General features: G+C 38.5%; 1 protein-coding gene across 3 annotated transcripts; it reads left to right on the forward strand.

Moving 5' to 3' along the window:
* Nucleotides 1–22,801: 22,801 nt before the first annotated feature.
* Nucleotides 22,802–35,229, forward strand: LOC110688153 (YTH domain-containing family protein 2-like). 3 transcript variants are annotated; one of them, XM_021864860.1, is made up of 10 exons: nt 22,802–22,959; nt 23,654–23,701; nt 24,439–24,491; nt 25,623–25,767; nt 27,489–27,541; nt 27,689–28,081; nt 28,442–28,933; nt 30,288–30,500; nt 30,973–31,146; nt 34,932–35,229. In XM_021864860.1, the coding sequence occupies exons 2-10, from the start codon at nt 23,674–23,676 to the stop codon at nt 35,052–35,054; spliced, it is 1,674 nt and encodes a 557-aa protein (XP_021720552.1). In that variant the 5' UTR covers nt 22,802–22,959; nt 23,654–23,673; the 3' UTR covers nt 35,055–35,229. The 3 variants fall into 3 exon arrangements, with proteins under 3 accessions (XP_021720552.1, XP_021720560.1, XP_021720568.1); XM_021864868.1 differs by having other exon boundaries at nt 34,935–35,229; XM_021864876.1 differs by having other exon boundaries at nt 25,623–25,689.
* Nucleotides 35,230–72,089: the final 36,860 nt, after the last annotated feature.

Below are 72,089 nucleotides of genomic sequence, written 5' to 3' on the forward strand. Positions count from 1 at the left end.
CGCCTAGCACACACATGGTGCGCCTAGGCTTGCGATGAACTAGCCTAGCCTAGCACTCACAAGGCTAGGCCAATGTGATGCTACGGCTATGCTTGTACTTGTTGCTTGTGATTTTGCGACGCTCGGTTTCGACGCCCTAGGCTCGATATCCGACGTCTGTGTTCGTAAAACTCCGACGACTCATTGAATCCTTCGGATTAATTCTTCGTCTCGGATCGGTTGTTCGATTGGGTTCGACCCGAAGGGTTCAGTTAAGATTAAGCTGTAATATTAATTATACCTTAATATTACTGATCGGAAGCGGCCTCCACCTAGGCATTCTGATCACTTGACCTTACTGAAGAATTAACTCTGTAATAATTCTGAACCCTCTATCAGAATAATACACTTGTTGGAAGGACACCATTCCTTTCAATATGAGAATGAATGTAAATGTTGCCAAATGATGAGCTTTTATACCTTAGCTTTAATGAGTAATATGGGCCTATGGGAGTCAAGTGGGCTTGCCACTTGGACTAGACCATGGACTGACTTAACATTTTGGATCGGAGAGTTGAACCTTGCCGTTGGGCTTTATTTATTTTCATTTATGGACTGGGCCCAAATAATAAGTTATTTGACCCCAAACAGTTATTATATCAAGTTATTATAAAAACTAGACATTGACTAATTATATCAAGTTATTCAAGTTATTATATCATATTCATCTCTTTTGTAGTATATACTCAAGTAATAAAAGGTATTATCAATTTAAATCTTTATAAGAGTCGTAATTACATATGACTTACACATATGGAGCTGATTTTGGAGTGATCAATTCGCAATTTTACCTTCTGCACTAGTAAAGGTACGTCCAATACTATTACGGATTCAACAACCTATTAGTAATGCCAAATAATTATTTTCTATAATTTGTATTAGATTTGAGTTTGATAAAAGGTAAAACATTATTACTTTATTTTATTGATTTATCATGTGAATTCCTTTTAAACAAAGCATTAATTAGTTTATTGTTTATTTGATCTGACAAATGTTTGGTCTTGAATTATGCTTTGTCACTTGGCTTTAGTGAGTATTGTTTTGGGGTTTTCTGTATCTCTTGGGAGAAATACGTCACTAAGTCCGAATTCCGGGCGCCTGTACCTGCAAAACAACGGAGACTCCGGTTGAATGGAGTTTCGCCTCCGACAATCAAGTTTGAACGTGTACGGAGAATGTAAAAAAGTGCGAAAAGTAAAGTGGGATCTTCTCGGATTCCGAGATCAGGTGTTTTTCTCTGTTTTTGAAAGAATTAAGTGTTTTCAATAATTCAATTAATGTGTTCCCAAGGTGGGGTAAATCTCCCTATTTATAGGGTCATTGGGATTCGTGCCCTCGTACTAGGTTACGAAAACCTGGGACTAATGGGCTGCGCCGTTTTCTGGTAGTTTAGGGAATTGGGCCCTGAAAGCCGTCTTTTTCCCTTGCTGATTTGGAGTGCCACGTGTCAACTAATGAGTGGCCTTTATTGGACCTGTCCTGGGGTGACACGTGTCCCATTATGATTGGGCCACGTGACATGGGTATTTTTACCCAAATCATTTGCCCCTCACAAGGGTGACGTGGCGTGCCACGTGGCGCCTGTGATACATGCCACTCTAGACTGGTAGACGGTTTTTTTTACTGTTCACCTTCTGGGGAAAATTTCGGGGAAGCCCCTATTTTTTACCCGTCTATATATAGTGTTTTCATCCCTCATTTTCACACATTCACGAAAATTTTCAGACAGAAAATCCTTGTCTTTGAGAGAATTTGCTTATCGCCATTTGTGTTCGATCCGTTTGCATTACATTACAAACGTCACAAGAGAGAGACTCTGATAACCGTTTGTGTTTTCCTTCACAAAATTTTCGTCTGCTTTTTCCGTTTGGCACAGCCGGTCACCGCTTGAAACTTCTTTGTTCCCGCAATCAACAAGGTAACCGTCTCTCCTTTTCCCAGCTTTTTCAAGCTTTTTACCGTTTGTATATATTGCATTGAATAATGGATTCACCCACAGAGGGTGTCGTCTATGGGTGTTTAGACAACCCTTACTCTTCCCGAATCCGACCGTCTTTATGCATGTGCAGGACAATATGGCTCGGACGATGCGGACGGCACTTGACCCAAATTATAGATTAGACGGCTCAACTGAGGCTCCAGCTGGTAGAGAATATGATTATCCTCCAGGTGTACCTAGCACTCCGAGTGACGGCATCTTGGAAGATTCTGATCAAGGAGACAACGATGAGGTCGTCCAACGATCTGACTTAGAGGCGTCGAGCTCACTGTAGGCGGATGCCGACAGTGAGGAGGGTGAGGCGTCACAATGGTCGTCTATGAACAACCCAACGGAGGCGCATATGTCTGCCAGGGACAGAATCACCCTGGAAGAAAGCTTTCCCGCCTTTGTAGATAAATGCCCAATGGGGGATAGGTGGGAAATAATGTGCTGCCTGCAGAGGCGACAGTCATTTGGGAGGACGACATTGAACATGCCGAAAATTATTTCAGCTATTATGAGGCGGCATTCAAAGCCGACCTCTTCTTCCCTCTACATGACGCAATCAAAGCCATCTTCAGGGGCTTTGAGATTGGCGTATGGAAACTCACACCCAATTCCTGGGTGAACATCCTTTTCTATATCGCCGCCTGCAAAATGTAGAACTTAACGCCTAGTTGGGAGGCGTTTGCACACATGCACTACTTAAGCCGTGCCCCAGGCGGCTGAAGGGCTTGGTATACTTTGACAACGCATCCGGAGTATATGATGACACTGGATAAACCGTTTAAGTGGAGCAACTAGAAGAGCAAGTTATACTTGGTTTTCACCCCATCCAAACGTCAAAACCATCTCTTATGCCGGTATAATAAGAAGTCGGCTCTCTTGGGTAAGAAGTGTGCCCTTCCTCATATGCCTGAGGAGGCTTGGTCACAGATAATAGAGCCGGGATTTTTCAAGACAACCAACATGCCTCTGGAAGAAGGCACTGAAATAATTGTACCCAAGAATTGGGTACCCCATCCGGATTAGCTCAAGGATGAGGCTTTCCTCTCTGCTTGTGGTCTTAGTACCATGTTTGAGAGACGTACGTTGACCATCTAACCGGCACTTTGATGCCGTCTCTAGGGTTTTGTGATTTGTTTTGTATTTAACCAACCGGTTCCCTTTTGCAAAAAAAGCTCTAACAATGGTGGACTCTGCAAGGACGCCTGCTTGGTCAACAACTCAGATCCGGATGGATCAGCTTAAGAAGAAAAGGGCCCAGCTGGCGGCCAAGAATGATAGGGTAAGCTTCGGTTGTGTCTTTTAACTTGTGTAAACTTTTATTGTCATCAGACGGCTTTTAACCAGTTGTAACCCCTGTGTTCCACTTTTAGAGTGGAAGGAAAAACATTCCACGATATATATCCAAGATGCTCAAACGGAAGGCTGACGAACCTGCCAAGACTCCTTCCAAAGTCTCAGAAAATCCAGCCTACCCAAACGGCATCTTCTTTACCGCGTGGGCAAGACCGACCAACTTCAGGCGGCAAAAACCTGAAGGATCTTAGCTTGGACGCCAACTTGGTCGGCAAAGAGTCGGGCGTTCCTAAGACGTCGAAGAGTGGTGTGCTACTCGATGTTGCATCCGATTCTGCAGCGGCTGGGGATGACGAGACCCCTCAGCCAAAACCTCAAGGTATCATTAACCGCCTTGAACTCCCATGGCCGCTTGAGCATATGCAAGTCAAATCTCAGGTTACCCACTTGGTGGATTCATCTAGCAGCCGGCACAATATAGGTGCCGCTTATGTAGCTATCCCACCACATCCTTATATTGGTGCAAATGCCTCTCCAAGCTGGCCAGACCTCCAACGGTACTCTAGGTAGATGCTGAGGTGCCTCACCCGGTTAGAGAAGAACTTGATTCCTAGGGTGCATCAGGTCAACATGGACCGCATCTCTGCCTTACTAGATGAAGTAACTTGGCTTTTTTCAAATGGTTTTTTTTTTTTGTCAGCTAAATTATCTTTTCGCCGGCTGGGTTTTGCAAGCAATGCTGAGGGTGGACGGGCTCAAAGCCCCGTTTAAAAGGAAGCAGGAGGAGGTAAGAGACGCCAATAAACGGGCAGATGATGCACTTAACTCTGCTTAATACCGAACTACACTTCATGATATTAGGATTAAAGCCAAAGAGATGAAACAGGAGGAGCTGGTTTAGGAGCTCACGGCTGCTCTGAAGGCGGCCAACAATAGGGTGTCTGACCTTGAGCTTGAGCTTAAAAATGCCCAGTTAGATCTCAAAGCACTGAAGGGGGCCGACAAAGAAAATACCGAGCTTCGGGCAAACATCGTCCGGCTCAAGGATGAGATGGTCCAGATGTAGAATGATCATAAGGCTGAGCTGGGGGCTGAGTAAGAGCGGCTGGTGGATGAAAATGAACGAGATACCGAGGCACGCATGAAAATAGCGTGGAATCTCATCCACCCGAACTATGACTGGGAGTTCTTCAACCTGAGGTACCAGTACACCACTGAGGTGAATGATGCCCAGTCCCTCAGTCTGAAGGCGCCGGCTCCGTTCAATGAATGGGCCAACTCGAGCCGTTTGATGAGGAGCGGGAGGATGAGGAGCTCAATGAGAAGGAGGAAGAGCAAGTGCCGGTTGACATTGACCAAGTTCAACCGAGGCAACCTGAAGGCGACCTCCCCTCCGGCCAGGACTAGTCAGTGCCTCCATCTTAGCAAAAGCAAAATTAAGCTTCTCCTTTCGGCTATGAACCGTCTATGTTCCTAGCCTACGAGCCGAGTATCTGTGTATTTCCAACAATCTTTCTTTAAATTTTCCGGATATGGATCCGGTGTGACATTTTTTCTCCCGGTCTTTTTATGCCGGGAGCTTTTATTGAAATAGCCGAATGAGTCGGTTTTGACCAATTCTTTGCAAATTTGTTTTTTTTTTTTCTGCTATATGTATATGCTTGTTACTTTGGCCAACATGTTAATTGCACACGGCACTTAACGAACCAGCTGCCTTTTGCCCCTAGACAACTGTGTGGTTGGTTTCAATGTAGATTGATTACCCCTAACCAAGTACGCAGTCGTTCATCATACGGGCAGATTAAAATTGGACACCCAGATGTTTCTCTTTTGCCTTCTTGGTCTGTTATCAAAAAATAAACTCAAGCGTCCTTTTTCCCATTGAGAGGACTTTTGAATTACGCAATTAGTACAGGATTTTAAGCTAAGTTGGAATGACGGCCGATTACCGGCTGGCGTCAATGAGACATGCGGTTTTGTTTATACCGTTTAGGTTTCATTTTAGATTATTCGGGTTAAACGGCTGTGAATTAGCCCTGATTGGGTTAATCAGTCTTCACCGCCAGTATTTGAGTTTATAAGAGCATTGTACCACCCAGATGGGAGATGCTCTTTGCGACAAATTCACCCAGATGGGCGTCGCCGGATGTCTTGCTCTTGTTGGAGCAGACGGTTAAATATTTAATAGTAGACGGCCATTGGCCATATCAGGTTGTTTTAAACGAGCAATGTTTAGTTGCTAAGTTTTGGACTTAGCTTATATTTTCAAATTTTTAGCCGTCTGTATTGCCTATGTGCAATAGTAGACGTTTAACGGTGTACATACTGAAATAAGATTGTATTCAACCAAGATAGTAGCCGGTTACCGCTTATTATAGAACAGGCAGTAATCTCTAGCTATATAGATCTCATTAGATAGTTCAATTCAAACGGCTGCAAGCTTATCTTAATCCAGACAGTCTAGATTTAACCGTCTGCACATTGTACAGGCGGTGTTCCCATTGAGAGACATATCTAATAAAGCATAAATAATCAAAATTAAAAACAAAAGGCAATTTTTTATTGATAAGCTTTTCGTTTACAAAATTTTATAAAGTCTCAGAAGTAGTACTTTTTAAAGTTATCTACATTGCAAGTTCTGGCTAGCTGCCTACCGTCAGGAGTTTCCAAGCGAAAGGTGCCGCCTCTCACTTCTTCATAGATCCGGTAGGGGCCTTCCCAATTAGGAGTCAACTTTCCTTGCTCATTGGCCCTACCGGTTGCCTCCATTTTCCGTAACACAAAGTCCCCTACTTTCAAGGGCCGCTTGTGTACTCTTTTGTTGTAAGCTCTCGTCATTCTTAGACGGTAAATCTCATGACGCAAGGCGGCATTGCCCCTACGCTCCGGGAGTGAGTCCAATGCTAGTCGCATGGCCTCCTAGTTAGCCTCTTTGTCATACAGCATGACTCGAAGAGTTGGCTCATAGAGTTTAATGGGCAGGACGGCTTTTACGCTGTATGCTGTGAGAAATGGGGTTTTGCTGGTTGCCCTTTTTGTTGCTGTTCTGATGGCCCATAGGACATGAGTTAGCTCTTCTGCCCATAGACCACCAGCCCTTTCAATTTTCTTTTTAATGCCGTCTGAGATTAGCTTGTTGAAGGCTTCAACCTGGTCGTTTGCTTGGGGACGGCCGACTAATGTAAAACAGTGAGAGATCCCTTAGTCTCCTAACCAATTTTTGAGGGTAAGCATCTCAAACTGAGGGCCATTGTCAAAGACCATAGACATAGGTACCCAAAACCGAGTGATGATATTCTTCCAGATGAAGGAAATGACAACTTTTGTCTTGATGCCTTTGACCGCCTCCGCTTCTACCCACTTGGTGAAGTAGTCAACCGCGACTAGAATATAACGTCGTCCGCCTGGTGCAGGCGTATATGAACCCAGAATGTCCATGCCCCATTTGGCGAATGGTACTGGGCTATGGATGGCCGTCAGATCAGTGACCAGACGGTGTATGAGTCTGCCAAATCTTTGACACTTGTCACACTTCTTTATTATTTCCATGGCGTCTGCCTCAAGAGTGGGCCAAAAGTAGCCTTGTGGTCTTGCCCTACAGCCTATGTGAGAGGCGCAGTAGCCCGAATGCAATTCCTCCAAAATTTCTTGCCCCTTTTCAGGGGTGATGCAATTTAAAAGAGGTTGTAGAAAATCCTTCTTGAAAAGCTCTCCATTATGAATCTCAAAATTGGCCGCACGTTTTTTTTTTCATTACAGCCATTTCTGGATATGTATCCGGCAAAGTGTTGTCTAATAGATAGGCCCGGATGCCATCCATCCAAGTTGAACTCCGATTTAGTATTCCAATGGGATCTTCTTCAATACTTCGCTTTTCCATTACTTCCCAAAAGACCGACCGAGGTGTATCACAGGAGGTGGATGATGCCAGCTTAGAAAGAGCATCCGCTTGATTGTTCTATGACCTAGGCACCTAACTTAGATTAAATTCATCAAGTGTACCAGCTTCAGTTTTAACTGCCTGTAATTATTTGATCATAGCCGGATAGGTGGCCTCATAGTCACCATGGTATTGGTTAACGATCAGTTGTGAATCAGAGCAGGCGTCAACATTTCTTACCTTTGCCGCATTGCACATGCGGATGCCGGCTAGTAGGGCTTCATATTCCACCTCATTATTTGAGGCCTGAAACTTAAACTATAGTGCATATTCGTACTTGTCCCCTACAGGAGACTGACATATAATTCCTGCACCACAGCCATTCATAGTAGAGCTCCCGTCTACATACACTTTCCAAACTTGATCAAGATTCTCCAGCTCAGCCAGCCTTCTCATTTCGACAATGAAGTCGGCAAATGCCTGACTGACAAGGGTTAAATCGGTCGCTACAATCTAAATCTCAATTAAACAATACTTATACGAACACCCTATAACCAAGTACAATGGAAAATAAAGGTTTGGTCCACGAGGAACGAGAGTAATTGCAAATTAATCTTAAACCTAAGCTAGTTCAAAAACAATGGAAAATGGTGTTCTAAAATACTACTAATAAGATGGAATAAATCAATAAACTAAGACACTAGGGAGAACGGGAATTCACCAAACCATCGGTAACTACGCAACAAGGAATCATAGAGACAAACGGGATATGCAAAGACTATATGTCTGATCAATATCGTGCGATAGGAAGACAACGGGCAATACCAAGCTTGGATTTCTCATGCACTTAACATTACTCGATACATAATCAAACCACATTCAATAATGAAATACTCAATTCACAATCTCTTGTTCAAACCGAGAATAACATGCAATCAAATTCAAGATTCTAGGTTAGCTACTCCTATTATAGTGAATTAACATGCAATCCCATATAATCAATTTAATCACAATCCGTTTATCAAAATCAAACCCTAATTACGTAGATTACCTAGGCCGGGTTTCATCCCAAAACCCTAGCTAGGAAACTACTCACACATATTCATAATCACAGCAATAATAGATTCCATAAACATCATAGATCTAAACATAAATTCTGATTAAGGAATAATAAAGCAAGATTAATAAACAAGAATGAATAATACCAATTGTATTGATGCGAATCAATGGAAAAGTTCAGAACTTTGATATCCGTCGTCAATGAATAATACAAAGAATCTTCACAAATCTTGCTTCAAATCAATCCAAGAAACTAAAATCGCTAGAATAATCTTTAATAAGACTAATGAATCTCTAATACCAAGAACGTTCTCCAATAACTCTCTACAAAGGGCTCCCAAAAACTATCTCTAAAACTGTCCAAAAACGCCCCTTAAAGTCGGGCCTTATATACGTCTTCTAATTCGGAGAAGTCAAGCGCGCAGTCGACCCTGGATCAGCACGGTCGTGCTATATTTGGCACGGCCGTGCTAGCTTGTCAGTAGCTAAACCGGATTTCTTCTTCAATTTGGCACGGTCGTGCAGCTGCCTGGCACTGCCGTGCTAAAGATGACACGGTCGTGCTGAATATGCTCTAACACGGGGCTCATACTGAAACTGGCACGGGCACGGGCAACATCTGGCACGGCCGTGCTAATGGCCTGCACGGCCGTGCTGGTGCGTGGATACTGACACGGCCGTGCTAATGGCTTGCACGGCCGTGCTGCCTTGCTTAGGGCTGCTTGCTCATAGGCCAGCACGGGTGTGCCTATGGTGACACGGCCGTGCTGCCTGTGTTATGTAATCAATGCACGACACTTGAACTTCCTTAACTCCTCGGACATCGGTCAAGGCCAGCTCGGTTACGCATCAAGGGCTCGGGATTCGACTAAACTCGGTTGATATTACCTGAAAACACATCAAAAACAAACCGAAAACCCGTGAAGCACGTAATATAGGGGACATAAGCATAACAAGGTAATAATCGGCCAAAACGGCCCCAAATACATCCAAAATCATCCTAAAATATGCTCTTAAGCGCGCCCTAAAGTGCGCTTGTCAAAACCCCCCAAGCTATCCTTTTGCTAGTCCTCGAGCAAAAACCAAGGGAAACACACACAAGATCAAATAAACTATGCCATTGCATATAAATCAAATTAAGCACGGAATGAAGTTAATGGATCCTACTTAGAACAACCATGCACGGAATGAAAACTCACTCAAACAAGCAACGAGACACACAATCCAAGATATCGTTGATCAAAATGCGAACAAGACCTAAACCAAGCATAGAGAACAAAGAAATCATGCTTCCCTCTAAACCCAACCAAACCGGCCACGTCCTCCCCTTTTGCTTCAAATCACCACCCTAATTAGCCCCTCGTGATTCCTCGAAGGAATCGGAAAAAAGTGATGTTTTGAGGAAATAACAAAGGTATCCCGACATCTCGATTACGCATAATCTTTCCATAGGGTTGAAAGGTATCTCCCTCCACCATTTGAGAACCGAACACCTCTAAACTCTAAGGGTCTTAAAGGGTTGTAATGTATTGGAAGTGGGTAAGGTAGGTGAAAACAATTCAAAATGTGGGGTTAATTCCTAAATGAAGCGCAAGAATCACAATTCTCAAAAACAAAAGTTCAAAAGATGTAATTCACTTTCCACAATCTCAATGATTCACATTCTTACACATTCCAAATTATCCATATAATACACACTCAAATGACCTCTTTCAAACTTCAAAACTTTATTTATGTGTCCTTGCCTTTTTCACAATTCGAACGGCTTTTCTCTTCTTCTTTTTTTTTCTTTTTTTAAATTCTTTTTCTCTCTTTTTTTTGGAAAAATGACTTTCACATTACATATTTACAATAAGGCTCACTTTCACACTTGCTCAAACCAACTATCAATCATTATTTCTTGATTAGTAAACAATAAGCTCAACAAACCTATCTAGGTAAACGCTTCACAACTAAGGGTTGGTAAAACATTGGCCATCGGGTTTGTAACACGGTTAACCAAGAATGGAATTAAAGCTCAACATGGTTAGCAAGTAAGATGATGTAAAAAGAAAATCAATTTGTAACAAAACAAAAGGAGCAAAATAAGAAAAATGAAAAAGGTGCCCTCTTCATCCCTTAAAAGTGTCAAGTCGGTCTCGGGAGCTACTAGTCAACACAAAGATCGAAAAATGCGTAATCAAGGATCCAGATATGCCACTCAACAAGAATGATGAAGGCTAGGACAAATAAACCTCACGGGATCTAACAAATAAAGCAACTACCAATCAAGGGGATCAAATCCACAATAGGGAAGCGACTCCATCTCACCACAGCCCAAAGGCCTAGAGTTTCACATGACAAAAATGTTCTATCCACCTACCCTTCGCCTAGACTCGTCTACGTTGATCAACAATAGACTCAAACTGTGTATTCATCACTGGCTTAAGTGGAAATAGACATTCCATACACATTCATTCACATTTCGAATCCAACATGAACAATATTCCAAAATTTTGCAATTAGACAAGTTTATTATGATCCAAAAACATAGGAAAAGAATATGAGGCATATCATATAAGCTAAACCACACATCCTCATAACAGAAGCTTTTCCCATCTATCACATACGTATGTACAACTAAGCTAACTAAATAAGTTGAAAGGCACATAACGAGGCATAAAAATCACATAAAATCCCAATCGACAAACAAGTGATCGATTGATATCAACATCAACGATCCCAGGTTCCTTAGAACCGATCAAACATCCTCGAACCATTCAACTTCTTCCTAAACTAAGCTATCCTAAGCACACACAAAAAAAAGAAAAGATCTCACCAAATTTGCTTCCCGGAAGCTCCAATTAACGGCCATAGCATCGTTCTTCAAACTCATGCCGCATCTCGAATGTTCCCAATCTGCAAAAAGGAAAGACATACTAGCAAACACGTTAAGGTTAGTCTAGGAAAGAAGTAAATCTTTTTGTATTTTTTCTTTTTGTTTTTTTTTTGTTTTTTTTTCAAAAGCAAATAAAAACTAAACTACCTACCAAAAAAAACCAAATCCCTAAATACAAGTAAGACCCCCCCCCCCAAGCTAGAATCAAACATTGTCCTCAATGTTTACACATCAAGGACTTACAATGGTAAGGAGAGGGAGGTAACTAAAGGGAAAGGGAAAGGGATCACGAGCTAGGCCCGCCCGGGCCATAAGGGAAACGGGAGGCCATATCATCAACACTCCTCTTCAGGTCTCTAAAGGCGGAGGTCATATCCTCGTTCGACCGGCGCAAATTCGTTACCTCGAGCTTCAAATCATCCATTCCTTGTCGGAGCCAAGCAAAGTCTTGCGCCGGGATCTGCTGGGCTGCATCCGGGCCACCCTCCTCGTCATCATCATCATCAGCAGCATCATCACCTCCTTGGCCCCCGTGGGCCTGCTCATCCCCCTGGTGAGGCTGGGAACTACGGTCTACATACTCCGTGCCCCCGTCCTCGTGCCAGGCGAAGTCAGGGTCGAAGATCTAGTTGTCCTTGTTGTAAACCACCGTCCTCTCCGGATCGGGTAAGTAGGCGTATGGCTTGCCTGCGACAAGCCACAAATAGCAATCCGGTTGGGATGTCCCTTCAAGCCACTGCATGGCTCTCAGGGTGCGCATATCAAGCCTCGTAGTGCCTGGGATAGCCTGCAAGTCAGAAAAATCAATCCCATTATATTGCGCAAGAATGGTGATCATGCCACCGATAGTAATATCACCCTTACCCCGGGCTACACCGTCGAGGTGGTCTAGTAACCACGCTCCCATGTCTAGACGCCCGTCCCCACAGGTGAGGTGCCAAATAAACTGTAGCTCCCTAATGGAGACTACACCCGAACTATCTCCTCTAGCAAAGATAGTAGAGGAGAAAGTCCTGTGGGACAACCGAAAGGCGGGATTGACGATGGAAGTTGCCTTATCCCTACGGGGATCTCTATCCATCTTCCCCGTGATTTTCCGCCAAAACAACCCGGAGTTGTAATGTTTTGAGTGGCCATCCTTAGGACCATATTTCAGGTCGGATGTCCACCCAAAGGCAGCATTAACTTGGGCCACCGACATTTGAATGGTGCCCGAGTTCATCAGTTGAAAAGACAAGTACCGGGGTGAGTTATGCTCATCCCGGTGCACATACAATGAAGACAAAAATTCGAGAGTAAGCCTCTTGTAAGTGAGAGCATGCATGGTAAGGAAAGAATCAAAGTTGGTAAATGAAAATAATTGAACCATGTCACTTTCGATCCCTAGAGCCCTAGCAGCTAAAGGGTCGTAGAACTTTGTAGGTCGGATCGGTCGGTGGGATAAGCCTACATATTTGTCCAAAAAGGACGGGTTATTAAAAACAATACCCATGGTGTCCACCGTGGGTGGAGCCATGGATGAGGATGCATCGTCCCGACCCGGCCTCCTAGTCGATGTCTTTGTTCTAGGCATGTTTGATTCAAGAAATTAAGCACAATATACCAATTAACAAGCAAGAAGCTATCCTAACATGCAATGTACTACCCTAACACTACTAAATCACCCAAACTTGCAACAATAAAGCATAATTCAACAACAAATATTCAATAAAACTAATGAAATTGGACAAAAATTGCGAATATCAATGAGTTTAAGAACAAATTCACCGAGGACTCCACGAAGTGGAGTTGTGTCGAGCTCAAAGAGGGGCGAATTTTGCTTCCAATCGCTTGAAAAATGCTCCAATGCAAGGGGGATGCCGAAATCTTGAAGAAGAATTGGGGAGTTAGGGTTTGATTTGAGGAATTGGGGGAGGAGTTTGGGAGTTAGGGTAGAAAAGGGTAGGAAAAAGTGGTAGAGAGTTGGGAAATAATGAGAGAGTTTGAGTGAAATTGTGTTTAAAAGAGCCGAAATACTGTCCGGAACCCACGCTGCACGGCCGTGCTGAGGTTTGGCACGGCCGTGTTGGCTTGGCAGGTTTTTTTGCTAAATCGAATTTCAGATGGCACGGCCGTGCTAGAATTGGCACGGCCGTGCTATTTCTTGGCACGGTCGTGCTGAATATGGCACGGCCGTGTTAGAATGTCAGTAGGTTTTTTCGGTTTGGCACGACCGTGTTAGAATGTAAGTAGGTTTTTTCGGTTTGGCACGGCCGTGCAGTGTTTGGCACGGCCGTGCTGTCTGATGGCACGGCCGTGCCAACTGCTGCAGTCTGCAGGCATTCTTTTCCTTCAAAGTACGCATCACTCTCTTCATTCTGACTTCTAACCAATCTTCTACCTGCACAAAAACACACAAGAGCACATAAAACTCACACAAATTAGGAGCTAAACCAACAAAAAAAAGTAAAGCAAAAGAAACTACTCCAGTAAAAGCAAGAAAATCGGGTTGCCTCCCGGAAGCGCTAAGTTTAACGTTGATAGCTTGACGTGGTCACATTCAACTCTTGTGACCACAGTTGAACACATCTATCACACCAACATGGGCTCCCTCATAGTATGTCTTCAACCTTTGCCCATTAACCACGAAGGATTGCAACCCACTAGAATCATAAAGCTCAACCGCACCGGAAGGGAAAACATCTTTGACAGTGAAAGGACCCCTCCATCTTGACATCAACTTACCGGGGAAGAGCTTCATCCTAGAGTTATACAAGAGGACTTTGTCACCAACATTGAACACCTTCCGCTCTATCTTCTGGTCATGGAACTCCTTAGATCGGGACTTGTATAGGCTCGCACTGTCATATGCGTCCATCCGAAGCTCCTCCAACTCATGAAGGTCCAACATCCGTTGCTCTCCCGCGCTTGCTAGATCAAAATTTATCTTCTTGATAGCCCATTGAGCGCGGTGCTCTAGTTCGACCGGGAGGTGACATGCTTTCCCGTAGACCAAGCGGTATGGGGTGGTGCCTATTGGGGTCTTGAAAGCAGTCCGGTATGCCCAAAGTGCATCATCAAGCTAATCGGACCAATCTTTCCTATTCTTCGCCACTGTCTTCTCAAGGATGGACTTTATCTGTCGATTGGAGACTTCCGCTTGCCCACTAGATTGAGGGTGATAGGTTGTCCCGAACCTTTGATGTAATCCATTCTTTCGAAGCATCCTTTTAAAGGCCCCATGCACAAAGTGTGACCCGTTGTCACTTATAACCGCTCTAAGAACCCCGAACCTTGGAAATATAATCTTCTTGAAGAGCTTCACTACCACCTTGTGATCATTTGTTGGGGAGGCAATTGCTTCCACCCACTTAGACACGTAATCCACAGCCACAAGTATGTATTGGTTCCCAAGGGAGGAAGGAAAGGGTCCCATGAAGTCTATGCCCCACACATCAAATATCTCAAGTTCAAGTATAGGTTGTTGAGGTATTTCATTCTTCTTGGAAATGTTTCCACTTCGTTGGCAAGCATCGCAAGTCTTCACAAATGCCCACGCATCCCTAAAGATATGGGGCCACCATAGCCCACATTGCAAAACCTTTTGGGCCGTTTTATTAGCCCCCATGTGACCTCCGCAAGGGTCGAAGTGGCACATTTTCAGCACACTATGAACTTCTTCCTCCGGAACGCACCTCCTTAGGAGACCATCTACACCTCTCTTGAACAAAATTGGATCATCCCATATGTAATGCCTTGCATCTCTCCTAATCTTCTTCCGTTGGTTCTTGGAGTAATCAGGGGGAAACTCCTCACAAGCCAAGTAGTTTACCATATCCGCAAACCATGGTAGAATCTTCTCCTCGAGGAGGTATAACACATCATCCTTCAACTCATCACAAATGGGCATCCCATCATCTTCTTGTTGCTCTCTCTCCATGCGCGAAAGGTGATCCGCAACCACATTCTCGGCTCCCTTCTTGTCCCGGATCTCCACATGAAATTGTTGTAAAGAAAGGACCCATCGGAGGAGGCGTGGTTTGGATTCCTTCTTCGAAATTAGGTACTTGATGGCTGCATGGTCGGTGTAGACAATCGTTTTAGAACCAATGAGGTATTCCCAAAATTTCTCAAATGCATGAACAATGGCTAGGAACTCTTTCTCTGTGATGGTGTAGTTCCTTTGTGCTTCATTTAAGGTCTTGGACATGTAATAGATCACGTGAAGCCTCTTCTCAACTCGTTGCCCAAGAACACCTCCAATAGCCGTATCACTAGCATCGCACATCAACTCAAAAGGTAGATCCCACCGTGGTCCTTGCACAATCGGGGCCGAAATCAAAGCTTCCTTAAGTTTGTTAAAAGCTTGTAGGCACTATTCATCGAACTTGAAATTAACTTCCTTTTGCAATAAGGCATTCAAAGGCTTGGCTATAAGAGAGAAATCTTTTATGAATCGCCGGTAGAACCCCGCATGCCCTAGGAATTGTCTTACCCCTTTTGCATTGACCGGTGGTGGTAGCTTTGCTATAACTTCAACCTTTGCTTTGTCCACCTCTATGCTGGCATTTGAGATCTTGTGACCGAGGACAATACCTTCTTCAACCATGAAGTGACACTTCTCCCAGTTGAGGACTAAGTTCACCTTCTCACACCGTTGTAGGCACTTCCCCAAGTTCACTAGGCAATCATCAAAGGACGCTCCTCCAACAGAAAAATCATCCATGAAAACCTCCATCTCGGCCTCTAACATGTCCCCAAAAATGCTCATCATACACCGTTGAAAAGTGCCCGGTGCATTGCAAAGTCCAAAAGTCATTCTCCTATAGGCAAAAGTACCATATTGACAAGTAAAAGTCGTCTTCTCTTGGTCATCCGGGTTTATAGGTATTTGGAAAAACCCCGAATAACCGTCAAGAAAGCAATAATACTTGTGCCTAGTTAGTCTTTCGAGCATTTGATCAATAAAAGGGAGGGGAAAATGGTCCTTTTTGGTAGATGCGTTTAGACGTCTATAGTCTATGCACATCCGCCAACCGGTCACCGTTCTAGTTGAGATGAGCTCACCATTGTCATTCTCAACTACAGTCATATAATCGCTAGAATAATACAAAGAATATTCACAAATCTTGCTTCAAATCAATCCAAGAGACTAAAATCGCTAGAATAATCTTTAAGAAAACTAATGAATCTCTAATACCAAGAACGTTCTCCAATAACTCTCTACAAAGGGCTCCCAAAAACTATCTCTAAAACTGTCCTAAAACGCCCCTTAAAGTCGGGCCTTATATACGTCTTCTAATTCGGAGAAGTCAAGCGCGCAGTCGACCCTGGATCAGCACGGCCGTGCTATATTTGGCACGGCCGTGCTAGCTTGTCAGTAGCTAAACCGGATTTCTTCTTCAATTTGGCACGGTCGTGCTAGAATTGGCACGGTCGTGCTAAAGATGACACGACCGTGCTGAATATGCTCAAGCACGGGGCTCATACTGAAACTGACACGGGCACGGGCAACATCTGGCACGGCCGTGCTAATGGCCTGCACGGCCGTGCTGGTGCGTGGATACTGACACAGCCGTGCTAATGTCTTGCACGGCCGTGCTTCCTTGCTTAGGGCTGCTTGCTCATAGGCCAGAACGGGTGTGCCTATGATGACACGGCCGTGCTGCCTGTGTTATGTAATCAATGCACGGCACTTGAACTTCCTTAACTCCTCGGACTTCGGTCAAGGCCATCTCGGTTACGCATAAAGGGCTCGGGATTCGACTAAACTCGGTTGATATTACCTGAAAACACATCAAAAACAAACCGAAAACCCGTGAAGCACGTAATATAGGGGACATAAGCATAATAAGGTAATAATCGGCCAAAACGGCCCCAAATACATCCAAAATCATCCTAAAATATGCTCTTAAGCGCGCCCTAAAGTGCGCTTGTCACTGACCCTTCACTGTTTTCCTTGGTTCAAAAGAGATTTCAAGACTTTGCATTTCAATAGCCCATTTGAGCGTCCTACTGGATGACTCCAAGGTTGTCATTGGCCGCTTGAGGGGTTGGTCTATGTAGACCACAACCAGATGTGCCAAGAAGTAAGGCTTCAACTTCTTGACTGCCGTGAAATGAGCCAGGCCAAATTTTTCAACCATTGGTATCGTAGTTCGGCTTTTCGAAGAACATGGCTGATGAAATAGACCGTGAGTTGGATGTCGTCTCTCTCAGCAAGGAGAACAACACTGAGAGCATGGTCTGAGACGGCTAAGTACATGTAAAGCGCCTCCTTTGGCAGAGGGCTAACAAGCCTTGGTAAAGAGTGCAAGTGTTCTTTTAATTTTTGAAAGGTCGCCTCAGCATCATCCCCTTATTCAAACTTAGTCTTATTTATGATGGCATGGAAAAAATAGAGGCACTTGTCACCTGACCGACTAAAGGATCTCCCCAATGCCGCCAGACAACTTGTTAGCTTCTAAACTTCTTTGACAGTGCGGGGTTACTTCATGTCAATGACCGCCTGTATCTTCTCTGGGTTGGCCTCTATCCCCCTTTGATTAATAAAAAAATCCGAGAAACTTCCTAGACTCAACACCAAAGACAGACTTCTTGGGATTGAGCATGACCTTGTGCCGCCTGAGTGTGGTGAAGGTTTCTCGGAGGTCAGCAAGGTGATCCGTCTGTAGCTTGGATTTGACTATCATGCCATCAATGTACGCCTTTACATTCTTCCCAATTTGATTAATGAAGACTGTATTAATCATTCGTTGAAAAGTAGCAGGCGCATTTTTCAAGCCAAATGGCATAACAGTATTGCAAAATAACCCTTGATCAGTGATGAGTGTCATCTTCTCTTGATCTTTTTCCACAATGGTATCTGATAAAAGCCTGAGTAGGCGTCAATAAAGCTCATCAAAGCATGTCCGGCTGTAGAGTCGACCAAACTATCGATCTTTGGAAGTGGATAACTATCGTTCGGACATGCCTTGTTCAAGTCATTGTAATCAACACACATGCGCCAGGTACCATTCGGCTTCTTTACAAGCACAACATTCTCAACCCAATTTGGGAAGTAACACTACCGAATGAACCCTACGTCTAACAGCTTTTTCACTTCGGCGACTGCCGCCTAACTTCTTTCTTTGCTGTGGTTCCTTTTTTTTGCCTAACCGGCATCTTTTTGGGATCCACGTACGACAAGTTTGTGGAATGCTAGATCTGGGCTTATGCCTGGCATCTTTTCCACTTTAAAGGTAAAGATGTCTTTGAATTCTTTCAACAAATTATGCTAGTCTGCGCCCAATTTTGCAAAAGCAACCGTCCCCACCTTAACAGTACGCTCCGAACGTGTGTCGTCCAGAGCAATATCAATGTGTTCACCAGCCGGCTGGGGACGGAGTTCATCCGACCGTTCTTTGGTCAGTGATTGCTTTTGTTTTTCCTTCTTCAAGGCCACCAACTGGTCGGCCTTTCTTTCTTGCGGTTACTGTAGGAGCAGGCTCGGCCTCCTTGACACCGTCAAGGTCTATTGGCTCCTCACCATCCTGAAGATGGATATGAAAAAATGTCATGACTATATACCAACTATAAATTCTCCGATTAAAATTGATGTCTCAGAAGGACAACATTTGTTGCTAATAAACCTAAAGCACGCCTGAAGCATGGTAGCCCAATAGGTTCCAAAGATTAGAATCTTCAAACTGAAAAGGAGCAACTATTGACAATAATTTGAGGAAGTGATACATTCTGATAGATCTAGAGTATTAAATGTCCAACAAGCTTAGCATGTATGAAGATTATGGTCAAAGCTCTAGCAGAGTAAGAGCTATTATTGGATAAAGTATTAGTTCATTGTCTTGCCAACTATATAGAAAAATATATGTTGGTGTTCTAATATCACATCATATTTATGGCCATGCATAAAGAAACTTTAATAAAGTGATCACTAGTGTTGGAAAACTAACCAGAATTCAAATTCAAAGAAGTGATTAGATGTGATATATAAATTAGGCCATCCGGGTTTAATAATTACTTGTTATGAAAATTTGAAGTTTCACTTGATATGAAAGAAATAATGTGTTGATGCTCTCTCATGTTAGATATATGAAATGAATTGAATGGCAAGACATAACATTGAGGTTGAGTTATCTAGATTGTAATTTTAATAGTTTGTTTTGAATGAAGAAATTTCCAAGAGATTGTATATTGGTTATGAACAACTTTGTATGTGAACATGTAATATATAAGTGAACCAAAAGTTTACAAGTAACTAGAAGTTCACCACCATAGCTTATATGATGTTCACTATTAGGCGACTAGAAACTCACTATAAAAGTCGTTAAAGAACAAGAAGATTACTATCTAATGGTATTACATACAAGTGATTTTATTAGCAATAACAATCTCTTGAATGGGGCTAACGTATGTCAACACATAAGAAATAGAATATGAAAAGAGGCAACTGCACAATTCATGACTCCCCATTAATATTGATCTCCAGAAGAGAACAAAATTACATTCTCCAGAAGATATAAAATTTTGTTGAATATGATTCTCCTAGAGGATGAAATTTGTTGCACATGAAATAGTATCCTAAGTTGGGCAAGAATTTAATGCCCCAATATTGAGATATTTTACCAACTTAGGGGGAGTAGAAATTGAATAAGTTGGCAAAATTACAAAATTATAATTAATTTTTTAATATAATCGTAGTATGCAAAGTTACATGCCAAATTTGTATCAAAAGATATGTTATACATCTATGATTTGATTTGACCCATCCAGAGGCATAGAGAGATATATTTTGGTCATAGTGATAATGTGTATACATTGAGATAGATCTTGCCAATTTTCTTTGAATCACTACACCTAGCTTGTAGATTATATAATCGGTTCCAACATATTTGATGTATGGCAAAATAATGCAGTTGACACTTTTAAAGTGTAATAATAATATATTAATCTCATATTGTAAGAAATACCTCTGAATTGGAATAGATATCTGAATTATAATAAATGGCTTGTAATATGATAGATGTCATAATGGTACCAATTGCAAAATTATTCAAATATCATTGTAAAATAGCATGCAGATGAATGTACATTAAAAATTGTGATATCGGCACATAATGGAACCGATGAATAATATACATATGCGTGAAAGAATGGAATATGGAATAAGAGATTTGAAATATGTGTCCATTTTAATGTCGACTAAATTGTAAAGATCATAAGTTTATCATGGACCAAAAGTCAAACAAAGTATGGATTCTAAAATCCACACTGTGTAGTGTTTTGCATTTTGAGTCTTATATTCATTGTATTTATAGGTGTTAGATAAATGCATCATTCATCATCACTTGTATTTATTTAATACTTTACTATTATATATCATTTTTGTTTTATTCATTTAACTATACATCTCAAATTGCATTAATTATGTTTTCAAATTAGAACTTTTATTATCTAAATTAATATGTACATCAAGCATAATACGAATAATTTACAAGTTTAATGTTATCAAATTTTATTAGATGGGATTTAAACTCCATGGGCTAATGGTTGCAAAAGTATACACCATTGTTCTAATAGCATGTTACGAATCATGCATGAAGAGGTCTTGAAGAACTAGTACATGGTGGATTTATATGTATATCCCTCTAATGTTTACATATATCATAATATTGAATTATTGATGATTTATCACACTCTTGAAGTTATGACCAAATTATTGACATCTCAACCTGAAATTTGAGCATGTAAGTGGAAGTAAGATTATTATTTGTATTCGCAGAAGAACTCTCATATCAATTTTGATATGTCTAAAGAATAGCAATGAGATATTTATTCGTGATAATGTTTTTCTCAAGATGCAGAAGAACCATAAGTGAAGTATGTAATTAGATGTGCTATATTAGTAATTTATACAAGAATAGACAACAACATTGATGAGATCACATGTTGCCATTGAATTATATTATTAATGAATTTTTTTTTTATCAAATGTTGATCATTAATTTTTCAAATACATGATATGACCTCCGGAAAAAGACATAAATATGATGCTTAAGGCAAATTTAAACAAAATATTTGGAATGATATAAATGTTATTCATCAAGGGGAGAAAATACTGCACTCATTTTCCCTTGACCATTGTTTTGTCCCACATTGGGTTTTCCTGGTAAGGTTTTTAATGAGGCAGCATCTATCCCAAGTATATTACGAAGAATGTTGTACTCTTTTTTCTTAATTAGGTTTTTATCCCACAGAGTTTTTCCTATTAAGGTTTTAACGAGGCACAATCTTCGATATTGGACATCCAAGGGGCAGTGTTATGAAATATTTGTGGATGCCCATATATATTCATGTACTCTCTGAAATATTCTAGATCTAAGCTTTAGTATTTTCTAAGAAAACACTAGCTATTGTATAAGTATATTATCCCCTACTCAATGGAATAATAGACTACTCTATTCTCTCGCCTAATTTCTCTCCTATTCTCTTTATTTCACAACATTTTATTATATTTTTTAATTTTGTTTTTTTTTTTAAAAAATTATGGTAGTATTTGTGTAATTAGAGGGGCTTGCCCAAGTTAATCAGATTGATTTGTAAATTAGTCTATTTTATTTCCTTTTTTTAAAAAATAAAATAAACCCATCTTCCCACACGACCACCTCAACCACGCCACCACCATCACATCACACCATCACAACCACCACCATCATCACAACTACTTTAACCACCCGAAACCCATCACAACTACCAGCATTTCTCCGTCTTCTGGCCGATCTTCTTTTTCCCCATAGTTCTTCTCTTCTTCTTCCTTCCTCAACGCCACTTCGTGGTGAAACAAAACGAAACCATAAGAACAAAGAATGTCAAGTACAGCCATATCAATCCCTTAGGGAAGTATTTTCTTCGCGGCAACAATTTTAACCACCTTTGGTGGTGGAGATGGAGGAGGCGATGATGGAGTTAGTTTGACTATTAGAGGATGGAGAAGCCAACAATAGAGGAAATCTGAGATTGAAAAGAGGAAGAAAGCTGGGAAATCACTATGTTGTTCACAAACTAATTGATGAAATGACTATTATACCCTTGATATACCAACTTGGTAAATCAGATTGATTAACTTTATATTTTCTTGTAACTAGTGATTATTCCAAAAAAAAAAGGTATAACTAGTGATTGCTAAAGGAGTGCAACTAGGCGCATAACTGCTATTCGTTTGGAATGCATATAGGAGGGCTAATTGGTAAATTCACTTAATTTTTGTGATTTTTTTATTACTATAGTGGTATTTTTAATGTACTATTATACTTACAGAGGTATTTTTAATGTACTATTATACATGTATTTTATACTATTAGAGTATAAACTGTTTTAGTAGTACTATTTATAACCATTATAGGTAACAGTGATACAATATTTGTACCATTAAAAATAATATAATTCACCACTCTTTTATCTTATATCTGCCATTTACTTCATGTAAATAGCAACTATGCGCTAATACTTAACCTTGCTAAAGCACCACAACTTCATACTAAATCTGACGGACCACAGTGAATCAAGAAGAGCGGGGGAACCCTCTAAACCGTCAGATAAAAAAACTTAAGGGTTTTAGACTTCCTGCAAGGCTGCAACTTTTCGTCTGCTACAGTCTTCCCCCGACTATATATATCTTCTTCCCTCCTACAATCTTCTTTCTCTTTCCTCTCTTCCTCCCTTAAACCGCTCTCTACAACTAGAAAAGCGGATTTATCTCCGAACTCCTGGGAAGTTTTTCAATTCAGATCAACTCCTCTTTTATCCTTTGTATCCCTTTTTATTTGATTGGAGTTTTGTCAGGTTTGTTTTTTATGTTCTCTTTTGGTTTTTTCAACAAGTTTATTATTGAATTTTAATTCGATTTTCTTAGATTTTAATTATTTTTTTTCACTGCTCCGTTTCTCTTAATTTTGATTTTTAAATTTTACCCAAGTCGTAACTTTGATAACCAAGTTCTGGGTTATAGTCAAACCCCATGAATTTTCCTGATCTTAGTTTAATATTAAAATAATTTTGATTAAAGATATTTTTTTGATGAACTTTCTGGATTTTGATGTGGTTCCCTCAGTTTTGTCCTGTTCAATTTCCTTATCAGTTAAGTAATTTCGTTTAGAATTTTCTAACTCTTGATTTTGATTTTTTAATTATTTTGTCATATTATATGATCATAAATTTTTTTGTTTTTGAATTTTATCAACTATCCTTTTCAAAAGAAAGAATCTTTTACTTTCGTTGATTAGTGATGCAGAATCAATCTGCTCTTAATGCCTTGCACTAACTTTCTGTTTTGTTTTTTTTAAAGTAATACTCGCATATATTAGTGAAAACGACATTTTTTGTGTTATAATTGTTTATTATGTTCAGAATTTTAGTCAAATATCTAAGGAGACACTACATATGTACTTAAGAAAGAAAATGGTTGTTTTTTTAATAATTTGTTTTACTATTTACAAAGACTTATTTCTCGATAAAATTTTGTAATCTTATAATACAGGTGATAACTTTGGAGGAAGGATGGTTTGTGAAAAGCCGACCGAGCTATGTATCCTTTTCGTGTAAACATGTGTTTATCTGATGCTCAACTTTCTGTTTGATCATGGCAATTTTTCCCTTTGTTAATCAGTTAGTATGGATTATTATAGTTCGATTGTTTAGCTATACTTAAGGTTGTGAACTTTTGGGGCGAGCCTGGCTCAAAGAGAAGGCCCCTTTTGTTGTTTGCGGGGGTGGGGTGAGGAGTGAGGGTAAATGATGCTTAAATTAAGTTTAGGAATTGATGAAAGAACATCCATGTTATTGCTGATTTGGATTTAGTTCGATTTTGTTCTTGTGCATAGCTTGCTTTTGAGGATTCAATTTGATTTTATATCTTACTTCCTCTGAATTAGTTGAAACGTTTCTTTTTCACGTTTGCTAATGCATATAATCAATTGAAAATGTCTTTAATTATACTATTAAAAAAAAATACTAAAATTTGAATTTTAATTAAGTATGGATTGAAACAAATCTAACAAGATCTCACATGACTATATTTTTTTTAATATTTTTAATTTACAAATGTTAGTCATAGTAAAGTTTATGAATAAACCGTGTCAATTAATTTGGAACGGAGATGAAAAATTTAATTTCTTTTGGGATTTTGCCCAACGAATGTTGATTGATTGAAATTATTATGCATATGGATGTGGCATGGCTTAGTCATTATCCCTTGATAATTTAGTAGGATGCACTCTTGCTACTTCACATGTATATAAAATGGTATCCTTGACTCTGATCAAGCTAAAGGGGCGAATTCAGGTTCAATCCTTTCCAAACCCGCAGAAAAGGCTACGGTATGTTAAATTTGTTTTGGAATCTATGATAAGATTATTTTTAATTTAATTGTTTATTTCATTTTTTTTCCCAAGTATTTAAGAGGTTGTTTGGTTGGAGTTTTTAGAATGGATTGGAATGGGGTTAAAATTCATTCCATCCATTTTGTTGTTTGGTTAGACAAATTTAGATATGGAATCTCATATCAAGGGTTCTAATTCCACCCCATCCCTCTAGAATCTCATACCCACCTTACCCCCTAAGATTCACAATCCATTCCTTTAATGAATTGTAAAAACCATTTCAAAGAATAAACCAAACAAGTTTAGACAAGTATGGGGTTTAGAATCCATAGCCCCCTAGTATGAGATTTCATACCAATCCATTCCAATTTAATGAACCAAACGACCCCTTAGTTTTATTCATGAGATTACTATTGGCCATTTTGAAAAGAGATTGTGGGTCTTGGGTAGCTTTTTAAGCCCTTTCTGTATAATTGGGGTTAGTAACTATGTATACCAGTATATTTTAAGAAATATCTGTGATACAATCTACTAGGCGGATATTCGATGAAACAACAGAGTAATCTCAATTGAAGTTCCCTTAATCTTTTAAGTGGTTGAGATGGATTAGTGCTGCACCATATTCTAAATTCTGTTATAAGCTGCATCTGTATGTGACTGTTTAGATTTTTTTGTTCGCTGTCACTTCATATGCTTTGCGTGTCTGGTCACTGTCTGTGATTCTGCTGCGGTGAACTTGAACATGAAACTCTTACTTAGAGGTCTAAAAGACAGTTCTGAATGAGTTAGTAGGACTAGATAATGGTCTATATCTAGGGGTTTCATAAGCTGCTTTTTTTTGTAAATTATTATCTGCATCAGTTGTGTCTTTCTGTATCATCATGTTAAAAGCTTATTTTTGTGATCAGCCATTGTTTATTAATCTTTATTTATTGTATTTTATTTTATTTTATTCTTTATTATTTTTTTTATTGTGAAAGCTTTCTTCTACTAGACTTTTTGTAGTTAGTATGGAATTAAGTTGTGTAATCCTTGACCTCTCCCCCCCCCCCTCTCATGGCTCAAGCTTTACTGTTTTGGAATGTTTATGAAAGTAAGACTCACTAATCATTGCTTGGCATTCCCTAGGTTGCATCTGACAATGGGATCACTTCTGATTCCACCTCTCCTAATCAGGGTGACTCCAGTGTCAAAGGTGAGACTGGTCAAGAGTCAGTTGCAGGGCAAGATGTGTATAATCCACCTGCTAGCTATTATAATTATTATTATCCAGGTTAGATATTGACAGGTTTTTATCTTAAAATATACTTTGTTGATTTTCTTTTTATTTAATTGTATATAGCATGCTCTCTTGCTGAAATGCTATGATAGATAATAAGTTTGCTACTAACTGTTGCATCAGTTGCACAAACTAGGAAAATTGCATTTATTATACTTGGATAATGCACAAAATATAAATATACTATTGTGTTTGTAATGCTATATGTTGAAGCCTTGGCCTAAGTATATTGAATTTTTCGTCAATTTTGCTGATGTGGGAAAAAGTATCCAAATTATCAATAAAACATGAACTGAAAAGATTTACAAGGAGAAAAAAGAGTTAGAATAAGCCACCACCCTGTATGCTCTTCCTCTTGCAATACTAGTTTTGGAGAGTTGTAATATCAATTTATTGAATGGCTATGAGTTCTGTTTTTCTTTTTCTTTCTTTTTTTTCTACGCTCTCTTTTTTTGTATCACACAATGGGTATGAAACAACTCACATTCCTCTTTGATTGTCCTCACAAATCCCTTTTGAGACCAAAAGATGTTTTGACGACATGGGACTACTCTCTTGACTAAACTTGTGTTTCTATCAATTGAAAAGAATTGACAACTAATCTCCTCACTAAACTTGTGTTTCTATCAATTGAAATGAATTGACAACTAATCTCCTCACTAAACTTGTGTTTCTATCAATTGAAATGAATGACCTACCCCATGTTATCACTTCCTCTTTTATTATTATATATTGACATTAATCTGGTTTATATCTGTTCTTGGAGCTTCTTGCTTTTTTTTTTTTTTGTCTTTTTATAATAAGATAACAAATCTTTCCTTCAATTTTCACTTGTTTGATATCAGATTAATTCATGAATCTTTTCTACAATAAAAAAAAAATTTCCACATCAGTCACACTTCATGTAAATGATGACATTGCCACTCTTGCCCCATATGTAAATACTTATACTACCTCCGTTTCATATTATTTGCAACTTAGGAATATTTTATATCTCACAAATAATACCCCAAAGTTGCAAAAAATATTAAACGGAGGTAGTACAATAGTTGGGATTATTCATGTGTAATTAGCTATTAGTCCATTAATTTCTGATAAAACTTTGTAATGTTAGTATATATTTATATTTTTATTCAACTCTCTGTAAGTTTAATCTAGCAATCTCTATAAATGGTAAGCATGACGCATTATTTGGTAGATTTTCTGGACATGTGTAGAATTGTTTATGCCTATGATGTGAGTGATTGAACATCAGAATAGAGTGAAGATATTTATATCTTGTCCTCTCTTGCCTTTAGATAAGCTGTGCAAAATGCTTTTGTCATTAATTACACTAAACTTGTATACCAGTTTATTTTATTTCGTTTCTCACACTTGATGTTCTGTTGTCACTGCATATTGTACATTGTTAAAATATACATCAATATCTTTATTTGTCCACTTTGTTACTTAGAATATGCCTACTGTTGATAGTAATAGTAAAATTGGATAAAATGGCCACAGAATAGTTTCTCGTTGCATCTAAAGAAATATAAGCAGTGGATCTGTCTAAATAAGAATAGATTGAAAATGAGAAGAAAAAAGTTCTTGACTATCAATGGAGTTTTTCCCTTCTCATATAAATGCTCCATCCATTGCTTTCTTCCTGCACTCCCAACACACACATTAAAATACAGAGGAAGTTTGCATGACATTTCTAATCCTTTCTATTGCAGGCTACAATGGGACTTTTGGTCAATCAGATGATGGCAGAGATCATTCATCTATGGTAAACTCAACAAAGACATTTAAACTTATTTTGTGTACTAATTTTTTGAATGCATTTTCCACCAAATATTTATTTTTTCGGCACTACCCACCAAATTGGGATTTTTGATGGTTGCTCTCCCTCATGTGGCATTCTCTTGCAATGCAGGGTGTACAAACAAATCACAGCTCAATAGCTTATTACGTGCCTGGCTATAATCCTTATGCTGCTGGAACTTTTGTTGGGGCTGATGGGCATTGTGTTAGTCAGCCATTTTATACACCAGTTACCTATGGGGCTGAAGCGCTGCCTTGCTATGCTTGGGATGTAAATTATCTTGGAGATCCCTCAACTGGGTCAAATGCTGCCTCTGGGAATGTCAAATCGAATCCCTCTCTTGCTAATGTGGCAAGGTCAAATGGCATCAAACCTTCAAAATTATATGGATCCTTGGGCAAGCTCTCCTCCACGCCTGTAAACTCTAAATCACGTCCATCTGTTGTTGCGTCTAATGTTTCTCAGCCCAAGTTCGACACTCAACCCACTAAACCATTGAATAAGGTAAATAACACATTGCCAACATTAGAAAAATTTTCAGTATGTTTTGTCTGTGAACTCTGGTATAGCTTTTGCCCTAATTTCTTTACAAATAAGGTGTTGGGACCTGCTTTCTGAATTGGCTAGCTACAAAGGTAGCATTCTTCAGGTCAATTAATTAATTTAAATGAATATTTATCAGTGGTTTTATGACATTGTTAAATGGATCCAATCATCCTTTTAACTCTGAGCCACCGTGTTGAGTTGATTCTGTAGCTTCTCATGGTTGTAGCTTAAGCATAAATCCTATTTGCTTCTGTCTTTAATGTTATTCTTTTAGTGAATTCACTGAGTTTAAATTTTCTCTTTTCTATGTTTGCTCAGTCAGGTTCCTATTTTCCATCAGCTGGGTATGCAAATGTTTACCATCCTGCCGGAAACTATCAGTCATTATCTTTCCCAAAACGAAGTGTGTTTGGAAATACTGGTCCAATGGGCTACAGATCAAATGCAAGGATGTGGAATGGAAATGATAAATTTAGACCCATTAGGAAAAGTGAGTTAGAAATGTCAGCTGAGCTAACATGTGGTCCTCGAGCCAACAGCAAGAGCAATTCAGACTCATCTGAAAAGGAACCATTAGGTTCAGCAGTACAGAGAGAAACATATAACTTGGCAGAGTTCCAAACAGAGTATGAAGCTGCAAAGTTTTACGTCATCAAATCCTATAGTGAAGATGATGTTCATAAATGCATTAAATATGATGTTTGGTCTAGTACTGCAAATGGAAATAAGAAGCTGGATGCAGCATTTCATGATGCAGAAGTGAAAGCTAGTGAGACAGGCGTAAATTGTCCAATATTCCTATTCTTCTCAGTAAGTAAAATCAGTACATCTAAAGATCTAAAATCACATTACAATGAATGATTAGGGATTATTATGGACAGTTTGATTATATTTTCTTCATCCCCAATTAAAAGTCTCATTTGCCATATGCATAAGTTTTTAAGAAGTGAATTAAAAAATAAGATAGTGGGGTTTGGTTGATTAAAGTTGAATATGAAACACAAGATAGTGGGCTTTGGCTTGTTAATAAAAGAATAAGATAGTGGAGTTTGGTTGATTAAAGTAAGTAAAGAAATAGATAAAGTTGAAATAAGAATTTTGTATAGGGACAAGGTTTTTGGAAGAAATAAGATTTTTTTTTTTTTGGGATCGAGGGAGTATTTCTTAACACATGCATCCGTGTTATTTGTTTTACTTGCAATTCAGCCTTTAGACACGCACTTTTAAGAGGTGATTAGTGAAGTTAAATGAGTGATTTTATCAGAATTATTTTAACACCGTGAATAAGGAATGGTTAGGTATTGTGTGTAAAAATTATTTTGATTTTGTTTACTGCACCTTATTTTTGCTGAATTGAAATTATTTTTACAGAATTGAAATTATTTTTGCAGAAATGAAATTATTTTTACTAAACTAAAAATATTTTTGCTGAACTGAAATTATTTTTATGGATTTTCTATTATATTTCTTCTTTAAAGTTACTGAATTTTACTGACCTTATTTTTCTAAAGTGAAATTATTTTTATTGAACTGAAATTATTTTTACTGATTTGAAATTATTTTTACTTAATATTATTTTTTAAGGTGAAGTGAACAGGGCCTAATTTGTTTGTTTACATTATATAATCTCGACTTCAAAGTGCGTGTCATAAGGCTGTGTTGCAAGTAAATAAAAAGAGTAAGTATGTCTCATAAGCTTAATTTTTAGTATAAGAAAAAGGGGTAAAAACCTTATTTGCAATGATTAGCTTAAGTTGTTGGTTGGGATGTCAGTTTTTTGAAAACAAGGTGAAGGTTAAAAAAGTCGAGTTTATTTTGGCGCAGAAGTGTTGGATGACTGGGATATGTGCAGTTGCTCTTATAATCTAGATTCTTCTCCACTATATAGAACTAATTCACATAGACTGGCTGCTAATGATGGACATTAGATCTGAGCAATTTATGGAGAATTTGCATAAACTTGATTCAAATGAAAAATAGTTGTGCCCCCACTCCTTGTTAAAGTGCTGCATTTCTGACTCAAACCTAAGGTGAAATGAAGGTGTTGTATGACCTAGGTTTGAAGATGTTACTTTGAATTTTTATTTTTCTGAAAAGTTGAACTCTTTTCCAATAGCATTGTAATTTTGATAAAATTTATTTAGCCTTTAGTTCCAAATTACAGGTTAATGGAAGTGGACAGTTTGTTGGTGTAGCTGAGATGACCGGGAAAGTGGATTTCAACAAGAATATGGATTTCTGGCAGCTTGACAAGTGGAGTGGTTTCTTCCCAGTGCAGTGGCATATAGTGAAAGATATACCAAATTCTCAACTGCGACATATAATTCTTGAAAACAATGAAAATAGGCCTGTGACCTACACTCGGGATACCCAAGAGGTAACAAAATTTTGTAAAAATTTAATTAATGGGCTGTGCTTATAAAAATGTCTACATGAATTTTGACCTTGGACTATTTGCAGTTTGCACTATAACCTTTAATTTGATTGCATCTTTTTCATGTTTCCAATTAGTTTGCTGGATGTCGAATTGCGCATAAGAATGTGCTTGTTTGTCATTTGTGGTTGTGGACCTTGTTGTGTAGGTTATGGTTTATCAATTATATATTTCCCAAAAAAGGTTATTACTTGGAAATGAATGGTTTACATGCAATAGAATTCCTCTTCTATCTTTCTTTCTTGGTGTCTTTTAAATTGTATGCTTGTCTCTAGGCAATGTATGTGTATTAAATTGTCTTAATCTGGCCATTTGCAATCATCTGTTCTGCTTCGTACCCTTCCCAAAAAACTTTTGAGCAATAAGTGAAGAGGCCTTTCTTTCCTCTGATTTCTACATCTTAATGAATGTGTAGATTGGGCTAAAGCAAGGGTTAGAAATGCTGAAGATTTTCAAGAACTATTTATCAAAGACATCACTTGTAGATGACCTGGAATTTTATGAAGGCCGAGAAAAGTCCCTGCAAATGAAAAGAAGTAGCAAGTCTGGTGGTCATCAGACAGAAGTATTTGGGAATGGAAATTTACCAGTAAGTTCAGCTCTTATATCCTTCAGACCCTTCGGTTGCCTTTTGTTGGTTTTCTTTTTCCATGTTTTATTACTCTGTACTTTATATAGAGCAAAGATGGAACACTAGTATAGAACCCGCGCAATTGCACGATTTAAAAAGTTCAAATACTAAATTTTACAAAATTTAAGCTATGGTAAACTTAATCCATAACAATGACAACCTATACAAAATTGATTATTCATTATTTTGTAACAATTTTAATCACAATAATGTGCACCCATTTATCATAACTTTTTATTATATTTTCAAAATATAAAGTACTTCCTCCGTCCCCTAATACAAAGCCTCATTTCCTTTTTGGCTAAACCAAAATATAATGCCTCTTTCTATTTAAAGGTTGCATTTTTTTTTTTATATATTATTACCTTCTTTTTGATGAGTTGTCATCTTTTTTCCTTTACTTTTTTGTACTTTTAATATCAATTTCCAACACTTTCTTTCTCTATCTCTTCAATTATTCCCAACTACTTTTTCTTTCTCTCTATCTCTCTTTAACCCCACATGCACATATGTACTTTTAATTATTAGTGTTAAAGAATTTACAACTTTTTTAATTCCCGTGCAAAAACCAAAAGAGGTTGTATTAGGGGACGGAGGGAGTATATAGTAATAGAGGTATGAATAAGGATTATGCCCTTTATATTTAACCTTTTAGAACAAAATGATCTATGCCCTTTCACATATCTCATGTATTACCCGTCTTGTGTATTTTTAATTTTGTTTTAATCATGCTAATAATACAACAGTATGTTGGCCGACACACATCAAAACACTAATCGGGTAACCCCTGATGGACCGAGTAACCCATCTACGACCGAGTAATTTGAGAGAACCCCTGATTAATCGAGTAACCCTTGGCCAAGTAATCCCCGACCGTAACCCCTATCGACCGAGTAACACCGGATTAAGTAACCCCGCCACATATGAACTTTTTAATATGTAAAATCGGGTAGAAACGTAAATCGAATCGTGTGACATACATGCATCGTAAAATCTTAAGATTCTAAGATTTAAATCCGGATTTTAATAACAATGATTAAGGCCCTGTTCACTTCACCTTAACAAAATAATATTAATTTTAGTTCAATAAAAATAATTTCAGTTTAACAAAAAAAATTCAGTTCGTTAAAAATAAGTTCATTTCAGTAAAAATAATTTCAATTCAGTAAAAATAAGTAAATTTAAAGAAGAAATATAACTGAGAATCAGTAAAAATAATTTCAGTGCAGTAAAATTAATTTCAATTCAGCAAAATAATTTCAGTTTAGTAAAAATAATTTCAATTCAACAAAAATAAGGTGAAGTGAACATAGCTTAAGTTCTAGGTTAAACGCCCTTTGTTTTAATATAGTTGTAGCTAAGTGCAACTTTATACATCAATTAGCCAATGTAAAAAAAATCCCATAATTTTGCTGAAAGAAAAATAATAAAAGACATCAACTTTATAATTTTTTATTAAATTTGGATGAGAATAATTGCATTATTACATGTAAATTAGTTTTTCTTAATATAAAAGACAACAAAGATTTGAAATAATGTTTTAATTAAATATATACAAAGTATATAAAGAGGGACAATGGTAATACAAGAAAAAATTATATAATAGTGGATTATATATCTTAGAAGAAGATTTATAAAAAAAAATGGATGGAAAGTTTCATACGGAATATATGAAAGAAAAATAATACTTTATTTGATTGTATATATGAAAGAAAAGTAATAGTAAAGTAGGAAGAAAATTATTATAGGTAATCAAATCTCTCTTACTATGAATACTTGTGGCCTAGTAAAAAAAGCGGGAAATTTTTTAATCAGGATATGACACGTGTTATTCCTAATTCGCCTTTAACAAATATTTATAGTAAGTATGATTTAGTATATACGAAATTATTTGTCATATACGAAGTATTATTCTATAAGTTAAGATAAAAGAAATATGATACAGTTGTGTAACAAATGATAGAAATATTCGTAAGATTTAATGTAGGCAATAATTTAAGATAAATAAAAACAATGCAATTATGTCACATAAGATAAAAATATTCCTATGATTTATTGTAGGCAATAATTTAAGATGAAAATATTATGCAATTTTATTTAAAATAAAAATATATGCACTTAATAAAAAATATTCGTAAATTTTTTTTTGTAGGTAATAAAAATTTTCAACAATATACAAAGTATATATATTTTGACAACTACTTTAATTTATGTTGAATTGGGGAAATGGGCGGGAAAATTTTTAATAGTGGAGTGACATGTGGAGCTTTTGCATATAGTGTCCTTTGTTTAGTATAAATATAGATAGATGATCAAAATATTCGTAAGATTTAATGTACGCAATAATTTAAGATAAAAAAATATAATGCAATTATGTCACATAAGATCAAAAAAAATTCGTATGATTTATTGTAAGCAAAAATTTAAGATGAAAATATTATGCAACTTTATTTAAGATAAAAAATATTATGCACTTTATAAAAAATATTCGTAAATTTTTTTTGTAGGCAATAAAAATTTTCAACTATATACAAAGTATATATTTTAACAACTGCTTTATATAGAATTGGGGAAATGGGTGGGAAAATTTTTAAAAGTGGATTGTCATGTGGAGCTTTTGCATGTAATTTCCTCTGTTTTAGTATATATATACTACTGCAGCTTTGCATTACTCGCAACAAAGAATAGTTTTGCGGACTCCTAGGCAAAAGATTTTAAGCATAGTTATTGAAAAATAAGGGCATATACTTAAGTATTAATCCAACCCAAAAAAAAAAAAAACAAATTCAACCAAATTTAAACTAAACCACCCACACCACCACTAGCACCACCCAGCAACACTGAAACCATCCACCACCTCCACCTAGCAACACCAAAACCAAACACCATCCACCACCACTCAGCTGAACCGAACCCAGCACCACCCGACCGCAGCAACGAATCGAACCTACTGACCCACAAACCCACGAGCCACAGCAACCCATGAGCCGCCGTAACCCACGAACCCTCGAGCCGCCGCAACCCACAAACAAACCACCGAACCCATCTAACCCACAGATCTAGAATAAACCACCCACAAGCCACCAACCACGAACCCACAAACCAACCACCAACCCACAAACCCACCGATTTGAACCTACCACCCACGAACCCACCGATCTGAACCCACCAATCTGAACCCAAGAACCTACCACCGACGAACCCAGCGAACCGTAACCACCGATCTGAATCCACAAACCCACCATGAGAATGAGGTTGGAGGAGGGGAGAGAAAAATAATGGGAATGAGGGTGGAATTAATTAATCTTGTGTTAAAGATAATGTAATCTGATTTGTAGTGTAAGTAGGGTGTTTAAAAATATGGTATTATGGATTTCGTTCCCAAAAACTTACTATTAAAGGTTAGAAAAAAATTTGTTGTGAGTAATGTAAAGCAAACATTTTTGGCAAATGTTGCGAGTAATGCGAAGCGGACGTAGTAGATAGATTCTACTTTGTGTTTTGTATAAGTTTTTGGATTTTCTTCTATTTTCTTAATCAACCCTTCTCCTCTAATCCCAATGAATAACATTGGCGTATACATTTGCAGATTAATTATTTATGATGTCCGTATTTTTGTACTTCAATGCAGTTTTTACCCTTACTAATGTTACATCCGGTGTTTGATTAATAACCGAATATAGTGTTTATTAATCTGCTAAAGATGGCTACTTGAACTAATAGCTCTCTGACTGGTGTTATAGAAGCAGGTGCAGACAGAAGCTAAACGGGGAGAAGAATTGAAGTCTCAGGTGGCCTCTGTTTCGGCTCTTGTCGATCTCACCAGTAATTTATCCCTTAGTTCCAATCCAAAAGTAGTTCTTTAGTTAGTTTTTATTTCTGCTGTGTGCAATCTTTCTGATAGGGGTGTCTGAGAGTTGTTTTGCTTTGTAATTTTTTATTTTTTTTTTTTCCTTTCTTAAAAATGTTCGACTCTGAATGCTCTGTCCTATGATCTGTCAAAAGCTTAATGGCTCATGTTATCCTTTTAACTTCCTTTGATTCTTGTTTTCATTTGAACTTTATTATTATTATTAGTAGATGAAGTCGGTACGACGTACAATTTGTTTGTATTTTTTCAAATAAAATATTTTACTAAATAAATATATATTTATCAGATAAATTTTGTGATATTTGCTTGTTTACTACTTGAAGTTTTATTTTATTTTTTTTATTTTTTATTATTATAAAATGAGTTATAAATTTTGTTTTTCATATTTAGATAAAAAATTTCTAATATAAAAAGATAATATTTTATTTTACAAAATTTCATATGTGACTGGTCACACCGTGTGATCGAAATTACTTGGTCAAGGGTTACTCAGTTGGTCAAGAGTTACTTAATCGATCAGGGGTTACTCGGTTAGTATCTGGTGTATCTCAGCCGACCACGCGATATGGCCAGCCACACGGAAAACATGCTGATTTTATTTTTATAATTATAATAAAATTTTAAATCTAAAATAAATTGCAAATCTTTTTTTCATTGGATAAAATTAGGGGTGGGACTTCGGTCTGGCAGTTCGGTTTGACCTCAGTTTGAAACGGTTTCGGTTTGAAACGGTTCGGGTTAAAACGGTTTCATTTAGACGCTGGGTCGGTTCAGTTCGGTTTTGATTAGTCACAGGTCGGTTCGATTTCGGTTTATTTTTGTACGATTTAAATTCGGTTCGGGTCATAAACGGTTCGGTTTATAAACAGTTCGGGTCATAGTCAGATCGGTTAGAAACGGGTCGCTTCAGGGGCGGATTTACTCGGGTCAATGTCGGTTCAGTTTTTAAACGGTTCGGTTAATAATCGGGTCGGTTTGAAACAGGTCGGTTCAGGGGCGGGTTTACCCGGGTCAATGCCCGTTCGGTTTATAAACAGTTCGGGTCATGATCTGACCAGTTTGAAACGGATCGGTTCAGGGGCGGTTTTACCGGGTCAACGTCAGTCCGGGTTCATATCGGTTCGGGTCATGAACGGATTATTTTGAAATGGGTCGGTTCAGGGGCGGGTTTACCCGGGTTAATGCTAGTTCGATTCATATCGGTTCAGATTATACTCGGTTTGGTGCTAAAATCGTTCGGGTTAGTTTGGTAATCAGTTTAATTGGATCGGGTTGAAATCGAGTTCTAAAAAGTGGTTTTGACCAGTTAGCGCGTTTTGTTTTATATCAAGTTGGGACTAGTATTTCCATTTCATTAGCGGGTCGGCATAGGTTGGTGAAAAAAATAATGGATCGAGTAGAAATTGGGTTTTAAGAGATTTTTGACCGGTTAGCTATTTTCGTTTTATATAAAGTTGGGACTTCGTCACTTTATTTTCAGACATCGGATTATATACAATTACACAAATCTTCATTTATTCAATTATTCTATATCATGTTAATATGTTATGTTTCAAGTTTGGTTATACTCTTGTTGTTGTTTATTCGATATTATCATATTAGTTTATTACAAATTTATAATGTATTAATGTATTATTGTTTCATTATTAAATATATATTATTAGGTTATCAGCTTCTTGTTGGATTGTTTTAGATATCGTGTCATGACCATGTTTTGATGAGTTGTTACTTTGAATACGATAAATCGATTCAGATATCAGATTATATAGAATTACATAAATTCTCATTCATTCTATATCATGTTAATGTGTTATGTTTCAAATTTAGTTATAGTCTTGTTGTTGTTTATTAAATATTAGTCTATTACAAATTTATAAGGTATTAATGTATTATTGTTTTATTATCAAATATTATCAGGCTATCAGCTTCTTGTTTTAATTGTTTTAAAGATCGCGTCATAACCATGATTTGATGAATTGGTACTTTGAATACGATAAATCGATAATTGATATTGTAATAAACTAATAATTTAATGTTACGGAACTATATTTGGATGTTTAATTAAAATCACGATTATTCAATTTCCCATTAGTCTAATAAAGTAATAATTGACAATTGTTTGTAACTATTCCATAATTTTGGTGTTAAAGTTATATTGCTGAATTACTCTGTTGTCTTACCCTCTCTAATCACCTTTTAAGATTACGTGCCTACAAGGCTGCAACATATATATGTTGCAACTTGCAAGTTAAAGAAAACGGGTGGGGAAGTAGAAGTATTCAATTAGATCGATCATCAACTGTTTTAAGTTTTAATAATCAGATACATTTATCGATTATCTATACATACCAATGATAGTATGATACCAATCGTACCATACATTATTATTTATTACATATACTAATATACATATAACTAATATACATTAAATATGTCATATTGAATCAATTCCAATTTCCAAACATTTGTGTTTCTTACAATTTATAAGTTACATAAAGTTAAGAGTACAGTAGTGTTTTTATTAGTACGTAGCTATGAATAAAAAAACCATACTATCCAAATCAATTATCCCATGATCCGTGTCACCGTCTTATATTAAATATCAGCCATTGATTTGCATGTCATCTAACGGCCTATCATCGCACACATTCCAATTCACGATCCGTGTGTTTTCTTTTCCACCAATCAGATCACTCTTACCATCGTATCTTTAGTACTCTTTTTGATTTCTCTCTCGTTTTCTTAATCCTCTTCTGTAATATTATCAATAATATGCTCACTGCTCTCTCGTTTTCTCTCTCATCTCCTCTTCCTTCTTCCTTTCTTCTTCTTCCTTCTTCTCCCTTCTTCCGTCTATGTTCTCCTTTCTTCCATCTCGTTTCTCCGTCTCCGTCCACCGGCACCACGCACGACGGTTTTTATGGTCAAATTCGACCACGAAACTCTAGATCTAGTTGTTTCATGATCAAATTTGGCCTTTTAAAACCAAATTCGAGGCCAAATTCAGGATTAATATATAAGGTGTTTTCGTTCTTCCTTTTTTTATTTTAGTTTTTCTTTTTAATTTTTTTTTCAAGTTGTGGGCAACGGAGGGGGCCGAGTTAGGGTGGGTGCGGCGGCGGTTAGACTGGGTTCGGGTGGGTGGGGAGGGAGGATTTTTCGAGGGAGGGAGGGAGTTTTATGGTGGGTGAGCAATTAGAGTGAGTTGGGGGGTTTCAAGGATGTTGGGTTTCGTGGGGGTGGGTGGGGTGGGGTTACGGTGGGTTTGGGTTTTTTTTTTCGATTTTTTTGTATGGGGTGGGATGGGGTGTGTTACGGTGACGGTGGTGGGTGTGGTTGGGGTTGGGTCTGGTTTTTATTTTTTTTTTTTATTTTATTATTATTTTTTTTTTTTACAGTGACGGTGGTGGGTGGGGTGGGGTTTGTTAAGGGGGTGGGGTGGGGTACGTTACGGTGATGGTGGTAGGTGGGGTGGGGTATGGGTCTGGGTTTTTATTATTTATGGTGACGGTGGTGGATGGGGTGGGGTAAGGTTTGGGTCTGGGTTTTTTTATTTACGGTGGGTGGTGGGGTGGGGTGGGGTGGGTTACGGTAATTATGGTGGGTGCGGGGGTGGTGTTAGGGTGGGTCTGGGTTGACGTTGGTGGGGTGGGGGTGGGTTACGGTAACGGTGGTGGGGTGGGGGTGGGTTACGGTAACGGTGGTGGATGGGGGGTAGTGTTAGGGTGGGTCTGGGGTGACGGCGGGGGTGGTGTTAGGGTGGGTTACGGTGGTGGGTGGGTGGAGGGTGGTTGGATTGGGTGGGTGGCCAAATTTTTTCATTTTTTTATTTAATTTATAACTCCTAATTTAGTTATACAAGAATATAATTTTAATTTTATAATAGCAAAAAAATTTACAAATTTAAATCAATAATTATATGTAAAAAAAATTGTACTGTTAAATTACATTAAACATCAAATATATTTCGTGGAATTCTAACAAATTGTTAAAGGCTGTAAATAGTTCAATTTGAATGGAACGGGTTGTAAACGGTTCGGTTTAAATAGTTTGTAATCAGATCGGTTTAAACGGGTTGCGGTTTGAAAATAGTTCGGTTTAAACGGTTTAATGGGTTATAACAGTTCGGTTTAAACGGTTAGCGGGTTGTAAATGGTTCGATTTAAACGGTTTTTTCCTACGGTTTAAACGGTTTCGGTTTATAAACGGTTCGGTTTAAACAGTTAGCGGGTTAACATTAATCGGTTCAAACGATTTCGGTTTATAAACGGTTTGGTTTGTTATTAGTTTATGGTTCGTAACGGGTTAACATTAATTGGTTCGGTTCGGTTTCGGTTGACATTATACGGTTCAGTTCGGTTTTCGGTTTAAAATTAGCGGGTTATAAACGGTTCGGTCCGTGATGGTTCGGTTCGGTAACGGACGGTTTCACGGTTCGGTTTGAAAAGTCCCACCCCTAGATAAAATATAAGATTTTCCTATGCGATTTGATAAATTTTTATTTATTAATATATTCTTACGTAGCGATTTACAAAAACTAATCTTACATGGCATAATTCTTTGTAGCGCTTTATAAATATTAATCCTACGTGAAGTTTTTTTTTAATTATAATCCTATGTAGCGCTTTAAAATAATTAATCTTAGTGGCATAATATGATTGTAGCGTTTTAAAAATATTAATCCTACGTGGCGCTTTAATAATTTTTTAAAAATTAAAATCCAACGTGGCACTCTAAAAACCCGGGAAAAAACTCTCCTTATATATATACTAGTTTTATGCCCAGGCAATGCCCAAATGGTTGATAAAATTTTAAGATAACATTTTTACTTGAATGTTAAATACGGTCAAATAATTCGTTATGATATTATAGGATATTTGGACATACGATATTATATGGAGCGTACTTTGTATAGTTATTTTTTGTAAATAGATACTTATGTTATTATTGACTTTAAATTATTTTTATTGAACTTCAATTATTTTCACTAACCTGAAAGTATTTTTACCAAGCTAGTATTATTTTTACTGATAAAAACTTATTTTACTAATTCTCTAATATTTTTTTAAAATAAATTAAATAACAATGCATTTTGTATGCGGCAAAGGACAAAGTAATCCCTATGAAACTAATCGAGTAACCCCAGTAATACTAACTGAGTAACCTCTAACAATACTAGAAAATAGGCCATTTCCGACGGAAATATTCCATCGGAATCACCCTGAATTCAGTCGGAAAACCCGTTTCCGACGGAATTTTTGTCGGAAAACCTTTTGTAGAAAAAACGATCTTTTTCGACGGAATTTCTGTCAAAACAGGTTTTCCGATTGAATTCCATCGAAATTGTTCTGTCGGAAGAGGAATTCCGGCACCGGAAAAGTCCGTCGGAAATTTCCAACGGACGCTGTTCCGCTGGAAAATGCCGACGAAATTTCCGTCGGAAAAGTTAATAAAAAAAAAGAAAAAACAGCCCCTGCCACCACCCAGATTCACCCACGAAACCCCCACAACTCAGATCCACCTACGAAACCCCCCTAACCCACAACTACCCACAATCCACCACCACTACAACCCACCATCGAAACCCCCACAACCCAGATCCACCCACGAAACCCCCACAACCCAGAACTACCCAAAACCCACCACCACCACAACCCACCACCGAAACCTCTAACCCACAATGAGCCACAACCCACCACCATTGAAAACCCCAAACCCACACCACGAACACCACCAGCCCAAACCTTCGTCCACCAAAAAATAATTCGAAACCAGTAGAAAGAAAAAGTAAATCGAAACCAAAAAATAAATTGAAACCAATAGATCTAATCGAAACCAAAAAAAATAAAATCTAAACAGGGGAAAAAATCGAATTACAGTAAAATAAAATTAAATAAATATACAATTATCTCAAAAATTTATAACCTAATATTACAATTACTTCAAAATTACACATAATCAGAAATTAATCAAAAAATAAAACTAGATCTACAATCTAACCTAAATTAAAACAAGACCTACAATACTTGTGCGGTTGTCGCGCGTAGCCGATGTTGTGGTCGTTGTTGTTTATATTCCAATGGAATAAAAATCCGTTGGAATTTCCGATTTTTCCAACGGAAATACGTCTCCGTTGGAAACAGTCCGTCGGAAATCGGCCTATTTCTAGTTAGTGTAACACTGACTAAGTAACCCCTATCTATAACACTGATTGAGTGACCACTATAACACTGACCAAGTAACCCCTATAGCACTAACGGAGTAACTCTTGTAATAGTTGTTGAAAAGTTTGTGATTAAATATACTGTTATATATGGATCTTATTTTAAAGAACTTTTTAAGACGAATTTGATGATGTAAATATAATTGAGTTATAAGATATTTATTAAAAACTATGATTAATTTTGTATATATAATATATTAGAATTTTATCTATATTAAAACCCTATACAACAATTTTATCTTACAAAATCTATCCAAAAATCACTTACTTAGCATCATATGTGTCACAATAATACCTATTTTTCTCCTACGTGGCGCGACACTTGGCGAAAAATTGGAATGCTAAGTGTTGCTGTCTCGTGGCCTGGCTGCGAGACCAACTTTATTTATTAGTGGTATATATGATATGATGATATTAGATTTTATGATGGAATTAGAACTGAGTTATATGATTTTTATTAAAAGTTATGATTAATTTGGTATGTTAAATATTAGAAGTATATCAATAATAAAACTTTATACATATTTTTATCTTAAAAAATTATCCAAATTTCACTTCCTTACCATCATATGTGTCAGTATGTCTCAATAAAATCTATTTTTCGCCTACGTGGCTTGACACTTGGCGAAAAACTGGAATGCCAAGTATTGCCGCTGTCTCGTGGCTTGGGTTGGCTGCGAGACCGGCTTTATTTATTAGTGATATAATATGATATGATATGGTAATTTTGTGTCCGAACGATGCCCAGATTGTTAATAAAATTTTAGGATAAACTTTTTGGCTTGAATGTTGAATACGTTCATATAAACCCTTTAAGTAGTGAATGATATTTAGACATATATATGATGTCATATCGTTTATTTATATAATAGTGTACTTTTTGTAAATACTCCCTCTGTTTTGTATAAATCACAACACTTTCCTTTTACATCCGTTTCATATTAATTGCAACACTTCTATATTTGGAAAGGAACCACCATTATTTTATAATTTCTCTCTCCTACTAACCACACTTTCACAAATATTTTATTATTTCTCTTTTATACTAACCTCAATGTCACAAATATTTTACTATTTGTCTTTCCTACCAACCCCATTTTTACTACTTTTTTTTTATTATTTCTCTCTCCTATCAACAATACTTATATTATAAAAAATTCTCTTTTGGGTCCATCTTATAAATTTTCTTAAACTTTGTAAACACCCTAGTATTGCGATTAATATGAAACGGAGGGAGTAGATATATATGTTATTGTGACTTGAAATTATTTTTACTGAACTAAAAGTATTTTTACCAAATTAAAATTATTTTTACCGATTAAAACTTATTTTTTTTACTAATTCTATATATTTTTTTAAATAAATTAAATATATTATAAATGGATCTTATTTTAAAGAACTTTTTAAAATGAATTTTATGATGGAAATAGAACTGAGTTACATGAAATTTATTAAATATTATGATTAATTTTGTATATATGAATTATTAGAAATATATCGATCATAAAACTCTATACAACATTTTTATCTTAAAAAATTTATCAAAAATTTGCTTATCAAAAATATGTGTCACAATATTACATTTATGTGGCGCGACACTTGGCGAAAAACTTGAATGCCAAGTGTCGTTGTCTCATGGCCTGACTACGAGATCATCTTTATTTACTAGTGATATGATATTAGATTATTATTATTATTATTATTATTATTATTATTATTATTATTATTATTATTATTATTATTATTATTATTATTATTATTATTATTATTATGATGATGATGATGATGATGAAGATGATGATGATGATGATGATGATGATGATGATGAAAAATAACAAAAACCTCAAAGTCAACCGATGTGTCAAAGAAAAAAAAATACAAAGTCAACCGAATTATAAGAAATTAGTGGGGAGCCGTGATACAATCTGGACCCCCTCCCCTTTAGTTATAGCGAACCTGATCCTGCTGAAAATGTGAGCAGTTGTACGAGCACCAATATTTTTTGAGTCCTAGCGAATGCCTAAACCCGTTTGAGCAATACAACAACATCCTTCTATAATTCCCCAATGAAAAAGGAGAAAGGAAGAAAACCATAGCTAATAGCCCTGCAATGCGCCCCATACTTGTCCCGCTTTCGCTTAGCTGCAAGCGACAAAACACGACCAGAAATGAAGACACTAGAGGCACTAAAAATAACAACAACAACAACAACAACAACAACAACAACAACAAAAGAACAACAACAACAATTATTATTATTATTATTTTTATTTTATTTTATTATTATTATTAATTTTTTTTTATAAATTTTTTAAATTAGCAACAGGCACTAATTATTATAGAAACTTAGACAATAATTGGAAGGAACAAACCTCCTCTAAGGTTCTATCATATTTGGACAACCCCTACGCATAATTTGCTCAAATACTCTAGAGGACTAAAGTGAGCTGTAAGATTAGCTTCTTTAGAAACATGAACAAAATTGACCTACTAAATTAACTAGGGAAAAAAGATTTTTTACCTAACAGTCATTCCTAATTAAGAGTCATCTCTTTATTTACCCTTTACTAAGTTAATCAATTGTAAGCAATCACTTTCGAGGACTATGAGGACTATGTTTCTAGCATCACATTGTATTGCCATCTTTAAGCTGATCATAGCTTTTGCTTTGACCACACCCACATCTCAATCCAGTCGAACTTATTGGCAAGTAGTTATAATGACCTCCCTCCCGACAAAGACTACACATTCAACTGCCGTATGTGGATCCAACATATAATTTGACCAACGCCTAATAGCTAGTCTCGAGACTAGCTATATAATTGTGTACCCTCTATAAAACGACAAGTTTCATAGCTTAAATATTAAGAATGCGCTTCGTGTGACGTCAACAAAGAAGCGTCCTGTCAAATCAGGTATAAATACTTGTTTTAAAAGGAAAAAAAAAACACAATTTTCATTTTACGAAATCGCCATACCCATTTTCTCTCTCTAACCGCCACTTTCTCTCTCTAGTTCATCTGAAACTACCATAAACATTCTCAGAAAGCTTATAAATAAAAAACTTCATGCGTAATCATGGATATTGTGAGGAGGGTAGCCCGTAGTTGGGATCCCATTTCCTCTATGCCCTTGGCCCTTTAAAAGCCTAGGACTTTACACTTTTTAGGGTATATTAGGATTTGAGTTTCTGATTGTTTGGGAGACCTTGAATTAGAATTGAGCCTATCATTACACTTTTTTTTTTATTAGAAACCAATAGAGAGTCGCCAATGACTTTAAGAAAAACTCATAAACCTCGTTCATGTCTTTCTCTCAAGTAGAGTTCAAGGGATATTTAGTATCAATCATAAGTTTACCCATGCCCAAATTGGTCTACTAGCACCAGAAATGAGTTTGGGAGCGAGGGTACTAAAATAACGTTCATTTTTGAGGGGAATCGCCAACCTAGCCCTAGTGCCGCCTCTACTAGCTCTTCATTTTTCACATTTCATTGCCAAACAATATATGCAACGCAATACCTAAATTTAAGTAATTAGTTGATTTTATTTACAAATGTTAATCACAAAAAGGTTACATTGCAATGAATGTTGTTGTAGGGAATTTTTCACCTCTCGCCCTACCGTAGTTCATGCTTTTAGGCATGGCGGCGTTCCAAGGAAAAGAAGCTAGAGAAAAAGAGTTGCCAACAAGTTTTAGTAACTTGTAAACCGTACACGGGTATGAAGGTTACACCCCACTCACGATCACGGAGATTGCTAACTCCATAGCGGTCCAGAACCATGACTGGATGTTCGGGGATGATGGTACGAATCCAACCTAAAAGAGATTGAACCCGCCCTAAATAGGCCTTTACTCAATTTTATGATATTCATGCATGTGCGCTTTTCGATCAACATACATACATCAAATTAATCCTAAACCTGTTTAATCTACGTTGGTTGATTATTGTTGCTCAATCAAATTTATTATTGGTGATCACTTGAATTAAAATCACATTGAACCTAAAATCAAATTATTAATTATCTTATTAGGCATGATCAAGCAATAACAATAAATCATGAATAATCAAGCAATATATGATCAATACGACAATCATTATTATAAGAACATCATCAAAACATTGTTAGTAGTAAGATCCTAGGCATGATACTAAGCGGATTAATAACAAATCCAAGCATGTCACTAATAACAAAATCAGAGTGTTATCCTAAACATGATACTAAAAATCATAATAATATCCTAACATGATACTAGGAATTAAAATAACGTTGTAAACATGTTTTTTTACTCCAAAATCAAAGAATAGTAAAAAGGGTAATTGAATTACTCACTTTGATGCCTCAACCTTCTTGCTATTAAAACAATACACACGTTATTAAACTTCAAGAAAATTAAATCAATAAATTAAATAAATTAAGTACGAATTGAAATATATATTTGGGACCAAACCCTCAAAGCTATTAACCTTTCACGTTGAGGTCGAAGGCAACGCCGAGAATGGCTTGGAGTATTCGAATCTTGTGAATGAGGTATTGTGACTGATTTTGGAGAATGTCAAGGATGTGTTAAGGCTAAGGCTAAGAATATGGATGTTTAAGAACTTTGAAGCTTATCGATGGCTATGACTAGATGGTTGTTGATGATGATTGGAGCTAGATGGTTAGAGCTAATTATGGCTTATCATTGATGGTTCTAGCTGATTTGAATACGGGGAAAACGACCTCTATTTATAACAAAAAAAGAGAGTCTAGACGATAAAAAAGATCAAAATTTGGAACGGAATAGAACTGCTTTTGACGCAGGGTGACAAAATTGTTGCGACGCACTAGTCTTCATCGCGACACGATGAAGATGATGTGTCGCGTTGGTTCTGTCGATCTGCGGTGATTTCTAAAGATAATAAAGTTGTACGGAGTTTGATTTCTAATAGAATTAGATTTGTGAAATATATCCGGACGTCTTTTAATTTGAACGGGATAAGGACTATCATATGAGAAATTTTATTTGACTTCGAACTCTTTCGATCTTTACCTTTTCGGAAAGGATAGATTAGAACCTTTTACAGGCATTTAGAATTTCCTAAAGAATCCTAATTGATTTAGGATTGGAAATAAGATATTTAGACCCTCATATGATCATTGGGTCGTAGGTAAGGTAGGTCTAGACTTGGTTTGGGCCCGGTTTAGTATTTTGGCCATAACTTATTCGTTTTAAGTCGGATTTGGGCTTATAATATATCGTTGGGAAGCTCTTTTCAAACCCCATCCATCTAAACAATGAAAGGACTGGGAACATGGACGAAAATTATCTGGTTTGGACGTTTTTATGGATCGGACACGAAATAAATGATTTTTAAAGATACGAAATGAATGATTTTGTGTTTAAAGAAACGAAATGAATGATTTTGGATTAAAACATTTTAGGTAAGGTTAGGAATATGGTCAGGGCTTAAGGAAACTTCAAGAGACTCTTCAATTCTTTACCGAACTCGTTAATCAAAGATGTGAAAGGTACTCATCACTGGACTTGGTTTTTGGGGAGACACAATTGGGTGTCTACAGTCGTTATTCTTATTTATTCCAAATTATTGAAAAGAACATTGAGTAAATAAGATTAGTCTTGACTTAGGTGATAAAACAATTAATTAATTTATTCGATTCTAGTCATTATTTTATGAAAGAATACTATGTGGAACTGATTAATTAAAGTTTATTTATTGATTAAGGTGATCAAGCAACACTAATTAATTGATTAAAGTGATTTAAGACAAGAAAAGTAAAGTAATTTATCTAAGTGCTCGGGAATTACCATTTTTCCTTGCTAGATCTTCGTTTAGAATGCAGATGGACTCCTTGTTTGGGAACCTCCACAATGAGGACAAATTAATAAAAGGGGTGAGTGTTTAGGACAAGAGGGTTTGATTATTGCATAAATTCACGCAGTATTATTGCTGACTTTCTAGCTAATTTTCTGTGTCTTTAAAGCTCGTTTTGAACTCCTATTTATAGGTAATGGTTAAGATTTGGGTTTCGGACATTCTGCCGCAGTAGGGGGCGTGCGTAACTCTAGAAGTTGCACGTGGCTTCCGAGCGCAAGTGGAGGAGTTGCGCTGCAAAGGGTAGAGTGACTTATGTTCTTGCGCGTGGCTGTACGGTAAGATTCGATTCAGTATCGTTCAGAAATTATAAATCTTTGCGAGCGCAACACTGAAAGTTGCGCTGGGCTGCTGCACACAACTAAGTAAGTTGCGCGCGTTTGCCGAGCGCGACTTTTTGAGTCCTCTGGCAACTCTAGATTTTAACTTAGGCACCCTAAATCCACCCGAAATTAGATTTAATTCATGGATTAGGCCTAATTTCTGATCGGGCTTAGTCTTGTTGAGTTTTAATTCGTTTCGTTGGGTCAAGCTAGTCTATTTCATGTGTTTAGGCTTCAATTAGTAGTCCATTGGCATTCCTTACCCCAATCCATCACAAAGATGGAATTATTTATAGTCACAACACTTTCGGTCGAGACAGGGGACCAAAAGTAGATGTCTATAGTTAGACCCCACTTTGATCGAGTCTAGAATAGACGATGATCAAAGTAGTCAAGGAAGTGAAAGGAATGGTGTCCTTCGAACAAGTGTATTATTCCGATAGAGGGTTCAAAACTAATTAGGAAAGATAATTATTCAGTAAGGTCAAGTGATCGGAATGCCAAGCTGGAGGCCGCTTCCAATCAGTAATATTCATGTATAATTAATATTATAGCTTGCACTTGACTGAACCCTTCGGGTCACACCCAATCGTGTAACTGAACCAAAGCGACGAATTAATCTGAAGGACTAAATGAGTGGATAGAGAATTTGCGAACTAAGACGTTAGATTCCGAGCATAGAGCGTCGAAGCTGAGCGTCAAATGTCAAGTCAATTCTTGGAGTTGACTAATGATAAAATTAGTCAAATGACATATTGATCTAGGCCCAGATGCCTAGTATAAGGTCTTAATGTACCACGATAGTGGGACAAGGCCTAGGACGAGAACACGAGCCAAAGACACCAACTTCACCACTTAAGCCCAGCATGCTAGTTGGCCTTGTACGTGCTGGCTGGTGGTCTTGACACAAGGCCTAGCTAGCATGCTAGGCCATGCAGGTTGCCAAGCCGTCCAGCATAAGGTCCAGCGCGCAAAGCTAGCCTATGCATGGGCTGGCCATAGTGCCCAACAAGGCTGGCTGCTAGCCAAGCCTTGCGGCAAGGCCTAGCAGTAGCCCGTATTAGAGTAGCAAGACCTAGCTTGCACGCTAGGCCATGTGGACAGACAAGCCGCCCAACACGATGCCTAGTGTGCAAAGCTGGCATGTGCATGGGCTGGCTGTGTCGCACAGCAAGGTTGGCTGCTAGCCAAGCCATGCGACAAGCCCAGCGGACAGCACAACCTTGGTGCACAAGGCTACCATCATAGCACGTCTTGTTGCCATAGGCTGCTGCTGCCAGCTGGCCTGTGGTGGGCGGACAACCAACTTTGGTCCCCGAGGCTTGGTGGTCCTTCCACCTACCCTCCTTATTCTTGTGCCACTTGTCGTTTATTAATTGCTTGTGAAAGGGATGGTGTCCTTCCAACAAGTGTATTATTCCGGTAGAGGGTTCAGAATTATTAGAAAGCTAATCCTTCAGTAAGGTCAAGTGATCGGAATTCCTAGGTGGAGGCCGCTTCGGATCAGTAATATTAATGTACAATTAATATTACAGCTTAATCTTGACTGAACCCTTCGGGTCGAACTCAATCGAACAATTGATCCGAGACGACGAATCAATTCGAAGGATTTGATGAGTCGTCAAAGTTTTACGAACAAAGACGTCGGATATCGAGCTTTGAGCGTCGAGACCGAGCGTCGCAAGTCGAGTCGAATTTAGAATTCGACGAGACGTGAAATCAATCAAGTTACAAGTTCGAGCCTAGTCGTAGCCTCGCATTGGCCTAGCCATGTGAGTGCTAGGCTAGGCAAGGTCCCTCACAATGCTAGCCTCAAGCCTAGCATGCTAGGCGTGCTAGGGCCATGCGTGCTAGCTAGCCATCGCATGTCGCTAGGCATAGCCTAGCACTGCCCGCAAGCATCGCAGGCATAATGCCTTGCGTGCTTGATAGCATGCTGGGCGCCTAGCCATCGCAGCCACGCACCAAGCAGCAGCATCGCATAGCAGTGTGCTAGGCGTGCTGCGCTATGCGTGGTGCTAGGTAGTAGCACGCACCAAGTTTGAGCATCGCACAACGCAGCACACAACATCGCAAGTGTTTCGGGGTTTTTTGAGGTGTACTACGGGAGAGTTACAGCACCGGGAATGCACGCCTGACTTCTGTACCTGCAAAACCACGAAACTCTGGTTGGGTGGAGTTCCGCCTCCGAAGGTCAAGTTAGTATGATTCCAGATGAGATTACGTGCGGAAAGTAAACTGTTTGTTCTCTCGGATTCCGGGAGATTTTGCAATTAATATTGCTCGGGTTTTGTGTGTGTATTTATGAATACCAATAAATGAGGTAGATTCCTCTATTTATAGTAGATGAGGATTTGCTCCCCCATTGGGGGTACAATGCCATGTGGCATCCATTGGTTGGATGCCCATGGTGCTATAGGGAGGTGACACGTGTTAGGCCCTTATTGGGCCACGTGTCTAGGGTAATTTTTACCCTAAACATTTTCCCCTCACGGGTGCTGGCGTGGCTATGCCACATGGCACCTGTGACACGTGCTAATTGGGCAGGAGGGCGACGGTTCGCCTCCTTCCCTCTTCTTTTTTCAAATTTTAAACTAAGGGGGGAAGTGGAGGTGACGGTTCACCTTCTGAGATTTCCTATAAATAGGAATCTCCCTCCTTTCATTTCTCACTTTGCCATTTTTGAGAGAAATTTCTTGAGAGAAAAAGTGAGAGCTCCTGACCCCGCCTGCTTGCTCGTGCAAACAGCCTTCAACTTCCAAACGTCCAGATACCGCTTGAGTTACGTAGCCTGTCTCACTAAGGTATCCTTCTGACTTAATCGGTCTTTTTAGTTGGATGTTTGATTATGCTGCAACCGGCTTTTGCCATCTGGAGCTTTTTTAGGCAATTTTTTATAGCAAATTGCGTCTATTGAAAATCTCAACCGGTGTAAACCGTCTGAGTTATCTTCAGGCACTCTCATTGAAGGGTTGCATTCAATAGACCCTCAGCCAGTTTACACCGTCTGGGGCATCAAACAAGCAATCTCATTGGTGAGTTGCATTCGATAGGTCCTCAGCCGGCGTAAACCGTCTGAGGTATCTTTAAGCAATCTCATTGGTGAGTTGCATTCAATAGACCCTCAACCGGTGTAAACCGTCTAAGGTATCTTCAAGCAATCTCATTGGTGAGTTGCATTCAATAGACCCCCAGCCGGTGTAAACCGTCTGAGGTATCTTCAAGCAATCTCATTGGTGAGTTGCATTCAATAGACCCCCAGCCGGTGTAAACCGTCTGGGGTATCTTCAAGCAATCTCATTGGTGAGTTGCATTCAATAGACCCTCAGCCGGTGTAAATCGTCTGAGGTATTTTTGATCAACCTTTCTTTTGATCTGCTTTGCTGTTACCTCAGCCGGTTTCACACTGTCTGGGGAATGAGCAAGCAATTCCCTCCTAAACTCTTTTGCTAGAACCCCCAACCGGTCCTTTACCGCCTAAGGTGCCTTCAAACAGTTTTCATTTTAACGGATACGCAACCGGCCTTCAGGCCGCCTGTGTTGATTTCATTCAATTCTTTTTGAGCTGTCCTCTTGTGAGCCTCAGCCGGTTTATGCCGTCTGTGGGCTCTTTGGACAATCTTTGATAAAATTCTTCAGATTATTTGCTTCTGCAAATCTACCCCAACCGGCCTTTCCCGCCTGCGGTATCTTTGGGCAACATTGGTGATTAATTTTCCCTTCTTTTGCCAATTTGCAGTTTGCTCAAAGTGATACCGTCTGGGGTATCTTTGGTCAACAACCGTTCAACTCCTTTCTCTAAACTTTTGTTCAATATCAAGGTAACGTCTTGGTTCCTTGTCTTTTTGGAGTTTTTTTTTGAATCTTTTGGCTGTATATACCTTAGAATAATGACCTCACCCATCATACACACGGCACACCACAATTTAGAGGTCAGCCGGTCTCCTGGTACGACTGAGTCTAGGACTGGGGGTGCCGCCTCTGGGTACGGGGAGTCTCCTAGTTCATCTCCGAAACCGACCGTCTCCGTATCTGTGCAGGACGCAATGGCTCGCACAAAAAAGACTGCCTTCGACCCAGATTACAGAGAAGCAGACTCTGGCGAGCTGCCGCCTGACCCTAATCAGGCAGAGGTGACAAGGGATTCACCGCATGGCACCCCAAGCACTCCCAGTGATGGGATATTAGGAATGGATCAGGAAGGCGTAGAAGATACCGCCTCACCTTCTAGAGTCGAGCTGGAACACCAAGAAAGGGATGCCAGCGACGACGAGGCCGCCTCCTCATTCGGTAGAGATCAGAGTGGCAGTAGTAGCGGCCTCTTGACGCCGGATGTTGATAGTGAGGCGGAGGAGAGGCCTAATTGGAATAATAAAGGCGACCCCTTCCTCATCGTCGTTTTTGCCAAGGATAGGGCTAGCATGGCCAATAACTTGGAGGACTTCATAAAGATTCGTCCTCTTGGGAAGAAGTGGAAAATAATCGTGCCGCCTGAGATGGGCACTATTGTTTGGGAAGACGAGAAAACCAATGCAAACGGGTATTTTGGCTGCTAAGAAGCGACGTTTCTGGCAGGCCTCCGCTTCCCCCTTCATGACACAATAAAGGCCATCCTTCGAGGGTACGGCCTGGGCATCTGACAATTAACCCCCAATTCTTGGGTTAACATTTTGGGATATATTGACGCCTGCGAGATGCAGGAAATCAACCCCGGCTGGGAGGCCTTTGCTCACATGGATTACTTGAGCAGAAGTCCAGGCGGTTGGAGAGCCTGGTACACATTGACCACCTATCCCCAGTACCTGATGAACTTAGACAAACCGTCTAAGTGGTCAGACTGGAAGAACAAGTTCTACTTGGTCTCCGCCCCCACTTAGGAGGAAAACCGGGAGTATATGACATACAACCGGAAGCCAAACCTTCTGGGCCACAAGTGCAAGAAGCCTCGTATCCCGGATGGGGACTACGAGCGAATAATCGAGTCTAAGTTCTTTGAACAGACTACAACAACCCTCTCCAATGGGGAGTTCATAAGTGTACCCAGAAATTGGGTACCCAGGCACGAATTTCTGCAAGACGAGGCGTTTCTGTCCGTCTGTAAGCTTAACACTCAGTTTGATAAACGTAGGTCACATTAGAGATTGCCCCTATTTTGTTTTGCAATGACTCATTCCTTGTTTGGTCTGTTTTTCTAACCGGATGGGTTCTTTTGTCCAGTGCGTGGACTAGCCATGCTGCCTGCTGACAAGACACCCGCCAAGTCAGCCACTGAAATCCGCAAGGCTAATGCGGAGAAGAAGATTGCTGCCCAGGCGGCGAAAAATAAGGTATCTTGCTTTTTCCTTTTCTTTTTACATCGATTTCCGTTTGACTTCTATGTCGCCTGATCCCTGTGCTTGTTTTTTCAGGATGGGAACAAGGTGCCCCATTCCATTTCCAAATTAATAAGGCCTCGGCCTGGAGAGGAGCCTCCTATCCACAACAAGGCTAGGAAGACTTCCTCCTCGACAGTACACAGCCGTTTGACGGTTGGGGCTAAATCTGTCAAAAACCTCGGCCTGGGGTTTGATCTAACGGCGAGGCAGCCGGATGTTCCTGAGAAGGAGACGGTGCCGCCTAGGGCATCCGGCGCTTCTGTACTGGCTGAGGGTAGTTGCGACCCTCTGCCTACATCCCAAGGTACTATTGACCCCTTTAATCCTTCTTTGCTTGGCAAGCCTATGCGGGTCAAGTCGCACTCCCAGCTCTAGCCAGAAGACTCTTCTGGCAGCCGGCAGTCGATAGGAGGGAAGTATGTTGCCTTCTTGATCGGTGGACAATAGGTCGTTGGTCTACTATCCTAGATCAAATTTACAATTTATATTCCTAACCTAACTCTATCAAGTTCACACTAGATAGTGGCAAGCTAGGGTCGAACCACAAGGACTAAGTGTATTAATTTGAGCTAATTAAACTAGTAGGAAGGTTGTGAGAAAGAGAGAGAAAAAACTAAAACACTACTTAAAGCAATGAACAAGGTACTAGGGAAAGGGGAATCCAATTATGTTAATCAATTCAATAACAAGTTGCAATAGATGATCATTATCTCAATTAGGAACGAATAACACACTCAACTCACTCTCGCGCAATTAAGCATGCTAATTATCCTACTAAGCTAACTCACTCCCGTGCAAATAGCCTAGCAAAGGTATGGAAGAATCTATACTCTCAATCAACTCACTTCCGCACAATTGATTGCAAGCACAATGAAGAACCTAGAATCAATTAGCTAAAAAGATTCTAGTCAATGTAAGCATCATCCAAACACAATAATCAAGAATCAATTGCATACTAATCACAACCAATCACTCATTCCATCAACCTAACCTTCATCCATTTCCCTAGAACAAAAACTAAGCAAACATAATGAAGATGAACATGGAAAACAAGATAAAACTAGAATTAAAGAAAGAATCAAACAACCAAACTAATTAACTACTCTAATCAACAATGAATTAAACCAAAACAAGAATTAAACAAAGCAATAAAGGTGAGAGAAAGTTAGAAAATCTCATTGAATAGATGAGAAGAGGATCCACAAAGTTTCTTCTTCAACCTCCCAAATCTCCATTGAAATCCAAGCTTTCTCTCTCTAAAATTACTCCTAAACTAGAGAGAGAAAATCCTAATCTAACCCTAATCCTAATTAGAGGAGAGAGAAAAATGTAAAACTCCCTCCTAAGAAATCTAGGAAGTCTTCTATTTATATTAGAAGAAAATAAAGAAGGAAATCCGGAATTAAAGCTCGAAAAGACCCAGAATGCCGCGCCCGCGGGTCTAGTAGTCGCGCCCGCGGGCCTATGAGCCGCGCCCGCGGCAAGGCATCTCCAGAGAGTTGCAAATCCGAGAAAAAAGAGTGCCGCGCCCGCGGCAGAAATGGCCGCGCCCGCGGCACCACTGTTCGCGCCCGCGGAGGCTGCGTAGCTTGGCAGTATCTTGCAGATTCAAACGGCCATAACTTCTGTTCTAGAAAGCCTCTTTGGGTGTGCAACCTACCGTTGGAAAGCTCTTCCAGTCTAATTTCCAACACAATTTGAATCGCTTCAATCCAATGTGTAGATCTAAATTTATGGCTAAAAGAGTGAACAAGACTTGGTTTAAGGCCTTCTACGAGCTTCAAGCTTTCTTGTCTCAAGCTTCTTAGCTTCTTCCTTGGCTTCAAGCTTCTTCTATTGAACTTTCTTTCCTTTTCTCGGGTCATAAGCATCGAAGAAAGCTTCAAGCACCTACACAAATAGACCAAGAGAGAAAAGAGTGAAAGAACACATAGAAAAACATGCAAATCAAGCTAGAAACCGAGGAAAAAGCATATTATTCACAACTAAGGCCTAAAACCATAAACTAAGACAAATATAACTAAAGCAAGAGTAAAAGGAATAGAAATAACAAAGAAACACCGAAATAAACCTAAAACTAAGGGAGAAAAACGCCCTAATATGTGTCATAAATGACACTTATCAAATTCCCCCATGCTTAACTCTTGCTCGTCCTCGAGCAAGACAAAACCAAAAGAAAAAAAAAAGAAGAAGGATTTATTCAAGCAAGAGTAGCACACTAAGGGAGATGAGAACGTACACTAACTCACTTTCGTAGGAATCACGGTCAATTTTAGCAACTAAAGACAAGCCCTTTAAACCCCTAGATCGCTCTAGAGGACGAGTGTGCTCTCGTGAGGGTTTCCTAAGAGTTTAACCCACAACTCTTGAAAAAAACCAAGAAAAACAAGGCAAATCAAAAAGGAAATCAAAAGAAAAGGAAGGAAAACAAATGTTCATGAATGGGGTTTTGCAAATGAACAAGTACAAATGAATACAAGTGTTTCTAAACATTAGAGGAATGCACGCTTCAAGATATCCAAGGTTGATTGAAACATAAGAGATGCTAAGCATAGAGAACTAATAAGACACAATTCACCTTCATCCCAAACAATCTTACCGCGTTCTCCCTACTAGTTTCAAATTCACCTCTAGTGAGCATCTCAATGATTCCACTAGGGAACTGGAAAAGAAGAGATTTTAGGGTTACTCGACATCTTGACTATGCAAACCGCTCCATAAGCTTGACTCCCATCTCCCTCCACCGACTTGTGACTCAACCACAAAGGTTAAAAGGTCTTTGAAGGGTTGTAACGTATGGGCAAAAAAAAAGGGGAAAGGTAGGTTAAAAAATTTGAAAATTGGTGGTATACCTAATTGTGAAGCATAAGAATGGCCAATTCTCAACACCATAACCAAGTTATCACCAAAACTCAAACAAAAATATTAACACCCCAAGCTTATTCAAAGCAAAATCATGAACATATGTACAAAAAGCGTAGACACGCTTCCCCCAAGCTTAAATGGAGCATTGTCCTCAATGCTCTAAACTAGGGAAACCATGACTACAACAAAATAAATTAGTGCTTTTTTTTTTTTTTTGTTTTTTTGCTTTGTCCTCGCCTCTTTTGACTTTGGACGGCTTTTTCAACTTTACATTTGCTTTTATTCACAAACTTATACACAATACATAATTGCTATACAAAAATAGCTCATAACTCAAACTATTGCACTTATAATCACCAAACAAACTCATCACCACTAGCTTCACAAAAACAAAAGGTGAAAAGAATGAAACAAATGGTATGAAGTCTAATAATATGGCTAGAAAAGAAGGTATAAGGCTCAAATGGCTAGCAAGGAGGCAAATGTAAACCCAAAACCAAAAATATAGAAACGAAACTTAGAAAAGCGAAAATAACCACCCTGAAAAGATGCCTTCGTCCTTCCTAAATGGTTCGGTCGCGATCTTGGGAGATAAAAGACAAGTTCTAAATAAAGTAAGCGATAGTCAAGGATCCATGTGCCACTCATGCAAAATAGGTAGAAAGCTAGAGAAATGAAACCTCACATGGTTGTAGCAAAAACTCACTATTGGCTTCAAATTCACTATAAGAAGCAACTCCTTCTTACCACAAACAAGTAGACTAGGGCTTCAAGGTCCCAAAGTTCTTAACATACTACCTTAGCATACTCTATCCTAAAATCAACCCAAGATATCTCAAAGCGTGCAAACCACTACTATTTAGGAAGAAAAGCATTCAAGAACACACATCCAAAAGTATTATGTCCAAATCAAGAATAAAACAAAACACATTGAAAAATATAAGAAAACACATGGAAATTCATATACTCAAGTGCATGGCAAAAATGGACCACCATTCTATCCAAGCATGATCGAATACCCTCCCCCAAGCTTGAATGAGACAATACACTCAAATCATAAATCATAGAGTCCATGGGGAGGGGAAAAGAAAGGAAATAAACCAACAAACCAACACATGTCCACCAACCAAGCTACAAAAAGTTAGAGAGAGGGAAAAAGAAGGATATTACCGGATTTGAGAAGAAATTGCAAAAGCATTCAAAAAGACTCGAAATAACTATATATGAGCCACAATCTCCAAAATCGCGTCTTGAAATCCACATGCTAGGAAAGAAGGGGTAGATCTTCCTTGATTCTTGACCCAAGCAAATGCATAAGAGTATATCATGTTGTGTACCTAGCAAGAAACACAAACACGTCCATGAGACAAAAACTATACAAAAAGAAAAGAAAAAGAAAGCAATAAAACACGGGTTACTTCCCGAGAAAGGCTTGTTTAACGTCCAAGCAAGACCGCTCTAGGAAATAATAATTCAACGATCTCAAGAGCTTGTCAAATGCACTACTAAACATTTCATAGAATAAACGGTAGGCAAATGACGGGAGGAGGACGTGCAACAAGATTATTGCACGCAAATGAGGAGGGAGATGCCAAAAGAAAGAAGAAAAATCAAGAAAATAAGAAGAAGAAGAAGAAGAAGAAGAAGAAGAAGAAGAAGAAGATGAAAAAGAAAAAGGCAAAACCTCCTCAAAATCTTTTTGGGTGGCAAAATCACCATTTTCCTCAATAATCGATGAGAGAGGGGCTTGAATATCACCAAGAGAAGGAGGGTCCCAAATAGGCTCTGTGACAAAAGAAGGGAGGGACATAGGATAGTAGGGGATATGGTTAAATCTTCTTGGAAAAGGGACATGAGAAAAGGGAATAGGAGCAATGGTCTCACCTATGAACTCTCCCTCACCACCATTCCTCAAATCACTAATAACAGCATAGAAGTCAATCATAGAGTCCTTAAAAGAAGAACACTCATGATCTCCATCTCCCTCAAACCTCCATCCTCCAAGAGAAACCACATCTTCTTCTCTATCACAATGATGAACAATAACTTCCTCAACATCTTCAAAGCCTAAAGTCTCAAAATCATGCATGAAAGGATGAAGGTTTCTCTCAAACGCATCCCTTTCCCATGAAGCATTGCCAATGAACTCTCTCAAAAGGCTATGATTTTTCGTTACACCTTCAATGAACACACTAGTCATAACCTCAAAGGAGTCCAAATACTCATAGATAGAAGGGTTGCAAACATGCGAGGTAGAATCATCAAGATGGGGAAGGGGGTTGGAATCCACAAAATCAACATTTTCTTCATTCTCAACTCCTCCACCATCATCCAAGGGACTCTCGATCTCTCTTGGTTGCTCAAATTCATCCTCATCCTCATGAATTCCCTCATCCAAAATTGAAAATGGCTCACTCACATCCTCACCAAGGGTAGCTCTCAAAAGGGGTGAATAAGGGGAAGGAAGGCGCTCAAGCTCAATAGGGGAATGAAAAGGATCAAAATCCTCAAAAATCCTCTCATCACAAGAAAATCTCCCCTCATCTTTACATCCTTGGCCCATATCAACCTCAAAAGCACTCTCCCACTCCAAGTGAGGTGCCTCGCATCCATTTCCAACAACCCTAGCACTCATCACTTGGGCAAGTCTCACTTCCCTCAACTTTTGTTCCTCTTGAAGCTCTTGAACTTGTTGGGTGAGATATTGCATTTGGGCAAGAATTTGGGCATCAATGTTATTGGGTTGAGGTTCATGATCAAAATCAAATTGCATATCATCAAAATGAGCACAAACCTCATCACAATGAGCATATAAGGGGGAGGGGTCAATATGCATAATAGGTTCTTCATAAGGAGCATTAGACACATCAAGGGAGTTCATGCAAAAATTAGAAGGATTTTCAATATTTGCATCAAGACTAGAAACATGAGAATCCCTATCACAAGTATCCCTAGCAAACCAAACAAAGAAATTCCAAGCATCATCCAAGGACAAAGCACAAAATTCACCATTAAACATACTTTCAACCACACCCCTAGTATACTCATTCATACCCCAATAAGCTATACCACAAGCATCACAAAGAGAACAACCATGGAAGCTAAGGAAACCCTCAAGTCTTTCAAAGTAAGCATAGAAGGGTTCATCATCAAATTGAGGAAAAGATAAGCATGCCATTTTTTTTTTACAAAATAAACAAAAGCAAACAAAAATAAAACTATACACAAGAACCTAACTAATCTAATCAACACAAACTAATAAACGTCTTAGTCCCCGGCAACGGCGCCAAAAATTTGATCGGTGGACAATAGGTCGTTGGTCTACTATCCTAGATCAAATTTATAATTTATATTCCTAACCTAACTCTATCAAGTTCACATTAGATAGTGGCAAGCTAGGGTCGAACCACAAGGACTAAGTGTATTAATTTGAGCTAATTAAACTAGTAGGAAGGTTGTGAGAAAGAGAGAGAAACAACTAAAACACTACTTAAAGCAATGAACAAGGTACTAGGGAAAGGGGAATCCAATTATGTTAATCAATTCAATAACAAGTTGCAATAGATGATCATTATCTCAATTAGGAACGAATAACACACTCAACTCACTCTCGCGCAATTAAGCATGCTAATTATCCTACTAAGCTAACTCACTCCCGTGCAAATAGCCTAGCAAAGGTATGGAAGAATCTATACTCTCAATCAACTCACTTCCGCACAATTGATTGCAAGCACAATGAAGAACCTAGAATCAATTAGCTAAAAAGATTCTAGTCAATGTAAGCATCATCCAAACACAATAATCAAGAATCAATTGCATACTAATCACGACCAATCACTCAATCCATCAACCTAACCTTCATCCATTTCCCTAGAACAAAAACTAAGCAAACATAATGAAGATGAACATGAAAAACAAGATAAAACTAGAATTAAAGAAAGAATCAAACAACCAAACTAGTTAACTACTCTAATCAACAATGAATTAAACCAAAACAAGAATTAAACAAAGCAATAAAGGTGAGAGAAAGTTAGAAAAGCTCATTGAATAGATGAGAAGAGGATCCACAAAGTTTCTTCTTCAACCTCCCAAATCTCCATTGAAATCCAAGCTTTCTCTCTCTAAAATTACTCCTAAACTAGAGAGAGAAAATCCTAATCTAACCCTAATCCTAATTAGAGGAGAGAAGAAAATGTAAAACTCCCTCCTAAGAAATCTAGGAAGTGTTCTATTTATATTACAAGAAAATAAAGAAGGAAATTCGGAATTAAAGCTCGAAAAGACCCAGAATGCCGCGCCCGCGGGTCTAGTAGTCGCGCCCGCGGGCCTATGAGCCGCGCCCGCGGCAAGCCATCTCCAGAGAGTTGCAAATCCGAGAAAACAGAGTGCCGCGCCCGCGGCAGAAATGGCCGCGCCCGCGGCACCACTGTCCGCGCCCGCGGGTGTTATGGCCGCGCCAGCGGAGGCTGCGTAGCTTGGCAGTATCTTGCAGATTCAAACGGCCATAACTTCTGTTCTAGAAAGCCTCTTGGGGTGTGCGACCTACCATTGGAAAGCTCTTCCAGTCTAGTTTCCAACGCAATTTGAATCGCTTCAATCCAATGTGTAGATCTAAATTTATGGATAAAAGAGTGAACAAGACTTGGTTTAAGGCCTTCTACGAGCTTCAAGCTTTCTTGTCTCAAGCTTCTTAGCTTCTTCCTTGGCTTCAAGCTTCTTCTATTGAACTTTCTTTCCTTTTCTCTGGTCATAAGCATCGAAGAAAGCTTCAAGCACCTACACAAATAGACCAAGAGAGAAAAGAGTGAAAGAACACATAGAAAAACATGCAAATCAAGCTAGAAACCGAGGAAAAAGCATATTATTCACAACTAAGGCCTAAAACCATAAACTAAGACAAATATAACTAAAATAAGAGTAAAAGGAATAGAAATAACAAAGAAACACCGAAATAAACCTAAAACTAAGGGAGAAAAACGCCCTAATATGTGTCATAAATGACACTTATCACTTCTCACCATCTTTTTCTGGTGCAGATCAGTCCCCTCGCTGGCCGGATGTACAGAGGTACGCCCGGGCCATGTTGAAGGCTGTACCCAAAGAAGAGTAGGAGGCGATCCCAGGGATCCACACCTTCAATGCCGACCAGGTTCTGGACTGACTGTCTGAGGTACATAATCTTCCAATTCGTTTAAGTTATTATGCCGTCTGACCCCTTCTGACACCGCTTGGGCTTTTGCAGTTAATGCTGCGTGTGGAGGGGCTCAAGAAGGCCTACGCCCGCAAGTGTGAGGAGGTAAGACGGGCTAAACGGGATGTGTCTAAAGCCCATAACGTTGCCCAGTATTCCATGATTATGCATGAATTAAAAACTAAAAGCATAATCATGCAACAGGCGGACTCCATCAAAACCCTCCAAAACTCTCTCGATAAGGCCCACACCAGGATTTTTAACATACAGGCGGCCAAAGAGAATGCTGAGGCGGAGTTGAAGAAGGTGACCGACTCTTCCAAACTTCTGGAGGTGGCCAGGAAGGAGAATACAACTTTCTTAGCCGACAACGTTCGTTTGAAGGAGGCGGCAGCCAAGGCCAACGACAATTTCAAAGCTACGCTGGAGGCTGTACAGAGTCGGCTCATTGAAGAGGATGAGCAAGACTGCGTCGCTCGAATGCAGAAGACTTGGTCCTTGGTTCATCCGGACATAGAGTACACCGTCTGGGAACTTGCCTACAAATACGCTGATCTTGCCATTGAGGCCGAGGAATCGCAGCAGCCGGCTCCAGAGCCTTATGAGGAGTGGGTCCAGAAGCAAATCGAGGCCATGCAAGCGGAGATCGAATTAGAAGGGAGAGAATCAAGAAGAGATTGTCCCTCCTGCCCCAGGAGCCGCCTCGTAGGGCCCGGATCAGCCTCCGCCTCAGCCATAAGCTCTTGTCTTCTAATTTTCTGGCCTGCGTGCCGTGTGATTTTATTGTATCTTTTACCGGACAGGGATCCGGCTAACATTTGAACAAATTTGATGTTAATATTATTATATGCCGACTGAGTCGGTCTTCTTTGCAACACTTGTTTTCTATTCTTTCCATTGTTTGTTCTTTTTTTTTTTTTTTTTTTTTTTTGCATGATATTGCCGGATGTGTTGACTATGCCTGCCCCTGGGTGGGTGGTTGTTTAGTGAAAAAACTAAGCAAATAGCCGCCCATATTTATCTAGAGCAATATTTAACAGGTTTTAGGTCAGGCGGGGATAGGTCAGGCGCATGCTAAGGCGCTGATTTCCGCTTGTGTCGTGCTAGAGTGATAGGATGGAATCGGGGGTCTATGCGACCGCTTGTATGGTGAGTCAAGGCCGGTTGATGGCAGAATTCTGCCTTACCGCCTGGACTGCCTTGGGGCCACGGTGGTTATGACTTGAAATGTAGTTTCGCCGGCTGGGGTACCTTGGGGTTACAGCCAGTGAATCTTTTGCAAGTGCCACTAGTTTTGGGCGCAGTGGCCGACTGAGTTGCCTTTTGGCAACAGCCGTCTGCCCCACAAGATTTAGATCTGCCGTCTATATTACCTTGGGGTAATAACCGGTTATCTTGTTTGCAATAGGTCAATCGAACGGTAATAAACTTAACCAAGGCGGTTAACACCGTCCGAGTTTTGGACGCTTAGAACAATGTACCACCCGGATGGGAGATGTTCTCTTCGACAAATTCACCCGGAAGGGCGTTACCGGATGCTTGCTCATAGGTAGAGCAGACAGTTAAAATATGTTGGCTCGGTGCCTTTAAACTTCTAAGTTAGGTACTTAGCATTTCGCTTTTAGTTTGAGCAAACGGATGCCTGGTTGTGCATTGCACAAGTAGGTTTTAGAAAATGCCCGTATGTGTTTGTTCACATTGGGACTTAGGAGATGACCGGATGTGTTGTTCACATTGGGTCCTTGGAATACAAAAATAAATTGAAATAAAGAATTCCTCTCATTCATTTACTCTATTTACAAAGAATGATCTCCCTAGAAGTAGTACATGTTTAAGTTATCTACATTCTAGGTTCTGGGTAGCTTTCTACCGTCTGGGGTTTCCAGGCGGTTGGTGCCGCCTCTGACTTCATCATAAATCCGGTAGGGACCTTCCCAATTGGGTGTCAGTTTTCCCTGCTCATTTGCCCTACCGGTGGCTTCCATTTTTCGTAGTACAAAGTCCCCAACTTTGAGGGGCTGCTTGTGTACTCTCTTGTTGTAAGCCCTCTTCATTCTCAGACGGTATATCTCATGACGCAAGGCGGCGTTGCCCCTGCGTTCTGGGAGTGAATCCAATGCTAGGCGCATGGCCTCCCAGTTAGTCTCCTCATCATAGAGCATGACTCAGAGTGTTGGCTCATAGAGTTCAATTAGCAAAACCGCTTCAGTGCCGTATGTCATGAGAAACGGGGTTTCACCGGTTGCCCCCTTTTCAGTCTTTCTGATGGCCTAAAGGACGTGAGGGAACTCATTCGCCCAAAGACCACCGACTCTTTCAATCTTCTTTTTTATGCCGTCTGAGATGAGTTTGTTGAAGGCTTCAACTTGACCGTTTGCTTGGGGCCGACCAACAGATGCAAAACAATGCGAGATCCCCTGATCTCCCAACCAATCCTTGAGGGCAGGCGTTTCAAACTGAGGACCATTGTCAAAAACCATAGACATAGGCACCTTAAACCGGGTGATGATGTTTCTCCAAATAAAGGAGATGACGTCCTTTGTCTTGATGCCTTTAACCGCCTCGGCCTCAACCCACTTAGTGAAGTAATCTACAACCACCAGAATATATCTTCTGTCGCCTGAGGCAGGCGTATAAGGACCCAAGATGTCCATGCCTCATTTTGCAAAGGGAACCGGGCTGTAGATAGCCGTCAGATCGGTTGCTAGACGGTGTATGAGCCGGCCAAACTTCTGACACTTGTCACACTTTTTCACTAAGTCCATGGCATCCGCCTCAAGAGTAGGCCAAAAATAGCCTTGCCGTCTGGCTCTCTTTGCTAGAGTCCTGCCGCCTATGTGTGAAGCATAAAAGCCCACATGCAGATCCTCTAGCACCTCTCTTCCCCTTTCCGGGGTAACGCACTTCAGCAACGGCTGGAGGTAACCCTTTCTGAAGAGTTGCCCCATGAACATTTCAAAATTTAGAGCTCGCTTTTTAAGCGCTGTCGCTTCTAATGAGGCATCCGGCAAGGGGCCGTCTACCAAATAATTCCGGATAGGGTCCATCCAAGTGGAGCTTCGGTCTAGGTTTCTAATGGGATCATGTTCGATGCTTCTTTTTTCCATGACTTCCTAGAAGACTGACCTAGGCGTATCACAGGTGGTGGATGAGGCCAGTTTGGACAACGCATCCGCCTGATTGTTCTCGGACCGGGGCACCTAACATAGATGGAAATCGTCAAATGCCCCCACCTCCTCTTTTACCGCTTGCAGGTATTTGATCATTGCCGGATGGGTGGCCTCGTAGTCACCATTGAATTGGCTAACAATCAATTGAGAGTCTGAGCAAGCGTCAACCTTTCTTGCCCCTGCCGCCTTACACATGCGCATACCGGCTAGCAAGGCCTCATACTCAGCTTCGTTGTTTGAAGCTTGGAATTTGAACCGTAGTGCATATTCGTATGTATCTCCTTCCGGAGATTTGCAAATTACGCCTGCACCACATCCATTTATCGTAGAGCGTCCGTCTACAAATAACTTCCAAACCTGGCCGGCATCTTCCGGCTGAGCCGGCCTAGTCATTTCGACAATGAAGTCGGCAAACACCTGACCTTTCACTGCCCGCCTAGGTTCAAAAGTTATTTCCAGGCTTTGAATTTCAATAGCCCACTTGATCATTCGGCCGGATGACTCCATGGTTGTCATTGGACGCTTGAGTGGCTGATCGGTATAGACACGCACACATCGCATGCTGCGAAGCCTGGCCTTGCATGGCTAGCTAGCATGCACTGCCTCGCACACACTCATTCCTTGCTGTTTAGGGTAAAAATTACCCTAGACACGTGGCCCAATAAGGGCCTGACACGTGTCACCTCCTTATAGCACCATGGACAATCACCGAATTTGAACAGCTTGGATATTTAATTTAATTTAGAATTAAATTAAATCATTCTTTTGGCAATTTACCAACTATCCCACATTGAAAGATGATGGGAAATCTAGGAACAATTCCCTATAAATACCAATCATTGGGTATTGGGAATTTCACTTGAGTTGGTGAACTCTAAGGGATCTCCAAAAGCGAGAAAACCTTAGTTTGTAAGCTCTAAGTAATTTTTGGTCTAGCCTCGCCTAAGTTACGGGGTAGGGGCCAGTTTCGGTTTGGTGATCGAGGGTGTGAGACCTTGGAGGTCTTGCATTTGCGGGGCTTGAAGTTTTCCATGTCCGAGCTCAATAAGTAAGCGAAGCACGCGCCTAGGGTGAGCTTCTTTCTCTCTCTTCTCTTTATGTGTTTGTGTTTTTTTTATTTGCATGCTTTTATTTTTGTTGTAATTATTATGCATGCGATCCGCTTTTCGGGTTTTGTTTCCACGCGTTGTCGGGCACCGCAAAACCCAACAGCGGTATAAGAGCCTCTTGCATATAATTTTCACAACTAAAAATTAATTAAGGTGATTTAAATGGATATAAAATTCTGGTTTAGAATCCTAATTAGATTAGGACCTCGTTTTTAATTAGATTAAAATCGTATTTATGCTATTTTTGGCCTATAAACCCTGATTTCGACTAAAAATAGTGAATTTTAGGGGTGGAATCAACGTTCTAAATCATTCTTCATGCACAAAGTGGTTAAAAATGACCTTCTAGAAGCCAAAATCCACCTAGAAAGTAGTTTTTTGAGGGGTTTTTTCGTTTGAAACGAAAAATTTCAAATCTTTAAACCTTGATTAATTATGGCATGCAATTGTTGGATTATAAGTTTGATTATACCATTAATCTTCTACAATTTTAATCCTTATTAAGCATGTTTATGATGTCATATTGGTGCTTAATTTGGTGAGCTCTTAATTTCACATAAACTTGAAATTTCATATTTTTAGCAAATTGCTTGTAGTGTGAAAGTTTATGGTGAATATGATTTTTGAAGCCCTTAAAATGTTAAAGATTCAATCTTTAATGGTTTAAATGGTTGAATATTAACTTGCTAAAATCCATAATGAACTAATTTTTGGTTTTAATCATTTTGGAAGTTGATTAAAATCTTAAATGTTCATACTTGTGCATAAAATATTATTGTTCTTCATATTGGATGATTATAATATTCACATGTGCATAAGTAAGTGTTCAATAAATTATTTCATGGGATGTTTGATTATTTATTCAACTATTTTGTCAAATCTCATTATTAATTTTATGTTGGTTAAATTAATTGTGAGAATAGCCTTCAATTTTTGAAGCATCAAGTTGAGCCCAAAATAATTTAAAGAATGGATCTTGAATTAATTTTGGTTTGTACACTAAATTAAATTTATTTAATTTGGACTTGTTTTATTTTCAATATTGCTCAATATTAATTCTAAACTCAATTTAGAATTAATTTTAAAGTCACACAAAAAATAAAAAAATCGGAATAAAATTCTGAGGCATGAGCAAAAAAATCAAAACTTTAAGTTTTGAGCACCAAGCTCGGATAGCAGGGCTGCTTGCGTAGCCCACATATTGCTGTCGAGCTGGTGCATGTGTGTGACAGCTTGGTGCGAGAGGGTGTGCAAGATAGCCCCATGGCGCGGCAGCAGCAGCAAGGCGCACGCCTAGCACTTGCGTGCGTACGAGGGCTGGGGCTGTTAGGCATGGCCAGACCATGGCATTTTTTTCTTTTTCATTTTGTGTTTGGTTAAAACGAGGCTAGGCCTCGGTTTTTCCCGACATTTGCAAAATTATTTGACAAAATTTTGGGTTAATCGACTTAATTAATTATAATTGGATTAATTTTAATTAGGTTAGATGTGGAATTTAGTGGGAGCTTCATTAATCGTTTGAGCTTAAATTAGCCTTGTTTGTGCTATTATTATTGCGTTAATTAACATAATAGGATAATTACTTTGACTAGTTTTAATTAAGCATGTTAATTGGATTAACCACTTAAGTTAGTAACTAGTTTTGTGCTCGTTTTGAATTGTTGCTTGAATTATTTGTAAAATGCATGGGCCATTCACTTTAGAAGTGAATGGATGAATGGAATAGATATTCTAATGTAGCTTTTACAAAATGGCAACTAGTGGGGCTCGACTAGGATAGATAGAAAATACGGACTGCGTTCCGTTTTGTATTTTTGTAAATCTAAATACGAAATGCGTGCCGTTAAGTAGTTTTGTACTTAAATTATTTAAATTAGTTCTAGCTTTTCTAGTAGTTGCATAATTGGTGGAGATGTCTAAAGGACGACGTTTCTAAGAAGATGAAGCCAATAAGATGCAACGAAAGGGCCTTGAAGATTTGAAGATTCAAGTTTCAAGGGGCCATGCTAGTTGCCAAATGCATCTTTATTTATGCTTTACATATTCATGCTTATACATAGTTGCCATGAATGTTGAATGATTAGGTAGTTTACTTAAACCAACCAACATAGAAACCCTAAGTCCCAAAGAATATTAAGTTAAATTTGCCATTCCAAAATGACACTTACGGAACTAATGAGAATAGTAATGGGCTATGCCAAAGCAAGGAATTACTACTTTCCTAGGGAAGTAAGGTATGTTGATGGGTTTACTAAAGCAAGGCATCATGTACACATTTGTTTTGGTTAAACTCAACGATATCAGTAAGTAGTCCTTAGATATCATCATTAAGCGAAAAATGTAAATGAGCATCGGTTCAAAACCCCCCTTTAGCATCGATTTTGAACCGGTCCAGATTTAAGGGATGAAAAAAAAAATAAATTAGCACTGGTTCAAAACCGGTGCTAGTTCTTAGTTTTTGCACTTGTTAACCGGTGCGAATTAATTTCTTTGGCACTGGTTAACCGGTGCTAAAAGTGTATGCCACGCTTTTTTTTTTTGGTTTTAAATGCAATTGGCACCGATTAACAGGTGCCATGAACTGTATATTTATTTTTGTTTTTTTTGGAAATAATAATAATAATAATAATAATAATAATAATAATAATAATAATAATAATAATAATAATAATAATAATAATAATAATAATAATAATACTAATGATAATAATAAAAAACTTGTGCATCTTGCATTAATTCTACCATTATTATAATATATTATAAAAACAATAATAATTATAATAATTATTATAATTATCATTATAATATTAAAAATAATAATAATAATTTCTAAATTGAAATAATAACAACAATACATAGATATTAATAATTTCAAATGCAATACAATGAAGTGTCATATTTACAATTCCTCAAAAAAAAAAAAAAAAAAAGAAGTGTCATATTTACAAACAATACTAATTAATTATGTAGTTAAAAAGTTAACAAATTCTAAATTCAAATAGAAGTGACATTTACATATTAAAGGTGATGAAAGACGCCAACATGTCTCGAACTTCATTAAGTTCCATGCTTGTCGACGAACCTTCCCTTTGTACCATGCAAAACTTGGAATAAACAAAAGTTATGTTAGAATTAATTACTTAGGTTATGCATGTGTTAATACATTTTTAAAAAATTAAATACCAAACTTGATTTATTATAAGTGGTTCAAATATATAGAATGTTTCTATTATTTGTAAGTATAAACAAGCAAGTAATAGTCAAATTCATACATTTACAAGTTCACTTGGGCAAAAATTTATTACTTAGGCCTATTTGACTTCTATTTTGCCTATTTTTTACATTTCTTATCAAATGAACTCATTCTTTCTCATAACATGTCAATATTACTTAGTTATAGCCGGCTAAGGCTTGAAATCACATGAAAAGAGCAATTTCTTAGGTTTTAGGATGCATTTTCATCCAAAATGGCCCAAATAAAGCCTATATGACTAATAGGATGCCTATTTTTTTACATTTCTTATCAAATGAACTTATTGTTTCTCATAACATGTAAATATTACTTATTTATAGGCGTCTAAGGCTTGAAATCACATGAAAAGAGCAATTTACTAGGTTTTAGGACGCATTTTCATCCAAAATGGCCTAAATAAGGCCTATATGACTAATAGGATGCCTATTTTCTACATTTCTTATCAAATAAACTCATTTTTTCTCATAACATGTAAATATTACTTATTTATAGGCGGCTAAGGCTTGAAATCACATGAAAAAGAGCAATTTACTAGGTTTTAGGACGCATTTTCATCCAAAATGGCCCAAATAAGGCCTATTTGACTACTAGGATGCCTATTTCCAACATTTCTTATCAAATTAACTCATTATTTCTCATAACATGTTAATATTCCTTAATTTTAGGCGGCTAAGGCTTGAAATCACATGAATAGAGCAATTCAGGGGTTTTAGGACGCATTTTCATCCAAAATGGCCCAAATAAGGCCTATATGACTACTAGGATGCCTAATTCCTACATTTCTTATCAAATGAACTCATTATTTATCATAACATGTCAATATTACTTAGTTATAGGCGTCTAAGGCTTGAAATCACATGAAAAGAGCAATTTACTAGGTTTTAGGACGCATTTTCATCCAAAATGGCCCAAATAAGGTCTATATGACTACTAGGATGCCTATTTCCTAAATTTCTTATCAAATGAACTCATTCTTTCTAATAACATTTTAACATTACTTAGTTATAGGCGGCTAAGGCTTGAAATCACATGAAAAGAGCAATTTACTAGGTTTTAGGACGCATTTTCATCCAAAATGGCCCAAATAAGGCCTATATGACTACTACTTTGTCTATTTGCTTCATTTCTTATCAAATGAACTCATTCTTTCTCATAAAATGTCAATATTACTTATTTACATGCGGTTAAGGTTTAAATTCACATGAAAAGAGCAATTTAAGGGTTTTAGGACGCATTTTCATCCAAAATGGACCAAATAAGGCCTATTTGACTACTAGGATGCCTATTTCCAACATTTCTTATCAAATGAACTCATTATTTCTTTTAACATGTCAATATTCCTTAATTTTAGGCGGCTAAGGCTTGAAATCACATGAAAAGAGCAATTTGCTAGGTTTTAGGACGCATTTTCATCCAAAATGGCCCAAATAAGGCCTATATGACTACTAGGATGCATATTTCTACATTTCTTATCAAATGAACTTATTCTTTATCATAAAATGTCAATTACTTAGTTATAGGCGTATAAGGCTTGAAATCACATGAAAAAGAGCAATTTACTAGGTTTTGGGACGCATTTTCATCCAAAATAGCCCAAATAAGGCTTATATGACTACTAGGATGCCTATTTTCTATATTTCTTATCAAATGAACACATTCTTTCTCTTAACATGTCAATATTACTTAGTTATAGGTGGCTAAGGCTTGAAATCACATGAATTGAGCAATTTAAGGGTTTTACGACGCATTTTCATCCAAAATGGCCCAAATAAAGCCTATATGACTACTAGGATGCCTATTTCTACATTTCTTATCAAATGAACTCATTCTTTCTCATAAAATGTCAATATTACTTAGTTATAGGCAGCTAAGTCTTGAAATCACAGTAATAGAGCAATTTAAGGGTTTTAGGACGCATTTTCATCCAAAATGGCCCAAATAAGGCCTATGTGACTACTACTTTGTCTATTTGCTACATTTCATATGAAGTGAACTCATTCTTTCTCATAAAATGTCAATATTACTTAGTTACAGGCGGTTAAGGCTTGAAATCACATGAAAAGAGCAATTTAAGGGTTTTAGGACGCATTTTCATCCAAAATGGCCCAAATAAGGCCTATTTGACTACTAGGATGCCTATTTCCAACATTTCTTATCAAATGAACTCATTATTTCTCATAACATGTTAATATTCCTTAATTTTAGGCGGCTAAGGCTTGAAATCACATGAATAGAGCAATTCAAAGGTTTTAGGACGCATTTTCATCCAAAATGGCCCAAATATGGCCTATATGACTACTACTTTGCCTATTTCCTATGTTTATTATCAAATCACATGAAAAGAGCAAATTAACTAAGTTAATGGCATACCTCATCAAGAATTAGTGTGTCTGTACAACGACTTACTATTTCAAACATGAATCTCATCACGTATAGGCCACAATCAACTCTGTTATCTTGTTGTGCGCACTAGCATTAGGAACAAAGTACATGAATCAAACATGCATAGAAAATTAGCAACATCCTACACATTGTTTATTATGAAAATCACAATATCATGTGGCATTACCATTGGTGATTTCCATGTAGGACCTTCAAGAGCTCGACAATTTAGCTTCTTCATAACACTATAGAAAAGTATAAATTTGATTAGTATGACTAAAATGAGTTAGGTAATGATAATCAACACTCGGTAGCTATATTTACTTTTGTAGTATGACCTTCACGAGCTACTTTTTTGGTTGAGGCAATCGAGTTGAATCAAATAGGAAGATTTTGTTATTGGAAACAAAAATCACCAGCAGGGTCCACTGCAACTACATAAATTCACAATAGACAAACAAATCAATAATTAGGAGTCAACATATAATCAGGGGAAACAAATGAATTTGACATGGTTAGACGTACTCCTCATAATATGGGAAGAATATGAATTTGTCTCTCGCACGCACTAATTCCCTGATACTCCACTCAACATAGTACATCACGTCAGGGTGGTTAGCTAAGATTCTAGTAATGGAGGTCTGCTCGGGGCATAACCACCCAACTTGACAAGGAGAATCAATGTCACGTAAGTGCTCCTGTAGTGCTCTGCATGCATGATAATAGAATATTAATGTAAAAATAAACGATAATCACCACTAATATGAATAACATAATTTAAGCGGCATTGAATTACCTCATGAATATTTGAATGAGGGAAATTTTAAGCATTGAACCACTTAGAAATTCCTTCACATCTTCTTTGCTAATCCATGCAATTGCATACTCATCATAGTGGAACAATGCCTTAGGTAGTGTAACTTCAATGGGAATGTCACTAGGAAACATACTAACACAATTGTGTAGAAAAGTTAAATCCTTAGAGAGTGATTGAAGGACCGTGCCTCCAACAAGTGGAGTAGCTTGCATGGATGAATCTCTCGAAGAGTTCTTCTTTGATGCCTGTTCACTCTTCGACCGTTGTTCACTCATCTTCTTTGTAGGTTGATCAATGCTTTTAGGCTTCTCCACCCTCCTTCTCTTTGAAGTTTGGCTTTTATTTGAAATCTGATAAAAAAATCACGTAATTGGTTAGAAAAGAAATCCATCCAACTCTTGGGAAGACAACCGGGAATAGAGTAAAGAGTAAACCCAAAATCTT

Source organism: Chenopodium quinoa, unplaced genomic scaffold (assembly GCF_001683475.1).
Source record: "Chenopodium quinoa cultivar QQ74 unplaced genomic scaffold, ASM168347v1, whole genome shotgun sequence".
NCBI classification, from domain to species: Eukaryota; Viridiplantae; Streptophyta; class Magnoliopsida; order Caryophyllales; family Amaranthaceae; genus Chenopodium; species Chenopodium quinoa.

Excerpts from the sequence above, each read along its gene's own strand:
- LOC110688153 (XM_021864860.1), top strand. The coding sequence starts at position 23,674 with ATGGTTTGTGAAAAGCCGACCGAGCTAT. Across the intron at positions 27,542-27,688 it reads GCAGAGATCATTCATCTATG|GGTGTACAAACAAATCACAG; the intron begins GTAAACTCAACA and ends CTTGCAATGCAG. Across the intron at positions 30,501-30,972 it reads ACACTCGGGATACCCAAGAG|ATTGGGCTAAAGCAAGGGTT; the intron begins GTAACAAAATTT and ends ATGAATGTGTAG.